The 68,206-nt window shown below is 35.9% G+C and overlaps 3 protein-coding genes and 2 long non-coding RNA genes across 7 annotated transcripts in view; 2 read left to right on the forward strand and 3 right to left on the reverse strand.

The window, feature by feature from the left end:
- Window positions 1-2,749: 2,749 nt before the first annotated feature.
- On the reverse strand, window positions 2,750-22,210 carry LOC109184770. Its single transcript, XR_002054867.1, has 3 exons — window positions 22,082-22,210; window positions 16,104-16,110; window positions 2,750-2,759 (listed from the first exon to the last, which is right to left on the reverse strand). It is a non-coding gene; the product is annotated as an uncharacterized LOC109184770 (long non-coding RNA).
- Window positions 22,211-22,662: 452 nt separating this feature from the next.
- LOC109184716 (uncharacterized mitochondrial protein AtMg00310-like) lies at window positions 22,663-23,518 on the forward strand. The gene is made up of 2 exons (XM_019334754.1): window positions 22,663-23,372; window positions 23,455-23,518. Exons 1-2 carry the CDS (start codon window positions 22,663-22,665, stop codon window positions 23,516-23,518), a joined length of 774 nt encoding a protein of 257 aa, XP_019190299.1.
- Window positions 23,519-33,798: 10,280 nt separating this feature from the next.
- Window positions 33,799-68,206, reverse strand: part of LOC109184837 (bidirectional sugar transporter SWEET1-like) — a 40,017-nt gene continuing 5,609 nt past the window's right edge. The window contains exons 4-6 of one of the 2 annotated variants that reach the window (XM_019334887.1): window positions 67,813-68,092; window positions 64,190-64,309; window positions 33,799-34,138 (exon numbers count right to left, since the gene is read on the reverse strand). In XM_019334887.1, the coding sequence (XP_019190432.1) occupies window positions 33,950-34,138; window positions 64,190-64,309; window positions 67,813-68,092 (589 nt within the window). In that variant the 3' untranslated portion in view covers window positions 33,799-33,949. Of the gene's footprint in view, window positions 34,139-63,485; window positions 63,865-64,189; window positions 64,310-67,812; window positions 68,093-68,206 lie in introns of those variants that run through there. The other variant, XM_019334888.1, reaches the window with a different exon arrangement.
- Window positions 50,695-52,153, forward strand: LOC109184838. 2 transcript variants are annotated; one of them, XR_002054892.1, is made up of 4 exons: window positions 50,695-50,873; window positions 51,019-51,485; window positions 51,655-51,774; window positions 51,910-52,153. It is a non-coding gene; the product is annotated as an uncharacterized LOC109184838 (long non-coding RNA). The 2 variants fall into 2 exon arrangements; XR_002054891.1 differs by lacking the exon at window positions 50,695-50,873 and having other exon boundaries at window positions 50,913-51,485.
- On the reverse strand, window positions 55,262-57,417 carry LOC109184834. Its single transcript, XM_019334883.1, has 2 exons — window positions 56,004-57,417; window positions 55,262-55,695 (listed from the first exon to the last, which is right to left on the reverse strand). Exons 1-2 carry the CDS (start codon window positions 57,303-57,305, stop codon window positions 55,546-55,548), a joined length of 1,452 nt encoding a protein of 483 aa, XP_019190428.1. The 5' UTR covers window positions 57,306-57,417; the 3' UTR covers window positions 55,262-55,545.

Consider the following 68,206-nt stretch of genomic DNA (forward strand, 5'->3'; position numbering starts at 1 on the left):
AAGTTGAAAACAGGCCCTCATGCATATACAGTGTTGTTGTCATTTTGTTAGGTGCATATATGACATGATAACTGCCAAGCGAACCAATTCTTTCTGTCAATTTGGTTGGTTAAAAAATAGGTATCTTTGATGAGTCTACGGCCTGCTGATGTCCACTCTATGTGGTGCTGCATGCAGAATATAATGTAGTCAAAGGTATATTGTATATATCCAATGTTAGGGGTTCTTAGGAAAAGATTGATGACTATATATGCTTCTTCAAATTTAAAAAGAATCCAAGTATCTTTGAGGCAATGTTATCATGCCACCGTAACTTTTGGGTCATTTTGTTGTCCTAAATTATTGATAAAAGTATAAATTTTAATCCCAGTCAAAATAGAAGAATCAAAGACTAAAGTCAGAATACTAGTCTCAATTCAATGTAAAAAAATCATATTCCATACAGATTAAAGATAAAAGATATCTTGAAAGGCTATATAATAAAGATCTCCTGCCAGCAAGGAAGAGTGGGCCTTCAATTCTCAATATTCTGTCTAAAGAGCATAGAAGTATTGAGGGGATAGAATTTCACTTAGGAGTAGTAGTGTTAATTATTAGGTTTCAATAAAGAGAGATAGTGAGATCTAGGATTGTATTGTGTAAAAGTGTTCCTAAGCCCTGTACTTTAAATTGTGCTCATACTGGATTCAGACTTTTTCTCAATACGAGAAATGCCTAGCAGAAACGTGATGGTTTTCCCAGAGAGGATTATCAAATAGTAGACCTGGCCCCAAGCCCTGCATAGTGAAACTTATTCCTACTGTAAAGCAAGAATGAGAATATGCATACAGTCCCAAGGAGAAAAGAGTCTGGCGAGCTGTAGAAAAGGGATGGAGTCCTCCAACAGACGAAAAGGAAAACTTGAAAGACAAAGATGACTGGACAGATGAAGAAATCAAGCAAGCTGGTTACAACTCCAAAGCCATGAATGTTATTTTTAGAGCAATGAATGATGAAAATTTCAAACTGATTTGTGTAACAGATATAGCCAAAACAACATGGGAGATTTTATGCATTCATCATGAAGGAAATTCCATAGTAAAACAATCAAAATTACAAATGGTCCCGACACAATTCGAAAATATGAAAATGGAAGAAGAAGAAATTATCACTTAATTTAGTGCGAGAATTCTTGACATCTCCGAAGCTGCTTATAATCTGGGAGACTCTATCCCTGAGGCTAAACTAGTAAAAAAGGTACTCTGTTCCTTACCCGAAAGATTCATGATGAAAGTCACAACCATCCAAGAGAGTACAGATCTAAACACATACAAACTGAGTGATCTGATAGGAAATCTCCAAACATATGAACTAGAGACGTTTGCGAAGCCAAGTACCAAAGGAGTAGCGTTCAAAATAAGACAAGAACCATATTCAAATAATGATATCAAAGACATAGAAGAGTCAATAGCCAAGCTAACAAAATTTCTCAATATAATTGTTGAAAAATTCAACAAACTCAAGAACAAAGATAGGACAAACTTCAAACAACGAATTGAAGATATCAACACGATTAGACAGAAAACTGATGTTGTCAAAAGTAAATCTGCCTTCAACCTAGATGGAATACAATGCTACAGATGCAAGGGACATGGGTACATTCAAATTGAATGCCCAACTTATCTAAGAAGGAAGAACAAAACTTTCAATAATAACCTAGAAAGCGAGGAAGAGAATTCAAACTTTGTAGCATTCCCTGTCAACTATGAAAGTGATAGTGAAACTGAGGATGACATACAAGACCTGATCAAATCATACACACAACTACAATCAAAATGTGAAGAACTCATCACAATTAAATGCGACCGCATGATAGAAATGCGTGTCGTAAAAAGTGAAAAAGAAAGAGAAAAACGTATTCACGAAGAAACAAAAGAAAAATAAAAAAACTTTCAAGAAAAGGAATGAGAATTGAAAAAAGAAATATAAGAACTAAAAAAGGGAGTGGAAACAGAAATCAAAGACAACATGAATGAATTATACGAATCATACCTACAATTAGGGCTAGGCATTTCGGTTCGGTCTTAGACCGAAGTACCAATCGGTAGTCAGTTTGAGGAAACTGGTCGGTTCGAAAAATCCGAACCGAATCGAGAAATCGATCGCTTTTTTTTTTTTTTTTTAAATAATAAATATATAATATAATGTATTAAATGTCCAAGGTGAGGTTTGAACCCTAAACCATCAAGTTAAAAACTATGAACTTTATCCATTAAGCTATTAATACATTTAACACATTTGTGTTAATATTTTCATTTGTATGCTAATAAAGGTATACATTTTTCATTAAATATTATAATGGACAAAATTATTCCTACCACATTTCTTGTGAGACAAAAGTACCTTTATACCGTTAGAACATCGTTACTATTTAATTCTAACTTTCATAACTCTATCATTATTATCATACACCTATATCTATGATATCTTTTTCCTATTCTTTAATTATCATTTTATTAAAATCATTATATAATTAATTTAATTGTTGATTATATTTTAATTAAATTTCTGTGAATGGTAAATCATATATGTGTGTATATATATATAGGCACGCACATGCACCAATATATGTGACCGGGTACTAGATTAGTATTATAGATATTTTATTTATTTATTGTAAAAATAAAGTATAAATTATATCAAAATTATTTACATTATTAATAAACAAAATATAAATTTTGTTCATCTCTATAATTTTCAAATACGATGATTAAAATTTACTACTTTAAAGAATTGTGAAATATAATTGAAATACCAAGTGGCTTGTAATCCACTGGTATTGGGTTGTTCCCCTAAGTGGGAGGTGTAAGGTTCGAACCTCTATTGAGGCAATAGTGTGTATATGTAAGGTATCTCCCTTCCTTAAAAATAAAAAAAGAATTGTGAAATATATATAATTGGAATAAGGGTCAAATAGGTCATCAAACTGCACACGAAACAATTCTTTCAATTTGTAATTATTTTAATTTAAAAAAAAACAGAATCCTGCTGGAGACGAAAAAATAAACTTCTTCGTCTCCGGCCATGCAGACGAAGAAACTCTCCGACTGTGGAGACGAAGAAACCGGCCTGAAATGAAGAAGGTTTCTTGTCTCCGGGCGGATTCTGTATTTTTTTTTTTTAAATTTTAATAATTAATTTTTAAACTTTATTTTTTAAAAAAATAAACTTCTTCGTCTCCGGCCGATTTCTTCGTCTCCGACCATGCAGACGAAGAAACTCTTCGTCTCCGACTGTGGAGACGAAGAAACCGGCCTGAAATGAAGAAGGTTTCTTGTCTCCGGGCGGATTCTGTATTTTTTTTTTAATTTTAATAATTAATTTTTAAACTTTATTTTTTTAAAAAATAATTAATTTGGGAGGATGACCGGTTGGAAACCTTACAATTGGAAGAACTGTTTGAAATTGGTTAGTTTAGGGATCCAATTGTTGGTTTTTTGGGTTCAGTGACCTAATTGCATTATCGTGTGTAATTCGATGGCCTATTTGACCCTTATTCCAATATAATTTGAACTATAACTTGTAATTATTTGCATTTATCAATTTTTTAATGTTGGGCATAAATTTTACAAAATACTAGTACTATATATAAATATTATAATAATTAATAATTTCAACTTCTCAAGCCCTCAGACCTCAACTCTAAGTCGTAAATCTCAACATTTGGTGTTTTAATAATTCTTATTTTTTAAATATTAACTATGTAGATGGATGATTCTTCATCTTGTCATTAACAAAACACTTCAAGTGGCACTCCAAGTGAGCCTACTGAGCAATCGGTTAGGCAAAAAATGGAACGTTCCAATGGTGGACTTCCTTCAAAACCGAACCGAACTCTATTTTTAAACCGAATGGTTTAATTTTTTTTAAAACCAAAAAATTGAAATCGAAAAAAATTGAACCGAAACCTAAAATGCCCAACCCTACCTACAATTGAAATCAAAATGGGAAGAACTTATCCAGACAAACTGTGATCTCATATAGAAAAACCATGTACTGGAAAGCGAAAAAGAAAAATAAAAAATCCTTCACAAAGAAACTCAAAAAGAGTTAAGGGGATCTCATGAAAAAATAACTGAGTTAGTCAAAGAAATAGAGGAGTTAAAAAGAGATGCAAATTTGGGAAGCTCAGAACTCGAAAGAAATCACACGGACAGAACTGGGAATAGATCTGAAGCGATGTCAGAACATCACTTTCAACACCACAACAAATAGAAAATCAGATGCAACTACTGTCACAAACTACGACATATCAAAGCCCACTGCTACCAGAGAAAAAGAGACTTTCAAACAAAAACTATGAGAAACTGGGTCAGAAAAGATCAAAGAAATCAAACAAAACCCAAACAAATTTGGGTTAGGAAAGACCAATTACAACAAGTAGTGTACACTTTAAAAAATGAGAAATCCACAAATGACGCTCAACTATGACACCATTAAAACGGACACATCAATCTTCATGATAACAAAAAAGAATTAACAGGGCATTTGGTTGAAGGGAATTTAAATTCCCTTCCCACTTAATTCTCACCTAATTCTAAAGGCCACAAAATTCCCATGTTTGGTTGAAAGGAATTGCAATTCCATGGAATTACAATTACCCCATTTTCATGGAATTAAAATGCCATGTCTCCCCCTGGGATTTTAATTCCTGGGATTTTAGGAAGAAAAAAAAGATAGTGATAAGTCAAAATTACCACTTCATTTTTTAACCTAAAATTAATGCCTAACAACAACAATGGACATTTTTTACTTTATACTACTTATTCCCTTTCAATTCCCATGTATACCAAACATTGGAATTGAAATTCTCAGTAATTCTATTCCTGTAAACCAAACACTGAAATTTAAATTCCCACTTTATTCCCAATAATTCATCTCCCATGAAATTGCAATTTCTTTCCCACATAATTCTCCTTCTCCAACCAAATGCCCTGTAAAGGAAGATGCATGTCAAGGAGACCCAAAACTAGAAATCAACAAATACGTAAGTTGTGAAGCATCTTCTTAGAACAAACTCGCTCCTCTCAGGAACTACTGTGAAGAACATGAAATCCAACATAAAATTTCAGATGAAAAACCTCTTCAACTAATTAAGCATGTTGGAGGATCCGAAAAATCAAAGCATACAAAAAGATGCACGGATACTACTCGAAATAATTCCCCACAAGTTCTAGACAAAAGTAGTGAATACTGCTCGTTATCTAATAAAACCAAGTAGGCATACAAAGGAAAATCACATATGATAAATTAGAATCAGGAAAAGTTGGAACACAGGTTTCAACACCAAAAGCAGAGAAAGAACAAAATGGATAAAATTGAGGGGGAATTTAAAGAATGAGGTTTTTGCCAAAATTTAGACAAAGGGTGAGATTGTTGGGTCATTTTGTTGTCCTAAATTATTAGCAAAAATATAAATTTTAATCCCAGTTAAAATAGAAGAATCAAAGACCTAAAGTCATAATACAAGTCCCAATCAATGTAGGAAATCACATTCCCATACAAATTAAAGATAAAGGATCTCAATTCCCAATATTCTATCTAGAGAGCATAGAGGTATTGAAAGGAGAGAATTTCACTTAGGAATAGTACTAGAGTTCGGTTTCAACAGAGAGAGATAGTGAGATCTAAAATTCTATTGTGTAAAAGTGTTTCTAAGCTCTGTACTTTAAATTGTGCTCATAGTGAATTCAGGCCTTTTCTCAATACGAGAAGTGCCTAGCAGATTAGGGATTTCTTGAACTGTGTTAATATTTTTTTTTTTTTTTTGTTGCCACAATTAGTGTTCTAAACCATCATGCAATCCTTACCAATTTTCATAACATCAGAACAAAGGCTTCTATACATTATATGTAATTTTGTTTCATGTTGGCTTGAAAGGTTTTAAGTCCGACTAGCATTCTACTATTGAAATTAATATAGTATTAATTATTGTACAAGTGTAAGGAAATAAAATTGTTCATTCACAATATAATTAGTTATAATTTTTGAAATAGGTAGTAAGTGGTTGATCCTCCCACCGATGGCATGTTGCGATGTTAAAGATAGTAGGTGCTCGGGAGGGACTATTGAATTGGGTGTTGACTTAGAAGGCCACATCTAGCATCTATCATTAAAAATGTGATATTAACTAGTATAGAAGTATAAAAAAATAAAGTTGTCACTTTGTTAATACTTATAACTTTTCGCACAATGGTATATAAGGGTGTTCAATTAACCGAAATATTTTGATTAACCATTAACCGAGCGTCCGAATTAATTCAGTCAATAACTGAATTGCATCGGTTCAATTAACAATTAATTGTTTTGAAAAGTTTATTTATTGATTAATTCGCTGAAAGAAATTCAAAATTCACCGAATTATTGAAACTAGTAATACACACATTAAATTTTTTTTTTTTTTTTAAAGCAAACCAGTGTAGTTATATTTAGATAAAAACTGAAATAGAATCTGGAGGGATTGAGTCTCAATGCATAGGTGTAGAATATTTTGAAACAGCAGAAGTCAAAATGTGGGCTAATAAATTCTGAGATCTAGGAATAAAACTAACTGAGCAGAAATCAAAAGTAGACATGCAGGTCTTGCAGGCATCATTAGCATAACCAATGTACGATCTGAGTGGGGCTCCTGATGAAGATAGATAGCATTGTAAAGTGTGACAATCCGTGTAAATCTGAATGGTCTGTTCACCACGGTCTCGTAGCCAGGATAAGGCTTCCTTACACGCAAACGCCTCAGCCATGAGTGGGGAGAAACAATTCGGCAACGGGGCACTATATGCCGCAACATATCCTCCGTCGACGTCTAACAATTGATGCGTAGTATATTTGCAAACAAATAATACTCGGAGTACGAGTTATCGATCCACAGGGAAGTGGTTGTATCAAGCATTAGTTACTAATTTATTCATTAGAGCTAATCCTAACAATTGTACAAATAATTGATTTGCATAAAATAAATAAAATAAAACAGAGATTCAGGATTTTAAAAACAATTAGAGAGACGATAAAGATTCCTGAGATTCAAGCATTTAATCACCTAGTGCCAAATCTTAAGGACAATATTAAAATCTGGGTTTAACAAGTGTGAGGATGCAAGATGGTATAGAGCTACTCTCGTAGTCACTAAAACTAGTGAATTTCTATTCTCGTGGCTTAAACACCCAATAAAACAAGATCAAGCATCATAAATTCCTAACTACTAACATCTCTCGATGCGCAATAATCAATAATTAAATCCCCCTAATAAATTACTCTTTCTCAAGGTGCAACAATTAGGTGCAATTGTGTGTGCCCAAAGTTATGCCCAACTCTCGCTGTGACACAAACAAAGCAAACGAAACAAGTAACTATGACCATTAATTACAAGCATCAAACAACATTATCACGATTGCAACAAAAGTATTAAACCCAAGTAATAATATATTAAAGAAACTGAGAGCTCAGACACATAGGTTCATAAACACTTTTAACCAAGAATCTCTAAAGAATTTAGCCAAGCATGGCTATATTATACATAGCAAATAATAATAAAGATAATACAAAGTATCAAAAGAGTACAAGAATAAACCAGACGATTCTCTCAAATCTCCCTAGTCTTCTTCTTGATCCCAAGACAACTTGTGGCTCTTGACGAGTTCTGAATCTAAATTCTAAATTGTCTATTCTAAAATTATTTTCTTTTAGGGTTGAGGAATGTAAGAATTTATAGTAGGTACAAAGTTGTGGCGGAATTGGAATTTACCTAATTTATTTAGGAAATTGCCGTAATTAATTTTGGAATATTTTGCCACCTTAATGATTAGGAAATCATTACAACCCACTTCTCTTGGGAATTGCGCCATCTTTAATTTGATTAGGAAATTGAATTCAGCACTTTGATTTCTTTAGAAACAGCGCCTTTTGCATGTAATGTTGCTGCGTCATTCGCTCGACGCGTCGAGACCTGTTGGTCTCGATCACAAAATTTTTTGGAAATTTTTGGCTCGACGTGTTAAGTTCTTTGGGTCCCGAATTCGTTCAAAATTACTCCAAACTCATTCTTGAACTCCCCTTGCTCATATCTTTGACCTAAAATGGTTTAAAAATACTAACAAACACCGTAAAACATTCAAAACGAATGTAAAACCATATTCTAATGAGAATAGCAAGGAAAACATGTATTAAATAAGCAAAATTAAAGAACTTAGTTACTGAGATGATTCAAAATAACTATAAAAACAAGCACAAATGTGATAACATCACCCCCTCACACTTAAGCATTTGGTTGTCCTCAAGCAAAACCAAGGAATAAAATCACAAGTCAAAACATACAAATTACTCATGCTCTCTCTTGCACAACCTTTCAAACCACCAACCAACTTGCTACAAAACAACAAGCTTCAAGAATCAAATTATTTTGGCACATAAGAGACCCAGTTCCAAGCCAATAACCAAGCACCAAGAATTTAAAGTATGTGAGGATCAAGTGTGCACACGTACTCAGTTGAGATTATGCAAGACACGGTTCATGAATGAGATCCCATGAGCTTGCCTTTCATACTCCCCTAGATCAAATCTAAGAATGCATGCTAAGATCAAAGAGGACTTTATTTAGCTTGTAATGGGGCTAGGGGTGATGGCTAACAAAAAAGTGGTATGGAAAAATTAATCAAAAAGAGAGAATGTCACAATTTATCTAAACTTTTCAAAATTTGGAAGAGATGAGATAATCATAATTTCAAGGAGCAAATTTTCTTTTAAGAACTTAGCAACTCTTTGGTAAGGTGGGGATCCAAACTCAAAAACTTTCGAGGAGCAAATTTCTTTTAAGAACTTAGCAACTCTTTGGTAAAGTGGGGATCCAAACTCAAAAACTTTCAATCTTTTTTCCTTTTTCATTCTTTTCTTTTCTTTTCTCCTTTTTTTTTCGATTCTTTTCTCCTTTTTTTTTTCAATTCTTTTCTTAGGATTTCTTTTGAATACTGCAAGACAATTTTAATCCAATCTTTCAATTCCCTCACACTTGAACATTTGTAATATCAACTGTTTTTTGGCGCAACTCCATAAAACTCTTTTTACAGAAATAATAAAGATAAAAAAAGTTTCATTCTCTCAAAGGTTGGAAGGGAAATATTTGGCCAAGGGCTAAGGGTTATAATAATGGGGGTAAATCAAAGAAAAACAATCACAATGAGGGGATAAGTGCTTAGCACTTATTTAAACAAACAAAAGGCACAATGGGGACACAAAGGATAAAAATATATATATATGGACAGGTTTAAAGGCTATGACTAAACAAAAATCGCCTAAATCACTTCAAAATATGCAAAACTTAGACATCACTTAGGGAGTAATGAGGCAAGTTCTAGCAAAACACCCATGATTGGAATCTCACATAAGCCTTCACTAGCAATGCATAACACACAAGATCAAGAATTAATCCAATTATTAAGTGGTTAACAAAGCTATTGGCAAGGGAATAGATCAATTATGTGTTACACCTCAAATCATCAATCACAAATTGAGATGCAGCAAACACGACTAAAACAAACCACAAACCGACAAGAGAGAGTAATTGCAATTGCATGCTAAGACAAGTAACTTATTCACCAAAAATAGCATATGAGTCATTCAAGCAAAAGCAAAAATTTTAAAATTTTTAAAAATATCCCCGAATTAATAGCTCCTCCCCCACACTTAAAAATTTGCATCGTCCCTGATGCAAAACAAAAGAAAGGAGAACAAGAGAAAAGAGAAAAGAGAAAACTAAAAAGCATTAAAATAATCACGAACTAGAAAGCAATAAAACTAAAATAAACGAATCTAGAAAGCAATAAATAAAGAGGGAAAGCAATAAAAGATAACATGGGGTGCCTCCCATGAAGCGCTAAATTCAACGTCGCTAGCTCGACGTTACCTCTCTAGCTATCAAGGGATTGGAGAAGAAAAATCCCCTTCTTTCCATCAATTTTCTCTTCCAAATATTTCTTCAAGTGGTGTCGGTTTATAAACTCTCTTAAGCTCGAACCCTTCATGTCATCATGTAAGGAACCACATTCGCCCGAATCAAGAATTATGCCTCCATTCTCTTTTCCTTCTTTTTCAACACTCTCTTTTTCAACAAGTAATGAGAGTCTCGGATCATCCACATGAACCAGCAAGTATTGGGAGTCATTGGATATATAGATAGGCAAATGTGTGCCATCATTCTTAAGAACTCCAATGCCTCCCAAATTCAAAACTTCTCTAAAGTTCTCTCCAAGGGAAGTGTTCTCCATTGGTGAGACATCTTCGTTCAAATCATGTACTCCATCAGAAACTTCCTCATCTAACAGGAAAGTCTCCATGTGTTCCTTGCCACCATTACCTTACAACTCTACACTTTCCTCCCAAGTTGATGTCTCCATCTCAACGCATTCATCCATAACCTCATCATCATCATTTTCAAGGTTTTCACCATCCTTCTTATTTCTCTCAACCTCATGACCTTCATTTGGCAAGGGCAACTCTTCTAGAACCTCTCCATTAAATGAATCTTGAAGTGGCTCTTGAATTATCAAATCTTACTGTCGAGCCCTCATGTGATCAAGTTGAGCCATCATGTTATCACTTTGAGCTTGTAGCTCTAGAAGTTGAGAGTACATTTGCATTAACTTGTTAGTCTGTATGGGCTTCATATCAATTGTTGGGTCATTAAATGAATCTTGAAGTGACTCTTGAATTGTCAAATCTTGACATTGAGCCATCTCGTGATCATTTCGAGCTTGTTGTTCCAGAAATTGAGAGTACAATTGCTTTAACTTTATGGACTTAATCTTAGTTGTTGGAGCAGGTGGTTGGTATTCTTGTTGAAACTCTTGGTAAAGCAACTCTTGAGCTTGCCCTTGATACTGGTAGTTGGGATCCAAGATGAAGCAATTTTCTGCCTCATGAGGTCTACCCCATATCATGCACCATAAGGGTTGTGGAGTAGGTGGTGTGCATCTTTGATAAGTGGCTTGATTCATGTTGGCACAAAATCCTTGAGTAGGTTGTTGAGGAACATGGTTGGTGGGGTGGAGTATGTCATGCAATATGTCGTGGATCATGTAGCAATTCTCCACCACGTGATTCCCACCACAAAAGAACACCATTGGGGTTGTGATATGGATGCATGAGATGAGCTATCTTGAATATATTCTTGACTTGAGTTGGTGAAATTTGAGAAAGGTAATTGTTGTTCCATTCCTCCATATTCTTGATTCATATTCCAACTCATCTCATAACCCTGAGAAAGAGGGTATGTAGAACGGTAGCATGGTTCCTTGGAATTCATATCCATCCATAAACTAAAAAAAATTGTTAATGAAGATAAAAATAAAAAAAAATGGATTAGGCTCCTAGAATAAAGCTTTACTAATGTAAATACTGAACGCCACTTCCCCGGCAACGGCGCCAATTTGATGCGTAGTATATTTGCAAACAAATAATACTCGGAGTACGAGTTATCGATCCACAGGGAAGTGGTTGTATCAAGCACTAGTTACTAATTTATTCATTAGAGCTAATCCTAACAATTGTTCAGATGATTGATTTGCATAAAATAAATAAAATAAAACAGAGATTCAGGATTTTGAAAGCAATTAGAGAGAAGATAAGGTTCCTGAGATTCAAGCATTTAATCACCTAGTGCCAAATCTTAAGGACAATATTAAAATCTGGGTTTAACAAGTGTGAGGATGCAAGGTGGTATAGAGCTACTCTCGTAGTCACTAACACTAGTGAATTTCCACTCTCGTGGCTTAAACACCCAATGAAACAAGATCAAGCATCATAAATTCCTAACTACTACCATCTCTCGATGCGCAATAATCAAGAATTAAATCCCCCTAATAAATTGCCCTTTCTCAAGGTGCAACAATTAGGTGCAATTGTGTGTGCCCAAAGTTATGCCCAACTCTCGCTGTGACACAAACACAGCAAACGAAACAAGTAACTATGACCATTAATTACAAGCATCAAACAATATTATCACCATTGCAACACAAATATTAAACCCAAGTAATAATATATTAAAGAAACTGAGAGCTCAGACACATAGGTTCATAAACACTTTTACCCAAGAATCTCTAAAGAATTTAGCCATAATACAAATTATCAAAAGAGTACAAGAATAAACCAGACGATTTTCTCAAATCTCCCTAGTCTTCTTCTTGATCCCCAAGACAACCTGTGGCTCTTGACTTCTCTCGACGCGTCAAGACCTGCTGGTCTCGATCACAAAACCTTCTGGAAATTTTTGACGCGTCGAGCCTTTGGCTCGACACGGCGAATCCTCTAGTCCCCGAACTTGTCCAAAATTGCTCCAAACTTATCCTTGAACTCCCCTTGCTCATATCTTTGACCTAAAATGGTTCAAAAATACTAACAAACACCGTAAAATATTCAAAACGAGTGTAAAACCATATCCTAATGAGAATAACAAGGAATACATATATTAAATAAGCAAAATTAAAGAACTTAATTACTAAGATGATTCAAAATAACTATAAAAACAAGCACAAATGTGATAACATCAACAATACAACTCTTACCGAGGCGGTGTTTACGGCATGGTAGTATCCGACGTCCACATAGCATTTTTTGGCCGTGCGGTGGTTGCGTCTGCCGTAATAGGAGCAGCAGGGTCCGGCAGCGGCGGCACGGGCAGTCCGACAGTGGAGGCAGTAGGGTCCGGCAGTGGTGGCAACAGCAGCATCGTTGGCAGTTCTCCGGTCGGCAGCCGTGCAATGTACGCCTCGCCATGCATGCATGGTGGCAGTCGCCACGACAATTAATTTTCTGGGTAGAGGTAGACAGGCATCCCAAACTGCTCCATTCCGTGCTCTCCAAATATGATAAAGAATTGCAGCTGCATACATAATTCCATTAGTGTCTAGAACATTTAAGATTACACTAAACCACTCATGGAAAATGATTGTCACAATATTGGGGAGTGGAAGGTTGGATTGTGCCCATATGGACTTAGCATAACCACATGATACTAATAAGTGCATAGTGTCCTCTTGCATGATCCCACACATGCCACAAATTGGATCTACATCCACCCTCTTTATAAGCAAATTATTGGTAGTGGGAAGGATATCACTTATAGCTTTCTATAAAAATGTTTTCCATTTCGGGGGGATTTTCAGTTTCCATAGGGTGAGCCATTTGTCAAATGCCCCATCATTATTATTTGTATAGTCCCTAATAATGCGTCGGTAGCCATCTTTGACAAAATAGCTACCCGTCGGATCCCCATGTCAATACCATACGTCATCATAGTCTGGGGAAATTGGTATCTTTAGGATTCGGGGTATGTCACTTGGCTGAAAAATATCTGAGAGAATATGGTGATCCCAAGTCCCTGTATCCGGATCAATCAATCCAACCACTTTAGTTCCCGCCAATTGCGGTGGCATTTCCGTATGGATCATAGGATCTAAGTCATCTTGAAGCCACGGGTGCTCCCACACCAATGTAGAAATTCCAGTCCCAACACGCCGTCTTACTCCACCACACACCAGTTCCTTAGCTGCCATAATACTACGCCAACAGAAACTGGGGTTATTTCCTATACTTGCTTCAAAAGAAGTTTGCTTAGGGTAATATCTCGCCTGATACACATGGGACACCAATGAGTCAGTGTTGGTAAGCATCCGCCATGCCTGCTTGCCCAACATTGCTAAGTTAAATGCTCTCAGATCCTTGAAACCCAGACCCCATATTTCTTTGGGATACATAATCTATCCCATGCCTTTCAGTGAATACCACGGTCAGCTTCTGATCCCCACCAATAGCGGTTCATTGTTATCTCAATAGCCGTGCAAACAGATATAGGCAGTAAAAAGACCCCCATTGAAAAGGTCGGCATAGATTGAGCCACACTTTTCAACAAGATTTCCTTACCAGCCTGTGATAACAACTTATTAATCCACGACCCAATCCTTTACCTGATTTTATCCTCAATATAAGCAAAAGCTGTTTTCTTATTCCTTCCAATGAACGAGGGTAGGCCTAGGTATTTTCCAAAATTAGGAGCCTGGGTGACTCCTAAAATTTGCGCTACCTCTTCCCTGTCCTTTTCACTTGTATTCTTACTATAACATATACTGGACTTATGATGATTGACTACTTGCTCAGAAAATGCCTCATAGACTGACAAGCAGTTCTTAACTTCATTGGCCTCTTGCCTATTAGCTTTGGAAAACAAAAGACTATCATCTGCAAAAAAATAAATGGGATATCGGGGGCACCTCTAGCAACGCTACACCCATGAACCAAGCCATTATCCTGCGCCTGTTGTAGCAATAAAGACAGCCCTTCCGCACAGATAAAAAAAGATAGGGAGATAGGGGGTCACCTAGCCTTAATCCACGCGTGGGTGTGAGTGAGTCAGTGCGAGATCCATTAATCAGAAAGCTATAAGACACTGTTGAAACACACAACATAATGAGCTTTATCCATTTTTCATCGAAACCCAGAGCTACAAGCATTCCTTGCAAGAACGGCCACTCCATACGGTCATATGCTTTAGCCATATATATCCAATTTAAGAGCTCCCCAAGCAACAACTCCACACTGTTTCCTTTTCAAATAGTGTCCCACCTCAGCAACTAGCAAGATGTTGTCAGTGATAAGTCTATTAGGTATAAAAGCACTTTGCGAGCCCGATATAATACTCCCCATCATAGGCTTCATTCTATTAGCAATCATTTTAGCCATGACCCTGTACACGACATTACTCAGTGCTATAGGTCTTAGGTCAGTTACCAGTTCACCTGTAGTTTTCTTAGGGATTAACACAACATCCGTATCTTCAAACCAGTGGGAAGATCACGAATTTAAACAATGTAATATAAAATTCGAAACATCCCCCTTACCACATCCCAGAAATACTGATAAAAACCCGAATTGATTCCATCAGGGCCTGGGGCCTTATCAGGGAACATTGCAAACAAAGTATCTTTAACCTCATCTATTTCAAAAGGTCGTAATAAAATCTCATTCTGTGCCTGGGTTACCCGTGGTGTCACCTTCTGAAATAACGAGCCCCCACTGATAGGATTACCAGAACAATTTTTTTTTTTCAAAGTAGTCGATGACAATATTCGTCATGGAATTCCCTTCCACCCACTCCCCATTATCATTCATTAGTCTAGATAGAGTATTCCTTTTTCTTCGGTGAGAAGCATACCTATGGTAGAAATTCGTGTTGGCATTGGCATTTTTAAGCCAGTGTTGCTTGGCTCGCTGCCTCCAGTAAGCATCCTCCTATGCTTCCATACTACACAAAGTTTCCTCCAGGCGTTGGAACTCAGCCAATGAGGTTGCGTCCATACGCCCCTGCAGGTTTAATTGCTCCTTCCGTAGGCTCATAATCCGCTCACCAAATTTGTGAAAACGATCTCCCCCCATTGTGACAAACAATTATCGCAATGTGAGATACAATCTTGTAAGCCCATATCCCTCCCATCCTGCCATAACTCTTCCACCACCCTCCTGCACCCCTCATCATATAACCATGCCATTTCAAAGCGGAAACCCCTCCTCCTCGCACTTCCACATCTATTATGATCACGAATCCCCAGGAACAATGCCGAGTGATCTGAAGTTCTTGTTAGCATATTAGTCACACTAGCCCCTCTCACAATTCCACACCAATCCTCCGTGACCAACACCTTACCCAATCTCTCTTCAATCCAGTTTGCTGTTCCCTTTCCCTTTTCCCATGTAAATTGGTATCCATTCATCGACAACTGAGACAATCCACATTGTTCAATAACATCCCCAAAGCCGCAAAGTAGGTTATCAGGATGTGGATTCCCCCTCGTTTCTCATACTGGAATAAGAGATCATTAAAATCGCCCACCATAACCCATGGGAGGTCAGGTCGTGGTGCTAACAATTTAATCAGATCCCATGCCTCATAACGCCTATTTCGTTCCAGAGAACCATAGTAGCATGTCATACGCCAATTCGGAAAGCCAGTTATACTAACCTCCACATCAATGTGATTCTCTGAAAAACTCATAAGCCTTGCAGTGTTGTTCTTTCTCCACAGTAAAGCTAGACCACCACTCAAACCATTATTATCAACATAAAAAAGACCATCGAAACCAAGGACACGAACACGTTCAGCATGTATCCGTCCCACCTTAGTTTCCATGAGAAAAACAAAATCTGGCTTCTTACCGGATGCTAGGTCTACAACTTCGCGAGCTGTTCGTGGATTGCCTAAGCCACGACAGTTCCAACTGAGGGTACTCATGATGATGGGCGAGTCTGGGGGCCAGAACCCGCCATGGACAAGTTTTTTGGAACCTTTGTCATTGTAATATCGCGACTAGCATCATCTGCATACATGCTACCCCCCTCCCCTTCCCGTCTCCTCTTCTTAGCAGCCACCACAACCGACTCGGGCCCCCGTCGGCCAGAATCTGAACCCGCCGCACCGGCGGTGATTAGTCCTCCCGGCAGTACAGTAGCTACGGTCGCTGCCGGTTGCACCGGCCGTCTGTCCTTATCCAAAAGCCACGGCGCCCCCTCCTCTACCCTGCACGCAGCTCATCAGTATAGGGATATTGATCTACTGGTAAAGCCGATTCCCGGGCCTTCAAACAATACCTATGCAAGTGACCTAGCATACCACAGAAAAAGCAGAAATTATGCAGCCTCTCATACATAAAATTCACCCAGCAGGCCTTCTTATCCCGTTTCGAGAGCTTCATATGCCGCTTTAGCGGTTTCATAACAGGGATCAAAACCCTAATACAGTAGAAAGTTTTCCATGGTGCATTAACAAAGCGGTCATCAACTTTAATAAAAGTCCCAAGAAAATTTGCTACCTGTTCTAGTATCACGTCAGATGTATATCCAAGTGGGAGTTCATGGAACTGAATCCACATATGTACGGTATCAAGCGGAATCGTAGTAGGTATTGCACCATCCCGAACTTGTTTGCAAATCAAGGTATGATACTCAAACGACCACGGGCCGCCATCAAGCACCTGCTGCATATCTGTCTCATGATAGAAAACGAACAGGAACAGTCCAAGTTGTATCTTAGACACCTGAACACCCTTCACCGATTGCCATATCGAGCCCATGACCTGGCTCATATACTCAACTTTGATAATCTTTGTCGTTAAGAACCTTCCGATCAAGCGCCATGTTCGACTGTTGCCGCCGGACTGTCGTCGTCAGCCTGTTCCACCGGAGCAAAAACGTCGTCCTCTTCCTCGATGACCATGTCCGCCCATCGCCGCGTCAACCCTTCAACAACTCCATTAGTTGCTGCTGCTGCTTCCATAGTTACGATCACCAATGTAAACACCAACGGTAAACACTGGCCCTTTGCCGTGGAGAAGAACCGGAAGCTAATCGAGAAGAACCCTCGGCGACTCAAGGGAGAGACCGGAACCCTAGCGTAACCCTAGGGAGAGAATTCTAAAAAAAAAAACACATTTATAAACTAATACACACATTAAATATATTATATAATATAAATAAAGTTTTGATTAATTCGAAAAATTGTATTTTTGTTTGGTTAACAGTTTACAAAAATAAAATTCTTGTTAATTCAATTTTAAGTAATTTGATTAATGGTTAACAAAATTAACTGATTGAACACTACATTTGATAAGAGTTTGATTCTAACAAATTTGATATTGACCGTTTTGAATCTAGGGCATATGAATTTGTTCTTGGGCACTTATGAAAAAGGAGTTACCAATTTACAAGCAATAATGAAGATAAAAATTACGAAATTACGTCAATTTGTGTTTAAAAATAACATTTTTTTTAATATCTTCGTACATAAATAACGAAAAGGTTATAGCAAAAAAAGCAGCAGAATATATGTTGCCGACAAGGTGTACATTACGTAAGTAACAGATTATAATATATTTCGCTGTGATCGGCGGCGATTGTTCGCAAGTCACTTTGTTGTGTGAAATTTCGCCAGTTGATTATCGGAACCCTAATGACATGTGATAGCAGGTCATTAACTGATTTTTAAATTTTATTTCATCAAAATAAATTGTTAATGTGTGTAATTGCATCTTTAAAAAGTTTAGGAGGCTAATTGACTTTTCAGCTAAAGTTCGAGGGCCTATTTAACTCTTTTCCATTATTATTATTATTATTATTATTATTATTATTATTATTATTATTATTATTATTATTATTATTATTATTATTATTATTATTATTATTGTTGTTGTTGTTGTTGTTGTTATTGTTTTTGTTCTTATTATTGTTATTATTATTATTATTATTATTATTGTTATTATTATTATTATTATTAGTATTATTATTGTTATTGTTGTTGTTGTTGTTTTTATTATTATTATTATTATTATTATTATTATTATTATTATTATTATTATTATTATTATTATTATTATTATTATAATAGAATAATATAAATATTAAATATTTTAATATAGAGTACTAATATTGGACATTGATTTTTGCGCATAGCGCATAAAAAATAATTTCCCAATATTTTTGGGTGGAACAAAGGACTACTCCATACCCAAAGTGTAACACCCCGTGTTACGGACCCTAAAACCAACTGATTAATTAATTAATTAATTAATAACCCAGGAGAAAGAATAAATTATAATGGCTAATTAGGGAAAAAGGCCACCATAGCCCATGGGCCCAATTATATAAACCCAACCCCTAAACCCAATAGGAATAAACTCTAAATAAACCCTTGGATCTATAAATAGGGAACTTAGGGAGCACCTAAAACCCCCTCCCACACGCCTAGACGCCCCATCACCCCAAGAGAGCTCCAAGAATTCCCTTAGAAGAAATCAAGAAAGCAAGAAAGCTTAAAGAAAGATCCTTCATAGCCAAGGAATTAATTAAGGCTAAGAGGTAACCCATGTCTCAACAAAACCTATTTTCATAGCTATGATTTCCCCTTAGGGTTTCCCCCATATTATTGTGAATGGCGAAATTATGGTGATTATTATTGATGATGATTTGATGATTCCATGGGGAATCTTGATAATCTTGGTAATTGGGAGTTTCTTGATAATAATGATGTTCTTGATGATTAATTGGGATTTTGATGATTATGTGTTGTTCTTGATGATTATGATGTTCTTGATGATTAATTGATATCCTTGATGATTATGTGTTGTTCCTACCGAATCTTACAATTAGAAGACGAACCGTATTCTTGTTGATATAAAAATGATTAGAACCCTAGGTTGTACCGTATGATCTATTCTCGGGTTATCGGGTGGGAAATCGCATGTTTGGGTGTTGATTGTATTTAGGAAAGCATGATAGGTTATGTGCCGTTCGTTTATCGTATTTGATCCGTTAATTGTATATGTGTTGTCGTTAATTGCGTTGAAAAGTGTCTAAGCATGGTTTCGGGTTCCACAACGGTTCCCGGGACGTATTTGATGAAAAAGAGTCAGTGGGGGGTAGGTGGGGGGTAGGGGACCCGCCACCTACCCGGCGCCGTGAACCACCGCCTGGCAGCGGGTGGCCGGCGGGCGGGCAGCTGCCCGCCGGCGACCCGCTGCCCGTAACAGTGACTCCGGCGGGCAGCCGGCGGGTGGCCCACCACCCACCGGCTACCCGCTGGAAATTCGTCCCCCTCGGGACCCCGGCTTCCCCGTTTGATGTTTCCCCGATCCCCGTGGTGTCCCAACGGACCCCGTTTGTCGTGCCTATGTCTAGTTTGATATTTCGGGTACCGTTCGTAGGTTTATGAGTCTATTATATTGCATGCTAGTTGAATTGGTATCCCGTTGACCTAGGTGGAAGGAGTATGAACCCTTTAGGACTATTCTTAGTAAGTGATGGATCACGCATAGGTTTTATTATACGCTTTCTCCCCCTTCCTAATGTGTAATGTGGGTTGCATGTGCCTGCTATGTGTTATGTGTGCGCGTTACCCCAATTCGGTTGCGATCGGATTGGCTATCCTGAGCTGCGGTTCAGAAGCCGGCTATGGTCAGATGGGAATTCCTGGCTGTAGTCGGATGACGGTATCCTGGGCTGCGGTCCAGAAGCTGGTTGTAGTCAGATGGGAATTCCTGGCTGCAATCAGGTGACATCTTTCCTGAGCTGCGGTTCAGAGGCTGGCTATAGTCAGATGGGAATTCCTGGCTACAGTCAGATGACACACTCTCTTGGGCTGCGGTCCACTGTTTGGTTGCGATCAAACATTATGATGAGCTGCGGTTCATCGGTCGGTTGCGATCGACCCCTCCGTGTTGCGATACGGGGCAGGGTGCTGCGGGGCCGTGTCAGAGCTATATGCGCTGACCCTCATGTATGGGCATGCGATTGGTCCTGTGGCGCCAACAAAGTGTGCTATGTGTTGTGATATGGATGAGCTGTGATTATGAGTGCCTTGGAGAAATGTGACTGTGGGATTTATGTTGGGGATTGATTATGATGGGTGGTGATCATTGTTTATGCCTTGCCTTATCTGCCTTATCTATTGTGAACTGCATATGACTGTTATGACTATTGCTTGCATCTGACCTTATCTGTCGAGTCATTCCCGGTTTTAAAAGCTAGAGTTCGTAGGATATATCTTCATGCTCACAATGGTTTTCGTATATCTATATATATATATATCTCTATATGTATTGTATTTCAACGCGTTGGAGTGGGTTACCAGCATCTCTCGCTGAACAGATATATTTGGCTTTCAGGCACAGAGGATTAGAGCACTGGAGCGCGCTAGAACTGGAGCGTAGAAGTAGTATAGTTTCCCTTTCGGCCTGCGTGCCATGTTATGCCTTTACATTTCAGAGGATAGTAGTTAGACAGCCTGTGCACCTGGGTTCTCTAGCCCAGGTGTGGCATAGCACCCCGTACTCTTATGTTACGCTTTGGGATTTAATGAGATGTTACCTTTATTATTAAGTTTTAAATGTCTTGAAAATCAGGGGTGTTACAGTTGGTATCAGAGCCTAAGTTTGACCCTAGGAAAGACTCTTAAGACCGGACTTTAGGACATTAAGCTTGAACTCTAGATATTTAGGAACATAGGACTCAGGAATCTTAGGACGCGCGGTGAGATTGTGAAACCTACACATAACCTCCTCTCACTTTATCCCTCTCTAATATTAGGAATCCCTTCCCCACTTATTATATCAAGATTGAAACACAAAATAATATCGACCTTTAATCGCCAGGAATGGCACCCAAGAAGAAACAGTCAGGAGCACCGGGACACCCCTCTCAAGAAATCTTGACTCAAGCCCTACAACGCCTGACCCAAATTGCCCAGGCACTAAGTACTATCGTACCCCAACCTCTGCCAACAGACGAGAACTTGGAAATCCACCACCAAGTCTCGGCACATCAACCACCCACCCTCTCGGGAGATGAAGACCCCACAACCCTCGAGGAATGGATTGAGACATTCGACAAGGTGTTCAGGGCGACCCAATGCCCCGAACGCCACCGGGTCAGGATAGCCTCCTTCTATTTCAAGCACGAGACCGACAACTGGTGGGCCCGCGAGGGGCCTATGTACGAGCAAGACCCCGGATTCAACTGGGAGAACTTAAAGACGCAGTTACGAGAACAGTTCTACCCCAACTACCTGCGTGCCATGTTATGCCTTTACATTTCAGAGGATAGTAGTTAGACAGCCTGTGCACCTGGGTTCTCTAGCCCAGGTGTGGCATAGCACCCTGTACTCTTATGTTACGCTTTGGGATTTAATGAGATGTTACCTTTATTATTAAGTTTTAAATGTCTTGAAAATCAGGGGTGTTACACAAAGTCAAAGATCAAACCCTTAACATTTGGTTCAGAATGAATTACTGGAAAAATAGCATGAAAATGGCATAATAAGTGACTATTTTGTGGTACAAATATATGTGGGGTTCACTTCCAATTTGAGTCGAGTGAAACTGGATTCGGGTTCTTCGTAGTTAGACGAACAGATTGATATATTGTCGCTCAAAAGAAATTAATGGACCAAAATGATGATTTTTTTTTCCAAAAATAATAATTTTTTTCGTAGGATTATTGTATTTCGAATAACATGAATGAGTCCCTTCTACTCAACCACACCCCAGGTTGGTAGTGTTGTTGTATAATACATTTATAATGCACAACAAAAATAAACTATTAATTAAGGACAAATTAGACTTTAACAAAAGAAAATGAATCCACACACTTGTGTGTGTAAATATTCTAAATTAAAATGTGGTTACTTTGATCTAAAATGAGGTTATTATGAATTGTTTGAGGTAACAACAAATTAATTAAAAATATAATTTCTTAATGCATAAAATTAATACCAAAGTCATTACTTCAATATGTTTAATCTTGTATCATCTTCAGTAGGAATGTTGATGTGCCGGTGGGGAATGCAGTTGCTACGTCATTTGGCATGCAACGATCTGAATCCTTGGGAAAATATCTGGGGTTGCCCCTTGGGATAGGGAGAAATAAGAAGGAGGTTTTTTGGTACGTGGAGGCTAAAATACAACAGCGTTTTAGAGGATGGAATAACAAATACTATCGAGAGCGGATAAGGAAATTTTGCTAAAGAGTGTAGCGCAAGCAATCCCTAAGTACACTATGAGCATATATGACTTACCTGTTACCTTTTGTGAAACAATGGAGAGCCTGATGAATCGGTTTTGGTGGAATGCTAAGAATGGCGGTGGGAAGGGTATGCATTGGTTATCATGGTCTAGAATGTGTATGCCAAAGCAGTATGGGGGTTTTGGTTTTAAACGATTGCACGAATTTATTGTGGCACTTTTAGCAAAGCAAGGCTGGAGGATACTATCTAGGCCGGATTCAACAATGGCTCGTTTATTTAAGGCTTGGTACTTTCAGAAATGCTCCTTTCTTGATGCATCCATAGGTCCGAATCCAAGCTATTGTTGGAGATCAATATTGGCGGGCCAGACTATATTCCGGAATGGCTGCTATTGCCGAATTGGTATTGGACGGCACACTCGTATATGGGGGGATCCATGGTTGCCCGATAACGATAATCCATACCCCATAACATCACGGTCTGAACACCATAGAACAGCAACAGTGTCAGCTCTTGTTGATCCGGTTAGCAACACTTGGGCTTTACCACTGCTTGATGAGCTTTTTTGTGCAAGAGATGTACGTTTGATTAAGCAACTGCCTTTATCACCTGCTTATGAAGATGAATGGAGTTGGCGTAATGATGTGCGTGGCTTATACTCGATTAAGCATGGGTATAGATTGGCTACGGGGGCTACAAATAATGATGTGTCTACATTTACAGCCTGGGATTCTAAATGGAAACTCCGCATTCCTCCAAAATATCTCAACTTCCTGTGGAGGTGCGCCCGTTCGGTTCTCTCGGTAAGTACCAATCTCACTAATCGTGGTTTATCCATTGATCACTCTTGCCCTTTATGTTAGTCTGAACCGGAAAACCCTCTGCACCTCTGAGAGATTGCCTCTTCACGACAGATTGCTGGAATAATCTGCCAAATTTTCCCTACCATGCAAATGCCTCATTTGAGGATTGGCTTACTGGTGGTTTGTCACTGAGCGACGTGGCCAGTAAATATGGCTTCATTGCACGCTGCTGGATGGTGTGGAAATCCAGAAATGATCTGGTATGGAAGCAGGTACCCTAATCGATTGAGGGGTTATGACACACTGATAATTCAGGTGTGACATTGATAATTGACATATTTGTGAGGGGCATAAATTACAATTTCCCCTTTAATTAATATGGTAATTCGAAGAGGCAACATTAGCTAAATAAGAACACTGGCTAATTGCCGTGACAGCTTCTCAGTCGCCTGTGTTTCGTCTTCTATGTCCTCAAGCCACAACATTTTTCAACTAATAGCCCAATTTTCATTACGGAAAATAGCATTTTTTCCTCAACACACAGCCACCCGACCGTGAGGGCGAAGACTTGTCTCCAGTCCTTTTTCCTGATTTGTAATCTAGGGTTTTATAGCTTTTTGATGTTCATCGCTAAAATTCGCTCATCATTTATCACATTTCCAAATTTTATACTGATAAACCAAAATTATATGCAAAAGTTTCCAGGCAAGTGGGAAGACCTCCATCACCGTGATGTTCATCGCTAAAATTCCCTCATCACACGCAAATGAGATAATGTCCAATGATTATTTTTAAATAAGTACTTCAAAGTATATCAATGCAAGATTATATAGAAGATGTTCACAATAGGTAATTGAATGTTGAATTTATTTATTTAAATTAGTAATTCAAAGTATATATATTCAAGATAATATATGAGAGATTGATTATAATTGTCACTAGAATAAATGTATTGATTATAATTGTCATTAAAATAAATGTATTGATTATAATTGTCACTAAAATTAATATTTGCAACTTTGTAATAACGCTAGTCTAAATACTTAGTCTAAAAATGATAGTCTAAATAAATATTACTTTTGGTTTAAATTTTTCTAAGTCTTCTTAATTCTTTTTTGGTTTAAATTGCTACAATTGCTGTTAATAGAGGATGATAATAAATAATTCAAAATATATGGTTACAATAGATATTGCTCTTATAAAGTCCTTTTTATTTTACAGAAACACTTACACAGAAATAGGCTTAAATTTCTAAAAATTTTACGTATTTACAATTCAATTGTGTTGAGCGGTAGTTAAACTTACATAATGACACTTAATTCGTTATCTCAATAGTGCTCTGATACCAACAGTGCTCTGATACCAAATGTGCCCTGATATCAATTTGTTGATATTAACAAGAATTCATTAGTAAGTTGATCTACCTCCTCAGTCTACTTATTTACTGTACTTCTTAACTTGTCGCGTGCTGTCATAACACAAAATTCCCTGTTGATGGACAATTTTAAATATAGTTCACACAAGTGCACGAGTCAATTGTAGCAATAGGGTGCAAAAGCAAAGGTCGAACCCACGGAGAATTGATATGATGCAACTTGATAACTTGAAACTAAAACAATGAATTTGATAATTTAAAATGCTCAAAAACCAACTAACCATCGAAATGAATTAAACAAAATGGATACGGAGTAGGAAACAAGGTAAGAAAGACAATAAAATAACCGTGAAAGGAAATAGCAAAACTAAGATAAAGACAACTAGAAAAGAAAGGACTAGGAACATAAATCAATTACTTAGCAAAGTAACTTTGAGAAATTAATAACAACTATCATTTCAAGCATGATCATTAAGAATTATTAATGAAAACTAACTCAATATGCAGTGTTGAACATGCTGTAATCCTTCTAATAGTTATCCAAAGTGAATTAGCAACAATAAAGACTAAAGGGACAAAAATTAGCAATAATTGTAAATGGCAGTGATTACTCACAAAAATCGTCGGAATTGCCGCCGAATGAGAATTGCTCGCCAATCACTGGAAACTCGTCTTCGCCACCAAACAATCAAAACTGAAGATGTAGCTTATGGAGTGCTGCAATTCTACGGTCACCCCCTGACGATCCTTCACTCTCAGACCGTGCATGGTTCTTTTAATAGCACCCTCCACCAAAATTTCTTTCAAATTCTGCGCTGCAACTAAACTTAATGAGTGGAAAGCCGAATCGCCAAATCTATTCTTGACCGATTCTCTGCCAAGTTTTGTGCACCCATGGACGATCAAAGCTTCTGGATCTCCTTTTTCTTTTTTTTTTCGTTATTGTCCGATTTTGTTAGAAGATTTACGACCAAGACGTAAAATTAACTATTTTCTTTTAACTAATTAAATAAAACACATATAAAACACAATTAAATGCTCAAATACATTAGTGTCCATATTTAACTAGTCTAAACTTATTAAACTCCTACTGACCATATACTTCTAGTTCTTATTAAATTGGATTAAGAAATTATTGGACTGACAAAGTTTAATAACAAAATTAATTAATAGCAAAACAACCCCAAAACTAAACAATATTAAAAAAAAAACTAAATATACAAATAATAAATAAAAATAAATATAAAATTAATAAATTATTTCAAATTAAATATAAAGAGATTACTAAAAATAATGTTTATCAACTGTACCATCAAACTTTGATACCTCAAATTTTGTAATTGAATTGGTTATCTTAATAGTGCTCTGATACCAACATTGCTCTGATACCATCATGTAATTCCGGTGGTATCCAGACCTTTCGGCTCAGGAGTCAATGAAGACGTGGTGAGAGGTCAGATCGATGTCTGTGGTGGATACAACACGCTAGCTCGTGATTTGAAGACGCTTTTTGTATACCCTGATCGCCATCAAATCATCACTCATCTTTTGTGGCATTGGGCTCAGCATAGAGTTTTGTACATTCATCTTCCCAATATCCCCGATTTTGAAGTTTTAAAATTGCCTATTGACCCTTTAGTGACTTTTTGGACAGACTTTAAAGGATTAATTAGCAAGGTCATATTCAAACCTGAGTTAGATGGGAATAAAATCCCCATCAATGGTGGCCCAGATGATAGAGCCCTTTTTATTTTACAGAAGCATTTATATGAAAATAGGCTTAAATTTTTGAAAATTTTACGTATTTACATTTCAATTTTGTTGAGCGGTAATGAAACTTAAATAATGACACTTGAATTCGTTATCTCAATAGTGCTCTGATACCAACAGTGCTCTGATACCAAATGTGCAATGATATCATTTTGTTGATATTAACAAGAATTGATTTGTAAGTTTATCTATCGTAGTCTACTTATTTATGGTACTTCTTAACCTGTCGCACACTGTCATAACACAAAATTCCATGTACCATCAAACTTTGATATCTCAAATTTTGTACTTAAAGTGGTTATATCAATAGTGCTTTGATATCAACATGTAATTTCGGTGGCATCCAGACCTTTCGGCTCAGGTGTCAATGAATACATGGTAAGAGGTTAGATCGCTGTCTGGGGTGGATACGGCACGCTGACTCGTGATTTGCAGACCCTTTCTATAGAACCTGATCGCCATCAAATCATTCATCATCTTTTGTGATATTGCGCTCAGCATAGAGTTTTGTACATTCATCCCCGAGTTTAAAGTTTTAAAATTGCATATTGACCCTTTAGTGACTTCTTGGGCAAACTTTAAGGGATTAATTAGCAAGGTCGTATTCGAACCTGAGTTAGATGAGCATAAAAAAAAAAAATCAATCAATGGTGGCCCAGATGATAGAGCATTTTTTATTTTACAAAAGCATTTACATGGAAATAGGCTTAAATTTCTAAAAGTTTTACGTATTTACAATCCAATTGTGTTGAGTGGTTGTAAAACTTACATAATGACATTTTGATTTTTTAGTGTTTATTTTTAACCAAACATTTGATTTGTTAGTGTTTATTAATGGGTAGATCCGTTATGTTTTTTATCTCAACGGGTCAACCTGTTAAACATATTAAGAACTCGTTTAATCCGTTAATATTATGTGTTAAATCTTTTACATGAACGAGTTTATATAAACTTGTTTATAACTTATCACCAAGAATTCATTGTTATATAATATAAAAGAAAAGTACTTTTTTATTTAAAATATCAGTTGAATGGATAAGATTAAAATAAGTAGATAATATGAAGCAATATATTAAAAGATTTCCATGTTTAATATATTTCATATAACATATTTTAAAATACACAAAAAGTAAATACAAACTGTGATAAAATATTTGTTATTTGTATAAGTTTGCACAATTTATATACTAATAAAATTAAATGAAATTATTTAGTAGACAATTGATTTATAATTTATTATATTATGCACGTGTTTGCAGTTAATATATTAGACACATGTAATTAACATATCATATTATGTGTCAATCCATGTACATTATTATTGATTATCCCATATCTCTGAGATTATATGTCAAAAATTACATAGTTAAAGTATCAATCCGATTGAACTCAATTGATCAAAGAATTTAAGTTTTTCGAATAAAACTGGTGATATATAAATTTTAAGTCAAGTAGTATTATTATTATTAAAAAAAAAGAGCAACGAATCTACACTTAATCAGTGTGTAGACACGAAAAATTTGAAACCGACAAATGGTCCAATTAAATTATTATTTCGGGATTAAATCAAATGGGCCTAGTTTCAGGATTAATTATTGAGCCATGATAATTAATTTAATTTAATTAACCCAATTAAATTTGATTTTGGGTTATTGAATTAATTGATTAATTGATTCAAGCCCAATTCATATTTGAATTTATTTTAAATATAATTTTATTTTATTATATTTAAATTTGATAATTATAATTTAATTTGAATATGAATTAAATGATAGAATCTTGAACCTAGACTTGATTTTGGGAAGGTTCATTTTCTTAGATAATTAATTAATTAATTTAATTTAACAAACATTTCGGGAGTTTGTTCACTTGGAGGGATGGTGGTTACATTTTACACTATAAATAAAATCCTTATTTGACATCTTGAAACACAACTTGAAGGCATTTCAAGGCTTGAAGGCACTTGAAGAACTTGAATGCATTTGAAGGCACTAGAATCTTGGAGTCCATGCTGCTTGAATCCCGGAGGCCACGCCACTTGAATCTCGGAGGCCACGCTGCTTGAATCACAGAAGTCACGCCACTTGAATCCCGGAGGCCACGCAACTTGAATCCCGGAGGCACACGCCACTTGAATCGCAAAGGCATGCGCCGTTTGAATCCCGGAGGTTGCGCCACTTGAATTCCGGAAGAACTTTAGTAGAACACGAAGAATCAGAGGACTACAAAGAGATTTTTTACCCGCATCTTAAATCATACACACTGTAACCCGATTTTGTTATATATATACAATTTCGATCTTTGTGTTTACAGATTTTGGCACGCCTAGTGGGACAACTCTGCCTCTCATCTCTTCATTATCGATCTACTTAAACAAACAACTCTGTCAGCAATCCGAATGACATCAAGAAGTTCAGTGTTCATGAAGTCTTATGCCCAAGCTGCTAGTTCAAAGTCTTCATCGACAGCTGGTTACTAAGCTAGCCGAGAGACCAAAGGACCATTAACCATGAGCAGCGCAATGAGCTTAGGAATGCGGTCACTTGAACCTAAGTCAACCTAAGTCAATCGCTTCAAATGATGCCAAGCCTTGGACCTTTTCGCGTATCTACTGTTAACTCCTTCAAAAAAAATTTCATGTTCGAATGTACAGAATTGTATAATAGAATACACAGAATTTTATACCTAAAAACACATAATTTTATACCTGAAAACACAGAATTTTATACCTGAAAACATAAAATTTTATAACTGAAAATTCCCATGTTTCGAATGTACAGAATTATATAATAGAATGCACAGAATTTTATACCTGAAAATACAGAACTTACCAAAACGACGGCGTTTTGGGAGGCGCGGGGCGCACATTGCTATTTGCGCCCTGGTGCACGGTATAACGATTGAAGACTATTTTATTAAGAAGATCTTAACCCAAAAAAAAAAAGAATAAAAATGTCACTAGTGTTATGAAGTTTTAATTATGTGGCCATTATTTAGTAGTGGTTTATTATTCTCGGAGAATATATATTTGTATTATATTGTACAAAAGGTTGAATGAATGAAAGATTTTTCCTGAGTACTCTGTATTACCGTTTCCCATTTTCTCTCTCTATTCTCGGTTCTATCTCTCTGGCGTAACGTAGCCTCTACCGAAGATCAACTGAAAATTAATGAATTTCTTGCAACACGTTATCAGCACGAGTGCTTTGTGCATTGTCGATGCTCTCCAGTGATAATTTCAAGTATACAAGCTAGCGATCATCCTCTAGACCTTCCCAAGCGTTCGTCAGAGAATCCCAAAAGCAATCACCTTTCTCCTCCGCCTGAAGCGGACATACAGTCGCGAAACTTGAGCATTCCATCGAATGCCCAATAGTCGGCGATCATGGAGTTGATGAATTAATCCTCGGTGAACGGTATGATTACCTTGAACCCCAATTTCTTTTCTAAAATGCTATTCAATGTGAAAGTATGTGCAGTGCATGATTTTGTTTTCAAAGCATATGATGCTCGATCTGCATGCGCTATTTTATTGCACTGCCATTATGAGGTTTTCTTTATGATTGCTTTGACATGATCATGACATGAGAATATATGCCATAAAAGAGAATTGTGTGAAATTATGTGCAATTATATACATTTGTCCGCACCGTTTTCGTTCGTCTCCCTGTGTTTTGCCTACGCCATTCTTAGTTCTTCTTTCTGCGTCGCAAGGGCTTCATGCTTCCTGCTTCCTGCTTCGACGATCAAGAATTTGGTGGTCGGCGGGCGTCCGAAGGTTCTCGCAGTCCGACCTAGGTTGCGTCGAAGGAGGCTTTGCCGGCGGTCCGGTCATTGCATGGCCGATCGGAGGGCTTAGATGGTATTGGGGTGTGTTGAGAACGTCCCCAGCCGATCAAATTGTCAATCAGAGCTCTCTGGATTTTCTGGAATTCGTTCCGCAGTCGGCGACTTTCCGGCGAACAGAGGAGGCTGACAAAGATAGGGACGACGACAATATCCTCGGCGTGGTTGCAGCTGCTCGATTGCTTATTCCACTGGTCTTGATCCAGTTCTACATCCCCCTTGTGGTTGCGATTGGTTTTTGCAGACGGCGGTCGAAGGCAATTGCAGTCCGGCGACGGTGTGTCCATCGCTGCAGCAAACGAGCTTCTTCTAGCAAAAACCAGTTGGGTATACATGTTGGTTATAAACCTCCGTCGGTTGTCCAAATACCTAGAGCCCTTGATAGGGGATCAATAGATATGCTGACTGCATACTTTATGAAGATCGGTTCACGGTATTAGGGGGAGATATGATCCCAGATAATTTAATGAAATGCCGCCGAGAAGTTCACAAAATGGAAAGATCTTCATAGTTAAGAAATCCACGTACTAGTTATACTGAACTGGAAATTCAGAAGATAATCTATTTGCGACATTAGCAAAGAATCTGCCAAATATATAAAAGAGTGACTAGGTCCGGTGTACCTTCCCCAACTTGGACCAAATATATCTACCGATACTCCTTAATGCCAGAAGTGTAGGAGATCTATCGGTGTAAGAGATAAGAATCATAATACTAGATCTAGTAAAGGAACTTTGTCACTCTTAAAATCTGTTAGAGGATATGTCTTGAAAACGTTCATCCAGAAGGTGAACCCCCCCCCCCCCCCCCTAAGTAAACTTATCGGTATACCAATAATACTAGGGATGCGGAACGACCTGATCTGAATATCTTTGGGAAATGTCTAGAATCTGGTTGACTTAATTATTTCAATGAACTATTATAAATATGGGAGAAATTTATAAAAATATTATAGTTGTCGACAACACAGTTGCCTTTACAATTTGTTCGTTATATGATAATCTAGATCCAGAGTTAGGCACCAGAAGTGTCATGACTATTTAACGTATAAAGGATCAATTAAGGCATAGCTGAACTCGCTAAAATGGATATATTCTCTTCATAACAATACACCGTTGAGCGTTAACCATGAAGGTTGCAAATGGGTCTGTGCACGAAAGAGAAATAAGAATAACGAGGTGATATGATATGAAGCGAGTTTGTAGCCTATGGGTTCACGCAGAGACCCTTGATTGATTTTAATCAAATATACTCTCCCACGATAAAAGGCATTAAGTTCCTCTATATAATATCATTGGCTGAATAATAAACTTAGATATGAAGCTAATATTAATTTCAAAAAGTCCTTGAAGGTCGGATTTTAAGTTCTCAATATGAGATAAATGAAAATAGCAACATGTATATTATTAAATTACAAATTAAGTCTTTTTATGACCTGAAATGTAAAAAATTGACCAAGTCTTTTTCCTCTTGAAGAAGGAATATATAGATAATATGTGTCATTGTGTGCTCATTAAGGAGTTGCTAATGGAGTTATTTATCTATTATCTTAGTCCATATAAATGGTATAAAGATGATCGAAATACATAAAGACTTTACTGATATTAGCTCATGCCTAACGACGGAGTTTGAGATGAAAGACTTGGGAAACCCAAGTATGATCTCGACCTGCAGATCGAGTATTTCCTTGAAGGAATTCTATACACCAGTTAGCCTATATCTAAAAATGTTTTTCACATGTTTATATGGATAAGTGTCATGTTTTATCAAACTAAAGGTTGCCTAATAATCTCTTGAAATAGATAAGGAACCGTTTAGACTCGGTGACGATACCTTGAAAGTCCCTTAGCTTACTTCATTGTTGTTGGAGCACCATTTTAGAACCAGAAGTTCCATAAAAGCAACCGACATGATATTTGCGATGAAATTGCTAGCAACATATAGCGCTCCTTCTATAATATAATGAAATATTGGAATAGTGTTTAATATATTCTCCGAGTTACAAAAGATTTTGGCATTTATGTGACAAATAAATGTATGGTTTGATAGGCTACTTAGGTACTGGCTATTTTGTTGGATCCCCGTGATGCCAAATCCCAAACTGGTTAAACAATGAATTACTTCCAATGTCTTAAATGAGGACAATAACGCTTGTGTTGCACAAATGATATATGAGTATGTTAAAGAATATTTGACTAAGCATATATAGCATCAAAATTCAACCCATATGAGCTCTAGAAGAGTCACAAAATTATTGTGCAAGATATTCACTCTAGTGACAATTCAGTAGATTTGTCCAATCCATTTCTACAAATTTTTGGAAATATATTTTGTGTGGGATTTGAAGATTGTTATCTTGAAGGGAGTGTCCTTTTACATGGATCAATCATGAACATTGGGTCTTGACGACTAACATTTGTACTCTTTTTCCTTAGTTAAGTTTTTCCACACGGGGTTTTTCCTTAATATAAGGTTTTTAATGAGGTATCTGCGAATCTAAAACAAGAATACACATACATCATGCACTCTTTTTCTCAACTAGTTTTTCGCACTGGGATTTTCTAGTGAGGTTTTTAAAGAGGCATGAGTATGATAAAGTAATGTAAAAAGGGAGAATGTGCAAATAAATAGTTAAATAGACAAATCCTGAAATCTTGAAGATTTTACCCTAAAGGTTTATGATTGGTTTATGGTTGTACTCCTTTTTCCTTTAGCTAAGTTTTTTAACCACGGGGGGTTTTCTTAGCATAAGGATTTTTATGAGGCAACCCTTATAACACATGATTATAGATACATCATGTACTCTTTTTTCTCGAGTAAGTTTTTCCCACAGGTTTTCCTAGCAACGTTTTTAACGAGGCATGATCACGGGAAAATAATGTCCAAGGGGGAGTGATATGAAGTTTTAATTATGTGGCCATTATTTAGTACTGGTTTGTTATTCTCCTGATTTGTAGGAGAATATATATTTGTATTATATTGTACAATGGTTGATTGAATGAACGATTTTCCCAGTAATTTTCCCTAAGTACTCTGTATTAACGTTTTCCATTTTCTCTCTCTATTCTCGGTTCTCTCTCTGGCATAACGTAGACTCTAACGAAGATCAACTATTGAAGATTAACGAATATCTTACAACAACTACACAATTTTAGGATTTTTTTTTTTTTTTTAAGAACATACGAATATAGTTCATATTTTTTATTCAATTTGTATTAGTGACCGTAAACAATTTTTTTTGGTACTCCTAAATGTCCATAGTAATTGTTGCAAAATGTTTTCCTACTACCCATTATTCCCTTAAATATTCTTATGTTTTTACTGCCTTGCATCACTAGGCCAAGTGTTAAACGTTAACCAGTAACAAACTTAATTATATATTATATATATAAATTAAAGCCATAACATATATATTAAACATCTCATTAAACACTTTATACACATGAATTAAGTACATGTGTAATAAGGAACAGAAGTGTGTGAATTTGAGCTTCGTTTACACTATATATCTCCAACAAGAGGCCATGAAACTACAAAGTACGATACCATTGATTTCCACACACACTAGACTGGTTCATCATATTTTGATGATGGGATGCTTGGTTTCTTCTTCTCTTGTTGGGGCATGGCATTGATTTGGAGCATCCCATGGGAAAAAGATCTCTTTGTGGTCATGAATATTGTCTTCTCACTATAGATTGCATATAGTATCAATTGCAATACTCCGACACCACATCCAATGGCATTTGGTACCTTTATAATCATACATATATGAGTAACATGCAATTAATTAGATGAAGAAAAATATTAGAAAGATTGCAATTTATGTCTTCGAGTATAAACTATTTATAAATATCACCCCTCAATTCTAAGTGGTATAACTGTTGCCCTTCCTAAAGAGCCTTACAAAATATGGGGACAATATATGATCACATTTATACTACGCACTTAGAATTGAAAAGTAACATTTATAATTAGTTTATATTTGAGAGAATTTTTCATATATATATATATATATATATATATATATATATATATATATATATATTAATGATTAAGCATGTATAAGATCGATTTGGAAATGGTAGCTTACATAAACGAAAGGATCCTTCTCAAGGAGGCCAAAAATGAGCCAAGCAGTGCCACATAGGAACATGGAGAAAGTCAAGAGGAATGGCATGAACTCTACACTCTTTGTCTTCATCACAAACCTCTGCACTCATCAAATTTTCATGAAGATCAAAAACTACTCATTTTTTGTTTTCCTAAAATAATTGATTTCTCATACGCACCTGTGTGGCGACTCATTTGCGTCAAAGCATAGAAAAAGTAAAATTAAGGGTGTATTTGGTTCGAACATGAGAATCGGAATCGAAATACGAATCAAATACTTGGTAATTAAAATGGGTTTTGGTGAAAGTATTCTGCATGTTTGGTAGTATGGTGGAATTGGAATGATTGCCAATATTAATGTTTGGTTATATATGACTCTACAATCGGAAAAAAGGTTTTAAAAATACAAATAATAAATACAAAAAAATCAAGGCATTTGATCTTAAGAGTGGCGATGAAGTGAGTATGTAACGCATTTGATGGAGTCGATGAAGTGAGGAAACATGAATGAGGAGGCAATGAAATACAGAGGTGATGAAATGAGGAAGGATAATGCTAAATTAATAAAATTATATCTGATTTAAAATAGGCCGTATGTTTTGTAATTATATGGATAATCATATCAAATACATGTATTTTTAAAAGTTATTGACCAAACGATGTGTATGACTTTTATTTTTATTTCTTGTGTCTAACCTATGAACCAACCACACCATAAAATGAGACGATTAATGGAAGCTACAGCTTTATAATAATATGATTTGTAGGTATTTTGGTTTTTTAAAATTTTTTTTTCTTACTAATACATTCATAATCTTAGTATAGGATTCTTTTTGAAAATATCTTAGTATAGGATTCTAAAACTCTTAATACATGTTTTTTGAATTTAAAATTTTTAATACATTATTTGTGTACTCAATATACATTATTTGATAATATACAAAATAATGTACTTTTAGTACTCAAATAATGTACTTTTCATTAAAATAAGGTACATGTTTAATATATTAAAATTATATTAGGGATAAAATACAAATAAGCCACTGAACTATTTGGGAAACAACAATTAAGCCATCGAACTCAAATAACTCTCAAATAAGCCATTGAACCCGAAAAAAAAAAAAAAAAAAAAGAGCAAATAGCATTTTTAAATTAGTTGAAATTGAAAACTAAGGACTAAAATGATAATTTCCCATACTTTGATTCATTCATAAAAATGTGAGTCATAGTTTTTATATGTTTCTTTTCATCTTTCTCCAATAAAATCTAGACACAGAGTTTTAGTTCATTGGAATTTACTTAATTATCATTTTCCTAGATATAATAATAATAATAATAATAATAATAATAATAATAATAATAATAATAATAATAATAATAATAATAATAATAATAAGAGTTAATTTAGGAACGATCCCTTGACTATTGATATTTACCAATTTGTATCCTTTGACTTTCAATTAGACCATAAATGGTCATTTGACTATTGATCTTTACCAACTTTCAATATGAACATAAATGGTCCATTGACTATTGATTTTGTTCCAAAAGTTGAGGACGAAAATTGGTAAAGATCAATAGTCAAGAGACCATTTATAGTCCAATTAAAAATCGAACAATAAAAATTAATAAATGACAATAGTCAAGGGGTCACTCCTGAAATTAACTCTAATAATAATAATGAAGTGCAGCACAAAAAATGACTATTAATTTATAAGGTTGAGAAAGGGGAAGATGAGAAGAGCTTACAATGACTAATAGAGGCGAGAAGAACATAACGGCAGTGGAGATTAAGGAAGCGAAACCGCAAAAGAGCTGTCTGATTCTCCCATGAAAAACTAGCACCGAAAGAAGCGCAACGACAACGAATATTCCGACCACTAAAATAAGGAGCGCTCCCATTTTTTTCTTTTCATTCTTTGGCGCAAATACTATAAATATGACCACAAATGCTAACTCAATTACCGTTCCGATTCCATCAATTGTTGTCACAAGTATGTTGTTAGGCGACACAAAAGGCAACCCGTACCTGTCAATTCATCATCGCATATCAAATAATAATAATCTAAAAACTAATAAGTGTGAATGAAAGTTGTACTCTTCATTTATGTCTGTTTTTGGTAAAAAATATTCATACTGTTATAACTTCCGTTATCTTTTCCAACTATTGTTGTCATGCACATGCACCCTCCATATATTTTCTTATGCTCTTAAATGGTAATAATATATAGATATTATATATACGAGTATTATATAAGTTATTTCTTAAAATATAAATATCAAATTTATAAAAATTAGTTTACATTATTGTTATTATTATATAATAATAATATAAATATATAAAATCTAAATAAATTTAAAATTTTAATCCAGAGTACTAATATTAGGTATTGATTTTTGCGCATCGCCATAATTTTCCTACATTTTGGGTGGAACAAATGTAATTTCCCTACATTTTGGTAGTGTTGTTGTATAATACATTTATAATGCACAACAAAAATAAACTACGGAGTATTAATTAAGGATAAATTAGACATTAACAAAAGAAAACGAAACCACACACATATGCACGTGTGTGTACAAATATTCTAAAAGTAAAATGTGCTTATTTAATTATGATCATACCTAGTGTTACTTTGATCTAAAATGAGGTTATTATGAATTGTTTGAGGTAACAACAAATTAATTAAAAATATAATTTCTTAATGCAAAAAATTAATACCAAAGTTATTACTTGAATATGTTTAATTTGGTGTTGATACACAAAGAAGTCTTCAAGTAAAAAATAGAATGAAGTGTTCAAAGAATTGATTTTACCAAGCACAAAGCAGGCAATTGAGTAAGGTCATGACATAGGGCAATCCAGAGAATTTTTCTGTGCTCCTTTTCTTGATGATCCTCTTGAATGTAACACTAGAATTTGTTTAAAGAATCAAAAAAAAAAAAAAAAAAATCAAACATCAAGAAAATTAAATGTTAAAACTAGCAATAATGTAGAGAAAGAATAAAAATTTTGGTGGGCAAGGAAGAAAGAAAGCATGGTGACTCAAAAGAAGTGAGCAAAATACCAAGGATCTTGTTGTCTAATGGTATCTGGTTGCTTCCCTAAGTGGGAAGTGATAGGGTTGAGTTTTAGTGGAGGCGATTAGTAGTTTGGGTATCTCCTTCTCTTGTAATTTAAAAAAAAAAAAAAAAAAAAAAAAAAAAGAACCTTGGGCACCATAATTTACATTTTCCCACAATGCTCTATCGGCTCGGAGTGTGGGGAGACTTTTGGGTTGGGAATTCAACCTTTTGGGAGAAGAATATTAAAGTGGGTGCATGATGATGGCCCAAAAGGAGGAAGCAAAATATTAAAATAATTATATACCGTGGGTATTGAACTCACAACATCAATGACAACAACACGCCTACCAACCCGCCAAGGGCAAATTATGCCCTGGAAACGTGTTCACCATGAATGGTGAACACAGATCCAAACGGTGCCGTTTTTACGAAAAAAAAATTTCGCTAATGTGGTGTTAATGGCGCGCGTTTGGTCAGATTATGAATTTTCTGTTATGAGATTATGAATGTACTGTAAATTCATAATCTCATAACAGAAAATTCATAATCGCATAAAAGAAAAACATTTATTAAATTATGAATTTTCTGTTATGAGATTATGAATTTACTGTAAATTCATAATCTCATAACAGAAAATTCATAATCTCATAACAGAAAATTCATAATCTCATAATAGAAAATGCATAATCTCATAAAAGAAAATTCATAATTTCATAACTACACATTCATAAATCCATGCAATTATGAATGTGCAGGCATGTATTTATGAATGTGCAGTTATGAAATTATGAATTTTCTTTTTATGAGATTATGTTGAAGAAGCTTGCGCGAAGAGGAAGTGAAACCGCAAAATGTGAAAATGAAGAAGAAAAGTCGCGCGGTTAATTAAGGAAAAAAAAAAAAAAAAGATAACGGTGCACTGTTACCGTTGGGACCGTGTTCACCATGAATGGTGAACACGGTTCCATGGCATAACGATCCCCCGCCAAGGGCAAATTATGCTGTGTAACCGTGTGCACCATGCATGGTGCACATTGTTCTATGTTTATAATTACTGAACTACATGTTCATAATTATAAAGTTATATATCCATAATTTTTGAACTTCATATTCATAATGATTGAACTCTATATTCACAATTACAGAACTCTATGTTCATAATTTTCAATGTTCATATTCCAAATTATTGAACTCTGCATTCACAAATCACTGAACTATATGTTCATAATTTGATAACTATACAGTTTAGAAATTATGAATCTACAGTACAGAAATTATGAATCTACAGTATAGAAATTATGAATCTACTGTATTTAAATTATTAATCTACGGTTTAGAAATTATGAATCTACAGTATAGAAATTATGAATCTACAGTACAGAAATTATGAATCTACAATACAGATATTATGAATCTGCAGTATAGAAATTATGAATCTATAGTATAGAAATTATGAACCTATAGTATAGAAATTATGAATTTATAGTACAGAAATTATGAATTCAATTCCGTGTACACCTTGCATGGTGCACACGGTTACACAACATAACGATCCCCTGCCAAGCTGCCATGTATCTTATTTTCTAATAAAGGGCCTGATGCTCTACTTAGTCATGTAAAAGGGCGCTAATTACAGAGTAATGGGGGACACGTATATGGTCAAGAATGGAGAATTACCAAGATTGTACACTTGTCAAGTATCAAGAAGGCATTTACACTATAAATAGGCATCATTGTCTCCCATCTAGAGATCATCTTTTCGAACACTATATCTCTCTTATTTCATTGGCTTGTGGTCCTAACTCCTAAATTTAGCACCAAGGTTTGATCCTCACATATGCAATATTATTCCTAGTCCATTCCTTGTGTTGTATATATATTTTTATTTATTTATTGGGTTGCCATTTTTTACCGTTATCACACGTATTGTGTATACGCTATTGGGCTTAGCGTACTGATGAATAATGCTACTTTTTTTACTCTCATTATGTATTTTCGTACTCGATTTAAGATGAACCCGATCTTGATAAAATCAGAAGTTGTAATGCAATAAGTGATGCTATATTGTCCTAATAATTTTAAATTTTAATATTAACATTCTCATGTGGCACTATTGACTCCTTATTGTATTTAATTAGTAAGTGAAATTCTTTTCTTTTTTTAACACGTGATGTAGTTGGCTAATAAATAGAATTTTGTTACTACATCAAGAAATCGATAAACATATATTATCAAGTAAATTTTAAGAGGGAAAATAATAACATTGACTTAATATTTTTTTAATTTTATTTCATTATATCAATGACTTTTATTTCCTTGTCACAGTTATTTCTTCATTTAAAATTTTATCATTTTACATCTTAATAAAGATGGCTAACATGTAATTTTATCATTCAAACATCTTTCTCCAACATATAATTTCCCCCCTTTTCATGTCAACTCTTTTAATTGAATAATAAAATTACATGCATGTTAGCCGTACTTATTAAATAGTGGAATAAAAAAATTTTTAAAATAAACTAATGGTGACAAACAAATAGAAGTCAATAATATAATATGAATTAAAAAAATTAAATATGACAATATTATAATAATTAACGAGAAAAAGTGAAATTTGCTCTTTTTATAACATTCATAAATATTCATCTTTGTAAGACTATTCGCATCCTTAAAATGATAGGAATTGCAATCGTATATGGGCAATTGGGCATATGGCAAATTAAATTCACATAAGTTATTATTATTATTATTATTATTATTATTATTATTACTACTACTACTAGCAATTCACCCTCGCGATGCACGGAAAAAAATTATGTTATTATAAATATAAATAAAAAAATATGAAAACTAAAATATTTTAAATTGTTTAATATAATAATATTTTTGAGCTTCCATTGGTCAAGTATTTATTATTTTTATACAATACAAAATTACAATTAAAATTAAAATTTTGTATGGTTAATATAATCTCTAATTATGTGCATATTCAAATAAATTTATAGAGAGAATTTACATATACATTGATTTATTCTTAATTGTATTCATCTATATTATAATTTTCACAATACGAATAATAACTAAGATAATTACATTTGGAAAGCAAATTTCAAATTTTGTATGAGTAAATTTAAACTCTAATTGAACACATTTTTTTATGATTATATAATATATAGCTATTTTATTTTTCAAAAGTACATTATTATATGATTATATAATATATAGCTATTTTATTTTTGAAATGTTGTGTGTTTTTTTTTTTTATAATAAAGGATGTTGTGGCATTAATTGTAACATTAATTACTTCTCAACCATATAGCTTTATTATAGTTAAGATTATTATTATTATTATTATCATTATTATTATTATTATTATTATTATTATTAAATCCAACGAGTGGATGCAAGGCTTGCCACTTGTCTTGTCTGTGTCCTTGCATAGCTAGCTTCCACCTTGCCATTTGATGAGGTGGGTCAATTAACTTATTTTAGTAAAATAAAATGATATGGTTGTATATTATATTATATTTTGATAGTGTGTAGAAATAGTGAAAAGATTGCAATAAAGTTACAGATATATTAATATTGTAGTAAGATCAGATTATAAAAATACGAGAATATTGCAGGGATATTAATAGCCTAATATCGTAACTTTTATTAATAATTAGTAGAATTATTTCCACTTTTAATTTGGTTCACGAGTATGGAATTATTTTTATATTTGGTTCCTGATTATCAAAATTTTTAGATTTAGTACAACGGCATTTAAATCAGTGCCACATTTGGTCTCTGACTATTAAAATTTTCAGATTTGATCTCACGACTTTTAAATCCTTGCCACATTTGGTACCCGACTATTACAATTTTTAAATTTTATCCCACGATTTTTAAATCTTTACCACATTTAGTCCCTGATTATTAAAATTTTTAAATTTAACCGGATGATTATCTAATCCCAAAATTAACAACCAATCTCCCTTCTAATTACATAAATTGTATTTTTGTACAAAACATTCTGTGTTTGTAAATTTAAAGTTGTAATATAATTTTAATTTATTTAAATTAGATTTTAACATTATTAAAGTTTGTATATAATATTTGTATTATGTAATCATAATATCATTAATTCAACACCATATTAACTTATAAAGAATTTGGAGTTAACTTTATCGTGGGACCAAATCTGAAAATTTAAATAGTCGAGGATCAATTATGGCAAGAATTTAAAAGTAATAGGATCAAATCTAGAAATTTTAATAGTCGGAGACCAAATGTGAAAATGATTCCATACTCGTGTGACCAAAAGTGTAAATAACTCTAATTAATATGAAGCACACTTCTAATATGCTAGGTTAGATGATATTCTAACTTTTCACGTAGTAATATATTAATTCAATAAGTTTTATTATGAAATTACCCATTTGATACAATCGCCCCGCGACTATATCGGATTGTGCTATTTCGAGTAAGAACACAACTCCACAGAAGAAGAGGGAAGGTTTAAGATACTGGATAAATTCCTCACACCCTTCTCAGACTTATTACAATGCTTAAATAAGAAATAAATAATAACAGACTGACCTACAGCTAGAAACGCTAAGGAACTAACGTGAAATATTAACCACATAATCAGCATAACGACGTGGCATCTTCCGCGATCTTTCCGGCCTCTTAACCCTTTCACGGTTATCTTCCCCCGGCGCATCATCCTCTTGTTGACTAGGCCCTGAGACTGTATCATTTCCCCCTCCGTTCAAGTTCACCTTGTCCTCAAGGTGAAGGTTAGGATAAGCTTCGGACAATGCCGCTACTGGAACCCATATAGCATCTTCAGGAAGAGTATCAACCCACCAAACCAAAGCTTGCTGCTCTAGACTACCATTATGAAGAATATGCCTGGAACCTTTTATCTGTATTGGCGCAGAAGGCACTCCCTGGACCACATCAGCAGGTAACGGCTGAGCAGCCTCCAAACTAGAGCCCCGGAAAGGTTTGAGCAGCGAAACATGAAACACAGGGTGAACTCTACAAGTGTCCGGCAACTGCAGACGATAAGCGACGACACCCACCCGTTCTAGAATTTTGAAGGGACCAAAATAGCGAGCTCCTAATTTAGGAAATGGACGTCTCGCAACTGAAAGCTGACGAAATGGCTGAAGTTTCACCCAAACGCTGTCTCCCACCTTATACTCGACGTCTTTGCGTTTCTTGTTCGCCACATGCTGCATGCGATTCTGGGCTGCCAACAAATTAGCTCGAAGTTGTTTAAGTAAGTCATTTCGAGCAGTCAAGATATCGTCTAAAGCATTAATATTCGTGGAATTCGGTACATAATGTGGAATGGTTGGAGGCAATCTACCATACAGAGCTTGAAAAGGGCTCATCTTTAAGCTATGATTGAAGCTGGAGTTATAGCAGAACTCTGCCCAACTCAATAAACTTTCCCAGGAGGTTGGCTTCTCCATGACAAAAGCCCGAAGATACTGCTCAAGCCCTCTGTTCACCACTTCCGTCTGTCCGTCGGTCTGCGGGTGATACGCAGTACTGTGTCGTAGAGAGGTACCACTAAGCTCAAATAATTTTTTCCAAAAGGTACAGGTAAATACCGGATCCCTGTCGGACACAATGGAAGTTGGGAAACCATGATGTTTAATGACCAAATCAACAAACAGCTGAGCAACACGTTGGGCTGTGAAGTGGGTTGGTAAGACACCGAAGTGAGCATATTTAGTAAGTCGATCCACGACAACCATGATTACCGTGAATCCATGCGACGGAGGCAGCCCAACAATGAAGTCCATTGTTACATGGTCCCAAACCTGGTCAGGTATAGGTAGTGGTTGCAACAAACCTGCGGGAGCCTGAGTCGCATATTTTGTCTGTTGGCAAATGAGGCAAGACGCCACATAATCAGAGACATCCTGACGCATTTTCGGCCAGAAGAACAGAGCGGCTAACCGAACCAATGTTCGTTTGACTCCAGAATGGCCTGCAACCTTAGATGCATGAAACTCCCGCAATAACGACTCCTTCAGCGACGAATGAGAGCTTATGTAGTACCTATGCCGGTAAAATAAAATACCCACTTTTCTGGTAAACTCCAGACTAAGCTCCCCATTGTCCATTTGCTGGTGCATAGATTTTAAATCCTCTAGTTGCATGTTTTCCTGTCGCAATGTGATCAAAAACTCAGGAATGAGATAACTAGCGATTATCATGACGGCAGCCGTATCATGGACCCGAGAGAGTGCATCACCTGCAATATTAGTTCGGCCGGGCTTATATTCAATGCGGAAGTCATACCCCATCAGCTTATGAATGAATTTATGTTGCTCAGGTGTGAGAATGGACTGCGAAAAGAGTTCCTTTAAACTGAAATGGTCAGTTTTGATGACAAAGGATTTTCCCAAAAGGTAATGACGCCATTTCCGGACTGCTTCTGTTAAAGCTTGTAGTTCCCGTAAATACGTAGAAGACGTACACCATTTACCTCCCATTTTTTGCTAAAATAACATATTGGATGGCCCTGTTGCATTAAGACCGCTCCGATTCCCGACCCTGATGCATCGACTTCAATTTCAAAAGGTAAGGAAAAATCCGGCAAACTAAGTACGGGTGATGTTGCCAATGCCTCCTTGAGGCGCAAGAGTGCACTGTCAGCTTCTAGTCCCCATTTAGTACTATCTTTCTTCAGGAGATCGGAAAGGGGGCCAGCGATTTCGGCGAATCCTTGAATGAACCGGCGATAATAGCCCGCTAATCCCAGAAATCCTCTCAATTGTTTCATATCCGTCGGGATTGGCCATGTAACAATGGCTTCTATTTTTTTGGAATCCATTTGTAAATTACCATGAGAAACAATGTGACCCAGATATTCAATCGAGTCACGGCAGAAAAAACATTTAGCCAATCTCAAATAAAAAGAATTGGCACGGAGACAAGCAAAAACCATACGTACGTGTCCCAGGTGATCCTCCCACGTTCGACTATAGATTAAAATGTCGTCAAAGAAAACAATAACGAACTTCCTCGAGAAAGGACCCAACATCGTGTTCATGGTGGCTTGAAAGGTGGATGGTGCGTTGGTCAGGCCGAAAGGCGACTAGGAACTCATAATGCCCCTCATGTGTGCGAAAGGCTGTTTTATAAATATCTTCATCAGCCACTCTGATTTGGTGATACCCAGCCCGCAAGTCTAGTTTGGAAAACACCTTAGCACCACCGAGTTCATCAAACAACTCATCTGCAGTTGGAATTGGGAAGTTATCTCTAATGGTAATGGCATTCAGGGCCCGATAGTCCACACAAAATCGGTAGGTGCCATCCTTTTTCCTCACCAACAAAACAGGCGAAGAGAACGGGCTCCGACTAGGCCTCACAATTCCTTGTGATAACATTTCATGAACCAATTTTTCGATCTCCGATTTTTTAAAATAAGGGTACCTGTAGAGTCTAACATTTACTGGCTTACTGTTAGGAAGGAGATGTATCACATGGTCAATTGGCCTGAGTGGCGGCAAGGATTTTGGGGCCTCAAAAAGAGAAGAGAATTCTTGTATTAAGTGTTGGAAAGCCTCAGGGAGATCTTTTGGGAGAGCTAATATTTCTGGTGTGATCATTGACGTGTGGGGGCTGGCTTCATTAGGAAGTTGGGCAATTTCAAATGCTGCTAGAATTTTACCCTGGTTAGCCATTACCTGTAACTGATTAAAGGTGATAGGTTGGCTATCAAGGATCGGTTCCCCTCTCAACTTAACTTGTTTAGGACCCAACATGAACTCCATGGTCATCTGGGCATAATCGTGAGTGACGCTTCCAAGGCCCTGTAGCCATTGAACTCCAAGTACCACATCAGGCCCCACAATCTGCAAGACATGCAAGTCCATGGTGAAGGTGGTGTCCTGCATGTTGATCTCTACATCCGGGCAAATAAACTGACACCCAAGGGTATCACCATTCCCGATGTATACCCGGAACGGATTGATAGCCTTGGTTGGTAAATGCAATTTCTCCACAATGGCCGGGTTGATGAAATTATGGGTACTCCCACTGTCAATTAGGACTAGACACGGATATTTTTTAATTTTTCCCACAATACGCAGAGATCGTGGGTTGCCTGGTCCCGACAAAGTGTTCAGCGTGGAGATATCGCCAGCTATAGTTTCTTCCATTCTGATTTCTTCTTCATTTATCCCTTCGTCCCCCATGGGGCCCTCATCGTCTTCATCACCTACAAGCAAAAGGAATCTCCCTTTGCACCGATGGCCCGGTGTGTATTTCTGATCACAGTGGAAACAAAGTCCTTTGTCTCGCCGTTCTCATAGTTCTGCTGCCGAGAATCGCTTAATGGGTAAGGCATTAGTCTGACGAGGACTTCCAACGGGTACCGGAGCCGGCAGTAGCCCCTTAGTATTGCTACCTACAGGACCAGTGACGGTGGTGGATTGGGTTGGCACCGGCTTGCTGGGAATAGGCGTAATGCCAGAAACGCGGGAGTACCACCTATTAGTAGTTTCTGTTAAAGGTTGTACCCGTGTGCTCCCTCTGTATGCACTTTTACATTCTGCTAGCAACTCTTCGTGATGAGCTTCATAAGCTTTGGCTAAATCGAAAGCCTCGAGCACTGCTTTTGGCTTAGCCATCAACAATTCCCGTCGCAGATGCGGCCTTAGTCCCCCCACGACATAGGAAACCAGTTGGGCTTCTGAAACTCCAACCACCTTGTTTAATAATTTTTCAAACGCAGTCTGAAATTCTGCCACTGTACCATTTTACGTTAATTTGGCGAGGTCCGCCAAAGGATCTTCAAAATGCGTCGTTCCAAATCGTTGTTCAACCTTTTCCAAGAAATCATGCCACCCAAAAAGCATGCGGTTCCGCTTCATCCACTGGAACCATTCGGAGGCATCGCCTTCCAAGCAAAAACCTGTTATTTGAAGACGGTGAGGCTCGGGCGTTTGATGGAAATTGAAGAACTCTTGGATGTTAAAAATCCACCGCTGCGGATCAGTTCCATCGAACTTGGGAACATCCAGGCGCATGCTACCGGGTCTTAACACCGGATTATCGGAGAATCCTTCCTCCGTGCGAACTGCTTCTACAGGGACAACAGGGACCGCAACAGATTTTCCCATGCTAGAAGTCGTAGCTTCGACCTCCGCTCGTGTGACCGCTTTTCCTTTTTCCACTTGAGTTTGCCACTTCGCCTCCATGGAAGCCATGAAGGAGTGCAGCTGGTCTCGCCATTGGGCTTGTAACTGAGCTTCCTGCGTAGCCATTAATCCTTCCAACATCTGCTGTATGTTTTGCAGAGTCAGCTGGTCATTTGGCGTATCAGACATTTTTTTTTGTTTCTTTTTTTAAGTAAGCAAAGATAATATCTCTCAACAAGAGTACCAAATGATACAATCGCCCCGCGACTATATCGGATTGTCCTATTTCGAGTAAGAACACAACTCCACAGAAGAAGAGGGAAGGTTTAAGATACTGGATAAATTCCTCACACCCTTCTCAGACTTATTACAATGCTTAAATAAGAAATAAATAATAACAGACTGACCTACATCTAGAAACGCTAAGGAACTAACGTGAAATATTAACCACATAATCAGCATAACGACGTGGCATCTTTCGCGATCTTTCCGGCCTCTTAACCCTTTCACGGTTATCTTCCCCCGGCGCATCATCCTCTTGTTGACTAGGCCCTGAGACTGTATCACCATTTGTATATATAAAGAAGTTATAGGTGTCTCCTACTCCAGTGTGGTTTTGCTATTTTTTTTTTTTTTGAAACAAGATAGGACAAATTTAAAATAAATCACTTTTTTTTTCCGAATAATAATTTGATATTACTAACATAACACACACACACACACACACACACACACATATATATATATATATATATATATATATATATATATATATATATATATAACTGTTTGATTTGGTTAAACAGTCCGTATGAGTTTTTGATTAATTAGCTTTTTGTAAAAGTTTATTGCTCTAAAATACTAAAATTCAAAAAATTGTTCAAAGCAGCTTTTTCGATAAGCTTTTTGAGAAAGTCATTTAGCATTTAATCAATTATCATCTAACAACTAATTTACCAAACATATTTCTATAATTAGCCAATGTTATCAACTTGACAAACTCACTAACCCAATCAACTAACATCAATCAGCTAGCAACTATTTACCAAACACCTCATTAAAAGTGATTTGAGAAGGTTCATACATATTGGTACATATACACCTATATTTATATATGTATTTATACATGTATATTGAGAGAGGGAGAGAGAGAATTTTACATTGGTGCCAAGAAGATGAAAAAAGCAGTTCCATTTGCTATCAAAAAGAAAAAAAAAAAATTAAAGGGTCAGAATAAAAGTGTATTGAATAATTAGAAAAAATCAGAAATTTTCATATGAGAGAATTGAAGAAATATAATGAACATACCAAAGATCCCAAAAGCCAAATGGAGAGTGCGTGCTAGACCATGCATCTCTCTAAACTAACACTCAACTCTTAAACCGTGCACCAATACACGTTTCCACTTGTGGCATTTATAGAGTTTGGAGCTGAGGAATGATGTGGCAATTTGTTATACCATGGATTAGGGTCATATTGCATTGTGAACTATGGTCTAAAAATTATGTGTTTGTAATTAACACATTTTACATTTGTTCAATAACATGGTAATTACAAACATATAATATGATAATTACACACATAAATTGTTAATTATATGTATAGAATATGTTAAATGCAGACACATAAGGTGTTGCTTAACATGTTATGTATCAGCAATTAACATATATATTATGTACCTGCAGTTAACAGTTTATGTGTCTGTAGTTATTATGTTATGTGTCTATAATTAGTATGTGATGTGCCTTCAATTTGTTTACATGTATAGAAAATGGTTAGCTGCAGCCTGCAAGTGCAAAATTTGATAACTGCAAGCTAAGTACAAAATCTGAATATTAAAATTGTTAACTGCATGATATGTGGCGTATGCTCATAATAAGCTTTACTGTCTTGCCTTATTTTGATGACAAAGACATTCATAAAGTTACTATTTATGGATTCGAGATAATACTTACTACGAGTAAGAGAAATAATAAGAGTTATTTATTAATATTAACAAAAATTTCGTAGTCAAACGACATAAAATGACTCTTTTAAGTGGGAAGTTATGAATTTGAATCTCGGTGGAGGTGGTATTGATTCGTTAAGAAAATATATATGAACAAATACTATATGTAACAGGATCAATAGTACTCATAGAAAAAAATAAATAAATAAATAAACAAAGTCGAAGGGCTTTGTGAGATCAATGGATTTAAATGGTCCAACTAGTTTAATATTAATGTCACTACTTTAATCACGCTATTATGATGATATATTAAAAATAAATATTTTAATATGGATATACTAAAAATGAATAGTCTAATTTACAATATACTAAGAATAAAATTTTAATATATCAACAATAAACATTTTAGATACATATTAGTGATTCACTTTGTTTCATCTTAATATGGACCATGGTACATAATATATTGAATTGATGGAAGCTGTGTAAGCTAAGCCTATATTTCTACTTAATTATAGGCAACTTTATCTCTCTTGCGCACTTCGTCATTTTTCTTTATAAACATTATTAATATATTATTGACACAATGAGTGATGAGTCAAATCAAAATATCGTGTCGTGGCCACATTAGGCTAACAGAGAGTGATTAGCCTTTGGTGCGGAAGAGCCTTTAATTCAAAGTTGGTTTGGACTTTGCTTCCGTGCAATTTTTTCTTTATTATATTATGTTGATATATGAGATGCAATTATTATTACATGGCAAAGTAAATTTTTAATATACTAAGGTCATCATCAATAGGGAAATTTTGCACAACAATTAAGAAAAAAAATAGGTATATGGATGAGAGAGGAGAGAAGAGAGAAGGGAGAGGCTTTTGCAATAAAATGGAGATTTTGTAGTTTTGTGGGTCCCATTCTTTTTTTTTATTTGCGCATATTGTTGGCGTTGTGTAGAAACAGCGCGCCCGCTGAGCGCGTTAAGCTTTTCTTTTCCTTCTGATTTTTAGTTTTTTTTTTTTCTTTTTTTCTTATCTCTCATTTTCTCTTTCCTAATCACACCTATAAAATCCCCTCAAAATCTTCATACTATTGAGGATGCCCTAAGGGTAATATTATTTATATACGTAAGGTATATTTTTTGAAAATATATTTTTAATATACTAAGGGTACATTATTTTTTATAATGTACCTTCAGTACAAAAATATTATACATTCAATACAAAAATAATGTATTTTTAATATATTAAAAATGTACCTGATATTCATGTCCACACAATTATGTGGACCATGCATGGTCCACACAATAATTTGCCTATGAGATGTGCATGGGTCGAAAGTGATAACTGTTATATACTAATTAAATAGTATTTTCACCCGCACGATACACAGAATGGATTTGCTATAATATTTTAAGAATATTTAAATCGATATATAATTGTATAAATTATAACATCAAATATTATATAGTGCAATTGAAAAGATGGTTTGGATCGATTATGTTTTGTGATGTTATCCTTGCTTGAATTCGACCAAATAATTGTTGAATTAATAGCTAATATGTAGATGTAAGCATCCGGTCCTAAAACTTTGAGGATTTTATATATCAGTGTTTATGATTTGTATAACTTGAGCAAATGTGCTATTTGAAAAAAAAAAACATGATATCATCGGTTCGAAGTACACATTATTGAAAATCTTTTTGTAGACGACATTGGTTGTAGTAACAGAATCTTGTCCATCCTCGTCGAGAGCTAACACCTCTTCAGGCCATCAGGATGGGTGACTTGGAAAAAGCCACGTACAATTGACCGTGATTAAATATTGGTTTTTTCAGCAATAACCAAACATGAGTTAGTGTTTGACCCTGACTTTTGTTGATAGTCATGGCATATGCGAGCATCAATGAGAATTGTTTACACTTGAATTTGAACGGCAATCTCGTAATGAACAAATGTTGTAATGATGCATCCATAAGTGGCCCTATAAAATCACAATCATTTTTAATCAATGAATACGCATAAAGGCTCAGTTATTGTTGCCCCATGACATTTTCAAGCTAGTTTTTTTGTATTCTGTGCCTTGATGGTTGAACCTTGCAACCAAAAATTCCTTATCTGCCCTTCTGATGCACCAACCGTTCTAAATCCGGCTTCTGTCCGGCTTGTGAAGTACAAAGAGATTGTTAGCTTTTTACTGTAGCTATGTGCTGGTCTGACAATCCATCCCTTAACTATTGTACTTCTCTTTCTGACAACCCATGCTTGCATTTAATGTGAATGTTTATTCTTTCACGCCATTGATCGTGTTCACCGCATTTAATTTCCTTGTTCCTCTCTCTGTGCTCAAATTGACAGCATTCACAGCATCATCAACACCTTCTTCAGGGAACCCGCGACCATCCACCGCTGCCATCAGCCTCTACCCTTTTTCCCACCGGCGAGACACCATCCCTGGCCTCGTGGCCTCTCCTCTGGCGTAGGCAACTAAGAGAATCGCGACCTCTGGTGGCGACTTCGGCTCGGCAGCAGCTGAACGGAGGTAGCGGCTCTTCGACGGCGTCCCCTGTTTTCCACGCCGCAGGCAGTAACTTCTCCGACCTCTGCTTCCCTGTCGACATCTTGCACCGGTGACCAACAACAAAGAAGGAGTTGATGGGTATTTGTGCTGACGTGAGCAGATGTGAACGACGGCGACTTTGGTCCTCTTCCTGGTGTGGCCAAGTCAACAGCAAGGAGATCCGGTAGCATGGATGATGACCGACGATGAACGGATCCCCCACCGGCGAACGGATTAGAGACCGATAATTGTGTGGCTGTTGAAGGTAATACTATTTTTGCTCTATTGTGGTTGTTGATAAGACAGGAAAAGAAGCTCTTTGCTAAGATAAAGAGAACTGCTAAATCTGGAAATGAGGTGGGGGTTTTGGTTGCTTATTCTGTTGGTAGTCTTCTTAGGAGACTTTATTTCATTTTTCAATTCCTTCGTTTCAGGCAGCGACTAAGATTATAGCACGTCAACAGGTCACGCTAATGCAGCAAATTGTTAACTCGACAGTTGCCACCGTGACCACTGGCCATTCTGGGTCGACGACAGTCTACCTCTATTGCCTGGTAATTGAAATGTCAATTTCTTTTTGTGTTTTTATCATATATTATTATACATTACCTACTGCTTAATGGTTCTGAAGTTTCTAATACCTCCCATCCTTTGTTTTTTGGGTGCAAAACTCCTTTTATACTTTTTAGATTTCTCTTAATGAAGTTACGGATGAAGCAAAAACAGAAAGGATGAGGAAAGAAGAAGAGTTGCAGAGAGATGGAGCGAAGGGAAAAAAATATCTATCAGTTGTGGAAGAACCTGCAGTTTATGTATTTATACAATGGACTAATGGAATAACTGATCTGTTGCGTGAGTAGCTGTACTCTAACAGAATAATACAGCTGTTCAACTAATTTAAAGCTCTAATAGACTACTTTGTTGTGCACCCTCTTCACATGTGTCTTCTTGTTCATGTGCACCATCCTTCAATATGCCCCCGCAAGTTGGAGAAAATATGTTATGTATTCCCAACTTGGAAGTGAAATTAAGAAAGGAACCAGGGGGGTGAGGTTTAGTGAAAACATCTGCTAATTGCTGTCCAGTAGAAACATGTAGGAGCTTGAGGAGACCTTTCTGTAACTTTTCTCTAACTAGATGGCAATCTAACTCTATGTGTTTTGTACGCTCATGAAAGACTGTGTTCTCCGCTATGGCGATAGCAGATTTACTATCTGAGAATAGAACTGGGGGAGAAGCAGGTTGCACCCCTAAATCTTGAAGTAAAAAACTAAGCCATTGAAGCTCGCAGGTGGCAGTGGCAATGGCCCTATACTCTGGACGATCTAGACACCGTTGGCTGTTTCTTTGACTTCCAAGAAATGAACTGGAGTCTAGGAAGATACAATATCCTGTGACTGAGCGCCTAGTGTCGAGGCATGCTGCCCAATATGAGTCACTAAAACCCTTTAAGACCAAAGCGGAGAAAGCAGAGTAGAATAATCCTTGTCCAGGGGTCCCTTTGATGTACCGCAAGACTCTGTGGGCGGCCTTTAGGTGTAACTCTGTCGGTTGATCCATAAATTGGGAGAGTTGTTGTATGGCAAAAGAAATATCGGGTCTAGTAACAGTGAGGTAGATCAATTTTCCAACAATGCTTCTGTATATCGATGGATCATGAATAATAGGACTGTCATTCTTATGTAGCTTCACAGAAGGAACCATTGGGCTGTGGACTGGTTTGCTGTCCAAAAATCCAGTTTCCTCTAACACTTCAAGAGCATATTTTCTTTGGGACACATTGATACCAGACTTGTTCCTTGCAACTTCCAATCCAAGGAAGTATTTTGCAAGTCCTAAATCCTTGATCTGAAAGGTGGAATGAAGGTGAGCTTTAATATTCTGTATTTGTAGTTCACTGCTGCTAGCTAATAGTATGTCATCTACATATACTAGCAGGGCTATGAAGGAATCACCTGTACCTTTAGTGAACAAGGAGTGATATGAACCTGCTTGGACAAAACCTTGTGCAAGAAGTTCTGTTGTGAGCTTGATGTTCCACTGTCCACTGGCCTGTTTAAGACCATATAAGGATTTCCTGAGTCTGCAGACTTGCCCAGGTTTAGGAGGACTACAGCTTGGGGTGGGACCATGTATACTTCTTCATCAAGATCCCCATGCAAAAAAGCGTTATTGACATCCAACTGGTGTAGGAACCAACCTTTGACAGCAGCCACGACAAGAAGAGTTCTTATAGTTGTCATCTTAGCTACTGGGTTGAAAGTCTCAATGTAGTCCAACCCAGGGATTTGGGTATAACCTTTAGCCACAAGCCTGGCCTTGTAACGTTCAATACTGCCGTCTGGATTATGCTTCACTTTGTATACCCATTTGTAGCCCACTAGTTTCTTGGACGGGGGCATGTCTACAAATTCCCAAGTCTGATTAGTTTCCAATGTTGAGATTTCATTATCCATAGCTTCTTTCCAGCAAGAATGTCTAACAGCTTCTTGATATGAAGAAGGTTCTTTAATGGATGAGATGTTTACAGAAAATACTTTGTGAGCCTGAGACAGATTGTTATATGACAGAACCTTTGAAACAATGTGTGGACTGTTTTTCTTGTTTTGTATGGAACATGCATAGTCATCAAGATAGGTTGGTTTAACTTTGTGCCTGTTGGATCTTCTAATCACTGGTTGAGGGGGTGTATGTAGGCATGATAGCGGTTCTGGTTCCGGTTCGGAACCGCCGGTTCCGGTTAGAACCGGCGGTTCTAACCAGAATTTCTTCAATTTGTTTTTTTTTTTTTATATATATTATGCCACTCCGTATTTGTTACTCGCCAGCAAAGCCTGGCGCAAAGGCCAAGGCTTGGCCTTTGCGCCAGGCCAACTGGCGAAAGTGGCCAGTAGGCCACTCGCTAGTGGCCTACTAGGACACTTTATTTTTTGGTTTCAATATGAAACAAAAAAAATAAAGTGGCCCAGTAGGCCAGGCTAGTGGCCTACTGGCTTTTGGCAAGTTTTTTTTTTTTTTTTTTTTTTTTTTTTTTTTTTTTTTTTTACCGTTTGGAACCGGAACCGTCCGGTTCTGAACCGGAACCGGCGGTTCCGGTTCCAAGATTATACAAACCTTAATCGGAACCTTATAGGTTCCGGTTTGCATAGTCACGGTTCCGATTCGAACCTACGGTTCGAACCGGAACCGTGGTCACCTCTAGGTGTATGGATTACATTTGGTTGAGCATTGTGATCAGAAGGACTGGTGGGCAATGAAGTGTCTGCCATTGGATATGGGTTATTATTAGACACTGTGGTGTCTGTTTCATGGATTGTAGCTTCTAGACTATCATCTACAATGTGGTTCTGTATTTCTTGGGGAACATCTTGGGTTGGTAAAAAGGAAGGTTGGGGTAGGATGAGGTACTCTGGAGCAGTGGAGGGAGTTGAAGAAAAGGGAAACACACCCTCATGGAAAACAACATCTCTAGACATGAACACTTGCCTAGTAGTTAAATCATACATTTTGTACCCCTTAACTCCATTGGTGAACTCAAGAAAAATACACTTTCTAGCTCTAGGATTGAACTTTGTTCTATGAGCAGAAAGTGTTGAAGCAAAAGCTAAGCAACCAAAAACTTTCAAGTTTGAGTAGGACTGTAGGAGGGAATTTTACCAAAAAGGACCTGATACGGTGTTTGATTTTGAAGGACCGAAGATGGCAGTCTGTTGATTAAGTAGACGGCCTGGATGACACAATCGGCCCAAAATCTTTCTGGGAGGTTGGCCTGAAATTTGAGAGCTCTGGCTACAGCTAAGATGTGCCCGTGTTTTCGCTCTACCACACTGTTTTGTTGAGGGGTTTCAACACAACTTGTCTGATGAACGATTCCCTTTTCAGCATAAAATGAAGGCATGTTGAATTCCTGACCGTTGTCACTACGGATGCTCTTGACAGATGTAGAAAACTGAGTCTGGACAAAAACACAAAAATTTTGCAGCAGCCCCCTTGTCTCACTTTTGTGTTTTAGCATGTATACCCAAGTGGATCTACTATAGTCATCTACTATGGTGAGGAAGAAAGAATCACCATAAATTGAGGATACACGGTTAGGCCCCCAAATATCAACATGAATCAAATCAAAACAATTATTAGTGGTTGAAGTACTCAGGGGGAACTGCAGTCTCTTTTGTTTAGCAAAATGATATATATTTCACATATAGTGTTTCTTGAGGTACAAATTGAAGGATCTAAGCCTTGTAACACTTTAACTCTTGGGTAGGATGGATGTCCTAGTCTATAGTGCCAAGTGTCCATGCCACTGACAGTTTTATTCACAGTATTTACAGCAAAAACATTATGAGGAATAACATGTCTACTTGAGGTGTTATCATCAGAATTAACAGGAACAGTAAATTAAATGATGGTGAGACAAGCTTGTATAGGCCTTCCTCTTGTTCAGCTAGTCCAATCATCTTCCATGATTGAGAGTCCTGAATGATACACTGATTAGCCTTCAAGAAAATGCACCATTTACCATCTCTTAAGATTTGACTGACAGAAATCAGATTAAAATGAAAGCCAGGCACATAATAGACATTATGCAGTGTAAAATCTTTAGAAAAACACACAACTCCTACGTGTGTCACGGGTGCTTGATGACCATTTGGTAACTTGATGGATAGGTGCTTAATAGGTTCATAATGAGAGAAGAACTGGACATCACATACAATGTGGCAGGTGGCTCCTGTGTCAATTAACCAACTAAGGGAATCAAACTGTTTTTGAGGATAAAACTTACCATAAGGCTCTTTGTGTGATCCAACGTCACAATCAGCAACATTGACTTGATTTGCCACCAAGGGGGGTTCGGTCCTAACGAGAAATTTGGTGTAGGATTGGAATTTTGTCCTTCTTTGCCAATGAGATACAAAATCTTCTCATACTGGTCTCTGGTGAAACCTCTTGTGTAGTCAGTGTCATCTTGAGCTTGTGACACCTGAGCAGCATTAGCTACCCCTCCAGCTTTCCCTTTCCCTCTATAACCAGGAGGGTAACCGTGTTTTTTGTAACACTTCTCAATGGTGTGACCTGTAAAGCCACAAAAGCTACACACAACAGTCTTCTTCTTATTATTATTGAATCTCCTGTTGTTATTTCCAGATTGGTTTGTCTTGGCAAAAGAGGCATTGGCATAGTTTGTGTTTATCACATTGTTATCAGCAGGAGGGGTATTGTTTACCAGATTCTCAATATATGGTGTGTTAGGGAAAATTTGCCTCTCCTGAACCTGTAACATGGAACAGGATTCCCCCATGCTTGGGAGTGGTTTCATTAACAGGATCTGTGACCTCACCCCTCCATAGAGTTGACTGTTTATCCCTTTTAGGTACCTAGCAGTTTGATCATCTTGAATGTGGTTTTTGATTTTGTCAAAAGCTCCACAGCTACATTTAGGATCACAAGTGCATATGGGGAGAGGCCTAACATTATATAGTTCATCCCATAAGAGTTTTAGCTGAGAATAGAATTCACTCACAGTATTGCCTCTTTGCATCAGATGATATATTTCTTCATTGATGTCGGCGATTCTGAAGGCATCGCCCTGGCCGTACCGTTCCTTGAGATCATTCCAGACCTCTTCCGCAGTCTCCATCCACAGAACTCCTTGAGCTACACTTGGAATAACAGAGTGCAAGATCCATGAGAGCACAAGGTTGTTAGCTCTGCACCATGCAGGGAAACTCCTTTCTCTCTTCTCCGACCTTTTGATTTCTCCATTTACAAACTCCAATTTGTTCTTCGTCAGTAGAGCCATGTGCATGGCTCTCTCCCAAGGATAATAGTTGTTTCCGTTCAGTAAAACGGAAACTAGAGTTTGTGAAGGATTTTCGCTAGTAGAGACGTGATATGGATTGCTGGTGTCTTGCGGATTGACCGTGATTTCGACCCTAGGCTCATCTTCTCGGTTGTGAGGTGCTTGCGGAGCGTTTTGAGCAGCTTGATTGATCGGAGCAGTCCGATTATGTGCTTGTTGCGGACAAATCGTAGGAAGTGCCGAAGTTCCGATGCCTGGAATGGAGGATGTGTTTTGCCACGCCATGATAGAGGATTACGCCTTCTTTGCTTAGTGTTCTGATACCATTTTAGATTTCTCTTAATGAAGTTACGGATGAAGCAAAAACAGAAAGGATGATGAAAGAAGAAGAGTTGCAGAGAGATGGAGCGAAGGGAAAAAATATCTATCAGTTGTGGAAGAACCTGCAGTTTATGTATTTATACAATAGACTAATGGACTAACTGATCTGTTGCGTGAGTAGCTGTACTCTAACAGAATAATACAGCTGTTCAACTAATTTAAAACTCTAATAGACTACTTTGCTGTGCACCCTCTTCACATGTGTCTTCTTGTTCACGTGCACCATCCTTCAATAATACTTCTCATTATTCTAGATTTAGAGCAAAGTTGGTGTAAATATCCTACCTATGAGCTGAACTAGCCTCTTTGTATGGAGCATATTGTCTCCCACAAAATTCTCCTTCCTATCATACCATGGTTGATGCAGAAGTATAAGTCTTGGACATTGGTAAGGGTTTAGTTAAGTTGCTTACTTTATTTTCTAACATCTCCTTATGACTGAAGTTAAATTTTCACCTTTTTGTTTGTGTGGTTTTCTAACTTCATTTAAACTTTACATAGTCTCGTAGTTTAGATAAGTAGCCTTTTAGTGGATAACTTATGAACAGAGTCAATTCGAGCAATGATTCTCCATTGCGATTTTCCAAAATTGGTTCTCTGTCTTTTAATTTGGACCAAATAGACACTTAATTATCAGATTTATTCCGGCAATGGTCCTTCCGTCATCAGTTTGGTTGGCCTTAAATAGAGGGGTACATAGTTCATTTCCTTTATTGCTTGAATTTTTCTTTCAATTGATTCTTCTTTCTTTTTCTCAGGTTTTGCAATACAAGGTTACCCAGCGATGTGATAATCGAAGCATATGACATGACCTTCCATCTTCACAAGGTTTGTGTTCTTCCCCTGGTTCAATGAAACTTCCAGCATAGTATAGTATATATATATAGACTCATGGAGTTGTTTCTGTGTTTTTTGTCGGCTCAGTTTCCTTTGATGTCGAAAAGTCGAAAGCTTCATGAATTGATAACAGAGCAAGAGACAAAACCCAGTGGTGCTAGAGTCCAAAACCCAGATGGCGACAGAGAGATATGAGAAGAAGGTGTTGAGGAGCTGCAATGTCACATCTCGCTCCGTAATTTTCCGGGCGGTTCCGAGACTTTTGAGGCCGCTGCCAAGTTCTGCTACGGCGTCAAGATTGACTTGTCGGCATCCAACGTGGCTCCGCTCCGGTGCCCGGGCGAAGTGCATCTTGTAGGCTTCCGTTCTTCATGAATTCATAAACTAGGTAATGACAGTCTGGTATTGGCATATGAGCTAGCAGAGGAAGTAGATTTCGATGCCTGATTTAACCCACAATCTGAATTTCTGATTTTATCTGAGGCATGCATCTTCTTATTCATAAGCCTGCTATCTTCTTCAGATCAGCTAGCAGGCTGCACAATCTTCTTTAATTTATAGCAATCAACTTCCCATTACTTCCAGGCCAGGTAACTCAACTTTGTAAACTTCTCCGCATCCACCCTTTCCAATCATCTCTAGCGACGCCAATCCAATAATCCATCTTCTTTCTCCAAGAAAGACAGGTCCTCAGCTTTCTTAATCAGTGGATTGAAAATTGTTAAACTCGAGTCTTTCCCGCGCCCTCTGATTATAAACATTAATGCCTTGAAAAGCACAGAAAACAGCACCTCTCATAAACTCCCTACAAAACCTCTAACTACAAACCCAATATTCCATCCCCTTACTTTCCTTTTGCCCTTCTGCTCTAATCTAATTGGTTCTGGTCCTGCTCTACTTGTATTGTTTCAACTATGCCCTTAACTTTGTTTCGTTTCCTTAAAATTTTTTACATGCTTCTCGACCTACTATGATTCTGTGAATTGAATTGGTTATTGATGGTTTAGGTTTGCTTAAATTCAATTCCTTTGTAAGTACTATAAGTAACTTCTGCATGCAATAGTTTGTGTTCATAATTTGATTCACAGTTCTTTTGTATTTGAGGTGCGATAATTATTTTGAGTAATATACAGAAATGAAGATTATCTTGCAAAATTGTGTTCGCTTGATCAGAAATTATTTGACAATAAGAAAGGAAAAAGGAAAAATGATTTTACACAGTGACTATATATAGTTCGGTCAAAACAGTTGCAAACTTGCAATTTTTTATTTTTATTTTTATTTTTATTTTAATGTATGCATACCAGACGCAGTTAAGGCTTATAGGATGGAATCTAAAAGAAAATTGTGACTTGAATTTTTTCATATTCCGAATGGACTATGGTCCGAAAACGGCGTCGTTTCATTAAGTAAAGAAACGACAGCCGTTAAATTTTAACAAATCTCGTATTTTTTGTGTGTCCAGAACAAAATGAAACTACAGTTATCTAAAATGAAACTGAATAATTTGTCTCGCATATTGCGTTTATATTTCAAATGAAACAGTGATTGATTGACATGATACTTTAGTTGTGTTGAAATAAAACTACAGTATGTATAAAATGAAACTGAATAACATGTCTCACATATTGAGTGTATATTGTCAAATGAAACTATAGTTATGTTAAAATGATACTTTAGTTGTGTTGTAATTAAACTACAATGTATATAAAATGAAGCTGAATAACAGTTTCACATATTTGAGTGCATATTGTCCAATGAAACCGTAGTTGAATTAGAATTATAATTTAATGGTGTTGTAATAAGACTACAATGTTTATAAAATGAAATTCAATAACAGGTCTCACTGTAATAAGACTATTGTATGTATATATAATGTCAAACAAAATTATAGTTGAAACAAAATGAAACTTTAGTCGTACTAAAATGAAACATTATATGTTATACAAACAGAACTAATTACACGGAATGGGTTCTGTTTCTTTTTATTAAAAGAAACAACACCGTTTTGGGCCATGGTCCATAGTAAAATTTGACGTTGATGGGACCCTGGGACTATTTTATTAAGAACATCTTAACCCAAAAAAAGAATAACAATGTCACTGTTATGAAGTTTTAATTATGTGGCCATTATTTAGTAGTGGTTTGTTATTCTCCTGGTTTGTAGGAGAATATATATTTGTACTAGTAATTCACCCACGCGATGCACGGGAAAAAATTATGTTAATATAAATATAAATAAAAAATAGAAAATTAAAATATTTTAAATTATTTAATATAATAATATTTTTGAGCTTCCATTGGTCAAGTATTTATTATTTTTATAGAATACAAAATTACAATTAAAATTAAAATTATAATTTTGTATGGTTAATATAATCTCTAATTATGTGCATATTCAAATAAATTTATAGAGACAATTTACATAATTACATTGATTTATTCTTAATTGTATTTCATCTATATTATAATTTTCACAATACGAATAATAACTAAGATAATTACATTTGGAAAGCAAATTTCAAATTTTGTAGGTGTAAATTTAAACTCTAATTGAACACATTTTTTATATGATTATATAATATATAACTATTTTATTTTTCAAAAGTATATTTTTTATATGATTATATAATATATAGCTATTTTATTTTTTAAATGTTGTGTTTTTTTTTTTTTTAAATAATAAAGGATGTTGTTGCATTAATTGTAGTATTAAATATATCCCAAACCATATAGCTTTATTATATAAAGGATTATATTGTACAATTGTTGAATGAATGACAGATTTTCTCCGTAATTTTCCTTGAGTACTCTGTATTTCCGTTTCCCATTTTCTCTCTCTATTCTCGGTTCTATCTCTCTGGCGTAACATAGACTCTATGCACGTTAAGTTCTCAATATGAGAAAAATGAAAATAGCAACATGTATATTATTAAATTACAAATTAAAGTCTTTATATGACCTGAAATGTAAATAATTGACTAAGGGTGTGTTTGGTTGGTGGATTTTGCCCATAGGAATGGGTATGAAAGTGATTGTTGTTGTTTGGTTGATAGGTTTTTAGTATACTACTATGGGTTTCGAATACCCCATCAATTGAAAAACCTATACCCAAATAAAATAATGGTTTCATTCCCTTATTCATTTTCAACCACTACTATTACTAATCATTCCCATTCCATTCTACTACCAAACATGTTAAATAATTTCACAAAAATCCATTACCATTACCAAGTATTTGATACCCATTCCGATTCCGATTTCTATGTGCGAACCAAACACACCCTAAGTGTTTTTCCTCTTGAAGAAGGAATATATAGATAATATGTGCCATTATGTGCTCATTAAGGAGTTGCTAATGGAGTTATTTTTCTATTATCTTAGTCCATATAAATGGTATATATAAAGATGATCGAAATACATACATAAAGAGCTTAATGATTTTAGCTCATGCCTAACGACGAAGTTTGAGATGAAATACTTGGGAAACCCAAGTATAATCTCGACTTGCAGATTGAGTATTTCCTTGAAGGAATTTTATCTAAAAATGTTTTTCACATGTTTATATGGATAAGTGTCATATTTTATCAAACTAAAGGTTGTCTAATAATCTCATGAAGTAGATAATGAACCTCTTAGACTCAGTGAGGATACCTTGAAAGTCCATTACTCCATTGTTGTTGGAGCACCATTTTAGAACCAGAAGTTCCATAATCGCAACCGGCATGATATTTGCGATGAAACTGCTAGCAACATCTAGGGCTCCTTCTATAATGAAATATTGGAATAGTGTTTAATATATTCTCCGAGTTACAAAAGATTTTGACATTTATGTGAGAAACAAATGTATGGTTTGATAGGCTACTTGGGAACTGATTCTTTTGTTTGATCCTCGTGATGCCAAATCCCAAATTGGTTAAACAATGAATTACTCTCAATGTCCTAAATGATGACAATAACGTTTGTGTTGCACAAATGATATATGAGTATGTTAAATAATATTTGACAAAGCATATATAGCATCAAAATTCAACCCATATGAGCTCTAGAAGAGTCACAAAATTATTGTGCAAGATATTTACTCCACTGACAATCCAGAAGATTTGTCCAATCCATTTCTACAAATTTTAGAAATATATTTTATGTGTGGGATTTGAAGATTGTTATCTTGAGGGGGAGTATCATTTTACATGGATCAATTCTGAAGATTGGGTCTTGATGACTAACAACTGTACTCTTTTTCCTTAATTAAGTTTTTCCCCACGGTGTTTTTCCTTAATCTAAAATTTTTAATGAGGCATCTAATCAAAAACAAGAATACACATACATCATGCACTCTTTTTGTCAACTAGTTTTTTCCACTGAATTTTTCTAGTGAGGTTTTAACGAGACATGAGTATGATATAGTAATGTAAAAAGGGATAATTTGCAAATAAACACTTAAATAGACAAATTCCAAAATCTTAAAGATTATACTTTGAAGGATTATGATTGTACTCTTTTATCTTTAGCTAAGGTTTTTTTTTTTTTTTTTTTTTTTTTTTTTTTTTTTTTTTCATATTGGGTTTTCTTAGCATAAGGGTTTTTATGAGACAACCCTTATAACACATGATTATAGATACACCATGTACTATTTTCTTTGACTAGGTTTTTTTCACAAAGTTTTCCTAGCAAGGTTTTTAACGAGGCAGGATCACGAGAAGATAATGTCCGGGGGAGTTATGGAATTTAATTTAATTATGTAGCCATTATTTAGTAGTGGTTTGTTATTCTCTTGGTTTTTTAGGAGAATATATATTTGTATTATATTGTACAATGGTTGAATGAATGAATGATTTTTCTCATAATTTGCCCTGAGCACTCTGTATTACCATTTCTCATTTTGTCTCTCTATTCTCGGTTCTATGTCCCTGACGTAACGTAGACTCTACCGAAGATCAACTATTGAAGATTAACGAATATCTTACAACAATTACACAATTTTAGGAGCTTTTTTTTTTTTTTTTTTTTTTGTCTTTTAATAACAACATACGATTATAGTTCAAATTTTTTATTCAATTTGTATTAGTGACAGTAAACAAAATATTTTTGGTACTCCTAAATGTCCATAGTAGCTGTTGCAAAATGTTTTCCTACCACTCATTATTCCCGTAAATATTCATAGGTTTTTACTGTTTTGCATCACCAGGCCAAGTGTTAAACCTTAACGAATAATTATATTTTATTTATATAAATTAAAGCCATACCTTACATATTAAACATCTCATTAAACACTTTAATTTATACACATGTATTAAGTACATGTGTAACAAGGAACAGAAGTGTGTGAATTTGAGTTTCGTTTACACTATATATCTCCAACAACAGGCCAGGAAACTACAAAGTACGATACTATTGATTCCCTCCCCCCCCCCCCCCCCCCCCCCCTCCGCACACACTAGACTGGTTCATCATATTTTGATGACGGGATGCTTGGTTGCTTCTTCTCCTGTTGGGGCATGGCATTGATTTGGAGCATCCCATTGGAAAAAGATCTCCTGTTGGTCATGAATATTGTCTTCTCACTATAGATTGCATATAGTATCAATTGCAATACTCCGACACCACATCCAACGCCATTTGGTACCTTTATTATCATACATATATGAGTAACATGTAATTAATTAGATGAAGAAAAATATTCGAAAGATTGTAATTTATGTCCTCACGTATAAACTATTTATAAATATCACCTCTTAATAATAAGTGGTAGAAATGTTGCCCTTCCTGAGGAGCTTAAATTACAATATATGAGGGCAATATATGATCACATTTATACAACTTAGAATTGAAAAGTGACATTTATAATTAGTTTATATCTGAGACATTAAATTGCAAGTTTTCCATTTATAAAAATATATATTTATTAATGATTAAGCATGCATAAGATCGATTTGGAAGTGGTAGCTTACATAAACGAAAGGGTCCTTCTCAAGGAGGCCAAAAATGAGCCAAGCAGTGCCACATAGGAACATGGAGAAAGTTAAGAGGAATGGCATGAACTCTACACTCTTTGTCTTCATCACAACCCTCTGCACTCATAAATTTCCATGAAGATCAAAAACTACTAATTGTTTGGATGCATGTGAATAGTAATAATGGTAGAAAAGATTATGGAAGTTATAACGATAGGGGTATATTTGTCGAAAATAATGTATAGTACAACTCTTATAATATAATGTATAAAAAAAACGTAACAGAAAAAGGGACATAAACGAAGGGTATAACCTTTATTCGCACTTATTAGTTTTTAGATTACACTACAAGAAAAATGCACATAGACAACACTAGAAAGACAATAATTTTAAAGAAAAGTGTTGTCTTTTTTATAAAAGACAACAGTTTGGTCCAAAACCGTTGTCTTTGATGCAACACTTTTGTCAAAGACAACGGTTTTTATTTAACCGTTGTTGTATGTGTGTTGTCTTTGTGCATTTTGTGAAAAGACAACACCACAACGACAACGATTTTTTTAAACCGTTGTCTATGTGCGTTTTTTTTTTTTTAAAAGACAACGGTTTTTTTAACCGTTGTCGTTTGTGTGTTGTCTTTAAGCGCACTGGAATACACAACACTAGAAAGACAACGGTTGTTTAAAACCGTTGTCTTTGTGCGCTCTTTTAAAAAAAAAAGACAACGGTTTTATTTAACCGTTGTCGTTGTTGTGTTGTCTTTAAGTGCACTCGAATACACAACACTGCAAAGACAACGGTTTTTAAAAGCCGTTGTCTTTGCACGCTCTTTTTTATTTAAAGGACAACGGTTTTTTTACCGTTGTCGTTGGTGTGTTGTCTTTAAGCGCACTAGAATACACAACACTACAAAGACAACGGTTTTTTAAAACCGTTGTCTTTGCTCATTATTATTTTTTAAAAGACAACGGTTTTATTTAACCGTTGTCATTTATGTGTTGTCTTTAATAGCACTTGAATACACAACACTACAACGACAACGGTTTTATATAACCGTTGTCGTTGCGCGTTCTTTATTTGTTTAAGACAACGGTTTTATTTAACCGTTGTCTTTGGTATGTTGTCTTTAAGCGTATTTGAATACACAACACTACAAAGACAACGGTTATAAAAAATCGTTGTCTTTGCGCATCATTGTTTTATAAAATATAAACAAGGATGTTAACAACAAGAGTCGAACCTATGACCTCAAACATAAAAAATAAGGTTTAACCAACTAAGCAACACAAACTCTTATGTATGAAAGTGCAACATCTGGTATATAACTGGGTTGCTTCTGTGTTGTCTGTGAAAACCAAGACAATGATTTTATAAAGTAAGTTAAGGATGGCCCACATGAAGAATAGAACTTAAGACCTCTAACATAACAAACTAAACTAAACCCACCAAGCCACACCAACACTTATATATTTAAGTGCAACATCTAGGATATAACCAGTTTGCTTCTGTGTTGTCTCTGAGAACAAAGACAACTATTGTATAAAATAGGTTAAAGATGCTTCCAAGAAGGATAGAACCCTAGACCTCTAACATAACAAACAAAGTTAAACCCACCAAACCACACCAACCCTTGTTTACTAAAGTGTTACACCTTATCTTTTACCTATAATTTTGGGCTAACAGCTTTGACCTCCGGGCACTTTAACAAAGAAAGAATACAATTCAAAAGTTAATTTAATACTTCTATTTTTGTTCATATTTAAATATAAAATTATTCACCAAAATTTCAATTTCAATTCATTAAAGTTTTATTTTCAATTACAATTAAGACCAATCTATGAATTCAAAAAAAAAAAAATCAAGTATAAAAATAATAGATTATATCTATAATATTTTTTTTAAAAAAATTGGGGGCCCTGTGCGGTCGCGCCGGTCCGACATGGCCTAGAATGGCCCCGACGGTGCGGTGTGGTGTTCCGAATGGTGTGGTATGGTGTGGATCGGGGTAAGGGCGGTATGATAGGGGCCGGGGTTGGTAATCGACCCTTCCGGTTTCAACAACACTTAATAGACAACAGTTAATAAACCGTTGTCGTTTCTAGAAAAGACAACGGTTATTAACCGTTGTCTATGTGCGTTCCTTACAACAACACCAGCTTCAACAACACTTAATAGACAACAGTTAAAAAACCGTTGTTGTTTCTAGAAACGACAACGGTTATTAACCGTTGTCTATGTGCGTGACATACAACAACACCGGCTTCAACAACACTTAATAGACAACAGTTAAAAAACCGTTGTTGTTTCTAGAAAAGACAACGGTTATTAACCGTTGTCTATGTGCGTGAAATACAACAACACCGGCTTCAACAACACTTAATAGACAACGGTTAAAAAACCGTTGTTGTTTCTAGAAAAGACAACGGTTATTAACCGTTGTCTATGTGCGTGACTTACAACAACACCGGCTTCAACAACACTTAATAGACAACGGTTAAAAAACCGTTGTTGTTTCTAGAAAAGACAACGGTTAAAAAACCGTTGTCTATGCACGGGACTTACAACAACACCGGCTTCAACAACAGAAATTATACCCCTACGACAACGGTTATTAACCGTTGTCTATGTGCATTTTTCTTGTAGTGTTAGTATTTAGTAGGTCGATATACTTGAAGGATATAGTTAATCAATGAAAAAGTACAAGTAGAATAAGCAAAACAAATATAATAATTAGTAATATTACAGATATTCTTACTTTTTATTATATTTCGTACTCTCCGTTTACACTTCATACTTTGATGGAAAAATTACCATTTTGGTCTCTCAATTGTTTCCCAACTCTCAATGTAGTCTCTAGCTTTCAATTTCAAATAGTTTGATCCTCAAATTGTTTAAAATTTTGTCAATTGAACCCTTTCGAGTGACTAAAATGCTGATTTTCCCATTTTTAAAATTTTGGCAATTTGATCATAGAATGATTTAATTGACGAAATTTTAAACAATTTGGTGATCAAATTAGTTGAAATTGAAAACTAAAGACTACATTGACAGTTGAAAATAATTGAGGGATGAAAATTATAATTTCACATACTTTGATTCATTCATAAAAATGTGAGTCATAGTCATAGTTTTTATATGTTTCTTTTCATCTTTCTCCAATAAAATCTAAACACATGACAAGAGTTTTACTTTATTGGAGTTTACTTAATTATCATTTTCCTAGCTATAATAATAATAATAATAATAATAGTAATAATAATAATAATAATAATAATAATAATAATAATAATAATAATAATAATAATAATAATAATAATAATAATAATAATAATAATAATAATAATAATTAATTTCAGGAATAATCCCTTGACTATTGACATTTACCAATTTGTATTCTTTTACTTTCAATTGGACCATAAGTGGTTCTTTGACTATTGATCTTTACAGACTTTCAATATGAATATATATAGTCCATTGAATATTGATTTTGTTCCTAATTTGGTCCTTTAGTTAAATATCTATTTAATAAACATTAAATTAACTATAATAATAATAATGATGATGATGAAGTGCAGCACATAAAATGAATAAGGTTGAAAAAGGGGAAGATGAGAAGAGCTTACAATGACTGATAGAGGCGAGAAGTACATAATGGCAGCGCAGATTAGGGCAGCGAAACCGCAAAAGAGCTGTCTGATTCTCCCATGGAAAACAAGCATCGAAAGAAGCGCAACAGTAACGAATATTCCGACCACTAAAATAAGGAGCGCTCCCATTTTTTTCTTTTCTTTCTTTGGCGCAAATACTATAAATATGACCACAAAAGCTAACTCAATTACCGTTCCGATTCCATCAATTGTTGTCACAAGTATGTTGTTAGGCGACACAAAAGGCAACCCGTACCTGTCATTATCGCATACCAAATAATAATAATAATACTAATAATAACAAGAACAACAACAACAACAACAACAACAACAATAATAATAATAATAATAATAATAATAATAATAATAA

The sequence above is a fragment of the Ipomoea nil genome, unplaced genomic scaffold (genome assembly GCF_001879475.1).
Source record: "Ipomoea nil cultivar Tokyo-kokei standard unplaced genomic scaffold, Asagao_1.1 scaffold1286, whole genome shotgun sequence".
NCBI classification, from domain to species: Eukaryota; Viridiplantae; Streptophyta; class Magnoliopsida; order Solanales; family Convolvulaceae; genus Ipomoea; species Ipomoea nil.

Bases quoted from the DNA above. Each gene is read 5' to 3' on its own strand.
- LOC109184716 (XM_019334754.1), top strand. From the start codon at position 22,663: ATGGAGAGCCTGATGAATCGGTTTTGGTGGAATGCTAAGAATGGCGGT. The intron at 23,373-23,454 runs GTGCGCCCGTTC...CCTTTATGTTAG, and splicing joins TATCTCAACTTCCTGTGGAG to TCTGAACCGGAAAACCCTCT.
- LOC109184834 (XM_019334883.1), bottom strand. From the start codon at position 57,305: ATGGCGTGGCAAAACACATCCTCCATTCCAGGCATCGGAACTTCGGCA. The intron at 55,696-56,003 runs GTAAGTTTTATC...TGTATCATTCAG, and splicing joins ATCACACAAAGAGCCTTATG to GACTCTCAATCATGGAAGAT.